The sequence below is a fragment of the Helianthus annuus genome, chromosome 17 (genome assembly GCF_002127325.2).
Source record: "Helianthus annuus cultivar XRQ/B chromosome 17, HanXRQr2.0-SUNRISE, whole genome shotgun sequence".
Classification (NCBI taxonomy): domain Eukaryota; kingdom Viridiplantae; phylum Streptophyta; class Magnoliopsida; order Asterales; family Asteraceae; genus Helianthus; species Helianthus annuus.
This window is the reverse complement of record NC_035449.2, coordinates 55,140,394-55,212,482: the sequence shown is the minus strand read 5'-3', so window position 1 is coordinate 55,212,482 and position 72,089 is coordinate 55,140,394. Positions and strand designations below refer to the sequence as shown.

The window sequence follows — 72,089 nt, the reverse complement described above, 5'->3', positions numbered from 1 at the left end:
AAGAGAAAGAGAAGTCAAAGAAAATTGATACTGGGGTTATTGACACAATGCAGGAGTTGACTGCTGAAAATCTGGGAAAAATGGCTGACAAAGTGTGGCTGCAAAGGCACTTGAGGTAGACTTTAACTCCGTGTTTGAGTCAAAAAGCTAGGTCAGTTCAAACTTGTCAACAAATGTGTCAGGTAAGCGAATTGATGGAAATGTTGATTGCAAAAATTGCATCAAAGAGTGCAAATTTTGTAATACAGTCACGTATCTCAATGGAAAAAAAGTTGATGATCTGACAGCAAAAGTCAGAAACGTTGAGAATCATATTCTTGATCGTAACAAAAGGGTTAAAGCTTCAACTGAACGGATAAAAGAATTAACTAACCAAATTGAAAATGATAAAATTGATCATGAAAGAATTAAACAAGAAAATGAAAAGTTAATTCTTGAAAACCGTCAGATTTCTGAGAAGTTTGAAAAACTCAAAAGCACAATGAAAGATAATGATGATCGAAATGGTAAAACTTATAAAGAAAACATTCAACTAAAAGCAGTGCTTAGAGTAAAAGAAGAATCAATCAACGAACAACTAGATGAAATCGCTAAATCGAAACTTAAAGTTCAAGAGGCTGTAATTGAAAATCAGCGAATCTAGTTGAAGCTTAATAGTTACAGTTCCGCAAGTTTTGTTTTGCAGCACATTGTTCCCAAACCCATCGGGAAAAACAAAGCTGGCGAAGATGTTTATTCTGATGGAACTGGGGTGGGTTTTCATAGAGTTCCACCACCGATTCTGGACAATTATTCGAAAAAGCAATCTGGGTTGGTTTAAATTGGGGAAGAGAATGAAGTTAAACATCGGGAAAGCATTGATGTCACGTTCACATCTTCGGATGACGATAGTGTCCAACATGATGTTGTAAAAAGTGTTGTTGAAAATGTGCTAAAAACGGATAGTGACACTACTGAGGAAGATGGATGTTTCTTGGACAAATACATTCCGAAACAAAAGTTCAAGAATAACTTAAATGATGAAGCTACTCTTGTCATGTAAGATGTCGGGATCTGATAAGTTATTTTCGGATTCAGAGTTTCCAATTGAGAATGTGAATGTGAAAAAGTTAACAAATGTTTTCAAGTTGGTTGAAGTTGAATTGTCGGAAGTGAACAGTCTAAGTCAAACAAAGAGAGAAATGAACTTTGAAAAAGATAAATCATACTACAAAAAACCTGTAGTTCCACCGCGTTTTTATAACAACAAAAATCGAAACAATTGGTCGGGTGGTTATCAGGGTGGTAAGAATTATCAGAGAAGAGATGTTCAAAACAAAAGGTTTGTTGAAAAGAAAAAGTTTGTGAACAGTTCAAGTTCACTTGCTGATGAAGAGAAAGATATTTTTTCAAAATCGAATGAAGAGTTCTTTGAGAAGAGAGCTTCACAGTCTCAGTCTGAAGGAACAAGTCGGGTAGTTGATACTCGAACTTGCTTTAGATGAAATCAAGTTGGTCACATTGCACGAAAGTGTACCAACATGAAGCCTAAGACTGAAACTGTGAAGATTCAAAAGAAGAAAGTTGACGAGAAGGGTAAAGCACCAATGGTTGTTGAGAAAAAGAATGTGAAAAATGACAACACCAAAGTGAAAAATGAACCCGTAAAGAAAGTGGTAACTAAAAATGACAAATTTTACAAACGGGTTGCATTATCTCAACAAGTTTGGAAACCGAAAACTGAGAAAAAGACTTCACCTTCTGAGGATACAATTCCAATTGATTATGATGCAAATTTTCCACCTCTGAAGGCTGAAAACTTTAAAATTCAAGTTGCAAGAATTAAAAGTGTCAAGGTTACACCCAAGACTGATGAGGCTTGTGTGGACACAATGTTCGACTAAGCAGTTTGAATTGCCGGAGCTTCCTTGGTCGCGAAGCATGAATCGGCATCTTTATTGAAGTATTTGAATCATGTTGTTATATGTGCAGGATCTTCCGAGATTAGTTTCACGCTAGATTATGGACAGTGGAGCGTCTCCTCATATAATAGGGAAGACTACATTATTGTATGATGTGAAAATTATCAATGGAGGTTATGTTGGTTTTGCTGGTAATCAAGGAGGAAGCATTATTGGTGAAGGAACGTTATCCAACGGGATTGTGACATTTGAGAGAGTTAACTACATTGCTGAGCTGGAGAACAATCTGCTGAGTATTTTGCAGATCTGTGAAAGGATGTATACCACTCACTTCACTGATAAAGAATGTTTGATCTTGAAACCAGGATTTGTTATCCCTGAGGAATGGATTATCATGAGGGCACCAAGAGTTAATGATCTGTACGTGTTGGATATGAGCGTAGCTACTACAACCACGGGTCAGGCCCGTTGTTTCGTGTCCAGAGCAACTGAAAAAGAATCGAGATTGTGGCACCGTAAGATGGGACATATACATCTTAGAAAAATGAATCACTTGGTGCACAATGATTTGGTTACAGGAGTTCATGTCAAAGGTTTTCATCTGGAAGGGGAGTGCATTGGTTGTGTTAAAGGCAAGCAAAAGAAAAAGTCACATCCTACAAAGCAAGTCAATTCAGTCTCAAGACCCCTGGAGAGACTTCACATGGATTTGTTTGGTCCGGTGAATGTCAAGAATATTACGGGAGATGAATATTGTCTTGTGGTTACTGATGATTATTCCAGATTTTCGTGGATTTCTTTCTTGAAGACGAAAGACGAAACGTTTGACAGTTTGATGGCGTTGTTCAAGAAGATTGAGAATCTGTACCAAAGGCGTATCAAAAGAATTCGAAGTGATAATGGTACTGAATTCAAGAACAGTAAGATGGAAGAATTTTGTGATGAAAGAGGTATATTGCATGAGTTTAGTGCTCCGTACACTCCGCAGCAGAATGGAGTCGCAGAACGCAAAAACCGGACACTAATCGAGACGGCTAGAACTATGCTCGCAAATTCAAAGTTACCAATTAATTTTTGGGCTGAAGCTGTTTCCGCTGCATGTTATACGCTCAACAGATTTCTCACTGTCAAGAAGTTCAACAAAACATGCTTTGAGCTAATCAATAATCGTAAACAGAATTTGAAGTATCTAGAACCGTTCGGGTCACCCTGTTCAGTTATAGAGCCCTTTGGAAAGTTTGGTCCGAAGTGCATTGAGGGTATATTTGTTGGATATTCAAGTCCTACGCGACGTGTCTTCGTTCCAAGTGAGAAGCGGATTATTGAAGCTGCAAATGTTGAATGTCAAGGCTATACTATGCCGCCACAAAATCCAGGAGATTCATGGCGATATCATTATGACAAGTTGTGGGAATCGTTTGACATGAGAGAAGATTCAGAGGAAGATGAAGATTTCTTTGATGAGTTGGATATTTTGCATGAATACGAGTCACAGCAAAGGTTCCCAGCTGAGTATTCGAGGAGACCACGGGAAACATCAAATGACGATGAAGCAGGTCCGAGTTATGCTGGTGAACACGATGATGTCCAACAAAATGAAGTTGTTCAAGATAATCAGATGGTTCAGAATGATAATCAAGAATCTGAGAACATGCCAGTTTTTTATCATGGGGATTCCGATTCTGAAGGGGAGCAGATTCAGTTCTCGAGTCAAACAAACCAAATGAGTGAACAAGGTGCAAATCAAAATGTTACTAATCTGGAAGGCGATGTGGATGTTCCAAGCGAAGCAATGCCGCGAACTCTTTCATATCATCCAGAGGAGTTGATCATAGGAGACTTGCAATCAGGCGTTCGCACGAGACGTCAAATAGACCAGGGCTTAACATGTTTTTATTCTACAGTAGCATCTTTACAAACTGAATTTTCATTAAGTTGTTTTATCTCGCAGATCGAACCGAGAACGTATAAAGAGGCGCTTACTGAAGACTCTTGGGTCATTGCGATGCAAGAAGAGTTAAGTTAGTTTGAAAAGTTGGGAGTGTGGAAGTTAGTGGATTTACCGGATGGTCAAAGGAAAATCAATACGAAATGGGTATTCAAGTGTAAGAGAGACGACAGAGGAGTTGTTGTAAGGAATAAAACTCGACTCGTTGTTCAGGGCTTTAGTCAACAGGAGGGGATTGATTTTACTGAAGTCTATGCTCCTGTGGCACGACTAGAGGCAATCAGAATTTTCCTTGCATTTGCGTCTTGGAAGAACTTCAAAGTTTATCAGCTAGATGTAAAACCGGCGTTTCTTTATGGGAAGGTTAAAGAGGAGGTTTATGTTGGTCAGCCGCCAGGCTTTACTGACCCAATCCACAAAAACAAGGTCCACTTATTGGACAAAGCGTTGTATGGTTTACACAAGGCCCCGAGAGTTTGGTACGAGACTTTGTCTCAATACCTACTAGCCAATAGTTTCATTCGTGAGGAAAAGTGGATGCCACTCTCTTCACTAAAGAGGTCGACGGACATCTTCTGATAGTTCAGATTTATGTGGACGATATAATCTTTGGGTCGACAAATGAGAATCTATGCAAAGATTTTGAATCAGTGATGAAGCAAAAATTCGAAATGTCATCAATGGCGGAGATGAAATTCTTTCTGGGTCTACAAGTTGAACAACTACCTGAGGCAATTTTCATTCAGCAGATGAAGTACGTGCATGATATTTTAGAAAAATTTGGAATGTCAAGTTCTACTCCAGCTGCTACCCCACTTGCTACAAATCATGGGATTCACCCAGATCTCACCGGAGATAGGGCTGATGAAACGTTCTACCGTTCTATGATAGGTTCTTTGATGTACCTAACTGCTTCACGTCCTGATATTATGTACCCAACGTGCCTCGCAGCAAGATATCAATCTAACTCTAGAGCTTCGCACATGATTATTGTGAAGAGGATATTACGCTACCTGAAGGGAACTCCTACATTGGGGTTGTGGTATCCTAGAAGAGGCGACTTTACGCTCGAAGGGTATTCCGATTCGGATTTCGGATGCTGCAAAGTCAATTCAAAATCAACAGCTGCAGGATGCCAGTTCTTTGGACCTAGATTGGTTACCTGGTAGTGTAAGAAACAAACGTCTGTGGCGTTATCTACATGTGAAGCGGAGTATGTTTCTTCTAGCAGTTGCTGCTCTCAGATCCTGTGGATACAGCAACAGATGCGCGACTATGGTTTGCAGTTTCTTAACACACCTCTTTTTGTTGATAATGAGGCCCTAATAAATATAACAAAGAATCCAGTACATCACGCTAAAACTAAAGATATAGAAATTCGTCATCACTTTATTCGCGATTGTTTCGAGAAATAGTTGATAAGAATTGAGAAAATCCACACTGACGAACAGAAAGCTGATTTACATACCAAAGCTTTTGATAAAAATCGATTTAAATATTTGTTAAAAGTAAATGGTATGAAGCTTCTTTCGGTGTCGGATGGCATTATTGGCATTGATGAGAGTACTGTTGCGGATGAAGATGAGAAACAATCTTCAATGGTTTGTCGATTTTTTACTTGTTTTAGTATTTAGGGGGAGTAGATGTAAATAGTTTATTTTTCGAAAATACAAAAACAGTAAAAAATGCAAAAATACAAAAACATGATAAAATTTCAAAATCCAAAAACAATAGAAAATTGAAAAAGAGCTTGTGTAAAAGGGAAAATGATAGTACATCGGCTAGACAATTACAGTATGCTAAAGAATTGTAAAGTTTAAAATGAGTTAAACAGTCTCACTAATGATGTGTCGATAGATTTTCGCGCATTTAGTAGATCTATTCGGGATATAGACCTAAAATTTCAAACTTGCGTAATTCGTCGGGAACACTACTTGGATATATAGGTAACCCCTGAAATCTCGTTTGAAAAGGTCCCATATTCTGAGATACTAGGTCTTTATACTCAGTGATATCGGGGGTATTATTCCAGGACTTCTGTTGAATGGAAGTTCTGACCTTGTCCCCGAATAATACTTTCTGCAAATGCTTGAAACATAGCATCACCCTCAGCAAGCTGATGAAACAATAAAATTGATAGTCGCTGCTGTTGTATCTAAAAGATCCTCTAAAGGGGACACACCGAAAAGTCGAAGCCATCATCTCTCTGGGTATACGGAAGTATCGACCTGAGCTCTCACGGCCCTCGCATTTAACCCCTGACAGATATCATTTGTGGTATACTCACCTGTAAGACTGAATATCTGGGATTCTGGATACGGGAGTATATTCAAGAGGTAGGACACATGAATGAGCTAAGTTCATAAGACATCTAAATCGTATCCTGAGTAGATTGAAATCTGTGTGAGAATTTAAGATGGATCAGTATATCGACAATCGAGGTGAATTGTTTAAGTCTGAGTATGTAATGAAGCTTAACGGTACTCGTAATTTTTGTCTGAAAAGCTGATATGATTCCCTGACACGCTCGCCAAAAATAAGTCTGTAAATAGTTTAATTTCGTTACATTCTGCAATTTAAGTTTCTGTATTTCATTTCTTAGTTTAGAATACTTTATTAAAATCCAAAAAGATTTTATTTCTGCTTTATTTTTGAAAAACCAAAGTGGAGAGTTAATCGTTGGATTCTCGAAGATTGAAGCAGATGCAAGAAAGTTCTAAGCTGAAGAATGAGGAGAGCTTACTTTGTCAGAGTTTGAGTGTTTTACAAGTTAAAACAAGTTCATTAGTTTGATGCTTGTTACATTTTTCAGAAAATGGTTTGAAAATGTTTTTACAAAATTAGTCTGTATCGTCAAACGATCAACCAAGGTCATTAAATTGGACTTGGTAGATTAATTAAGTAATCAGGGTCATTAACTTGAACCTGAATACTTGATTGGATTTTTAAAGCTGATTGAGTTTGTGTGATTTTGTGAAAAGATAAGTTTGTAATGTTTGATGTTTGAGACACAGGTTTTGGACTTCATCATTCCCACAGGAGCTAACTGTCAAAGCTTGAACCAGATCAAGACCTCAGATTCTAGCATACTAAGAGGGGGAGTCTGTGAATGGGGGAGTCTGGATCAACAAGTCAAAGGGGAGTCTGAAAATGAAGCCAGGAAATGATGCTGAACCTGTGAAGATAGAGTTTTTACGAAGAATAGACAGAGTTGGAGAAAAGACCAAGACTGAATACTCGGAGCTGAAGACTTCGTCAACATCCAAGGGGGAGTCTGTTGGTGCACGAAATGTCTGTTGACTACGGATGCATTAAGTCTTAGGTCAAGATAGGTTAGATTGGAGCTTGAGAGTCAAATTAGGGTTTAATATTGTAATTTCGCTTATGTGTACATATAGGTTAGAGGGATTTCGCTTATTAGGATATTAGGGTTTCGCTTATATGGTCCAGGTGGTTTCGCTGATTAGAACACATGGGATTTCGCTCATAGGGCTGTCTTAAGAGCGAAATCAGGCTGAGTATATATATCCCCATGTGTGATTCTCATTTGTAACTTAGAGCGAAATCAGGTCATGCTTGTGGTGTCGAAACTCTGTCAAAATCAATTCAGAAAGCATCAATAGAGAAGGAATTAAAGAGGAAAAGCTGTTGTTACTTTGTGTACATTGATTCCGCCTTTATACGCAAAGATGAACTACCTTGACTGACTTTTCAGGGTCATAGAACGGTCCAACAGACAGAACAGTTTTTCAAACGGACACCAAGTCTACGTTCAAACGGAACCTAGTTTTCAATCCATTTTTACCACTTTTAATTTGAGTATAGATCTGATATTCTCAAGGGTTTGTTAAAATACAGTTTTACACACACTGTCCAAAATTCAGTTCATTTTGTCCAGTCAAAATTCCAGAAATCAAATTTTGTGTAGAAAAACCAACTGATTCAGGTGTATTTACTCATAACTGGCTCTGATACCAATTGTAGGATCGATTTGACCGACCAAATGAGTCAATTTGAGTTAATACACACTATTTGAGTGGCGGAAACACTCAAACAGATTAGAATCAGATAGAATGGAGTAGAAAACAGATGTAGATTACTTTAACACTTGTTTCTCATTCAATAATCACGTGAAAATCCGGCAGAGTAACATTACACAAACAGCCAGTCCGTTTGAAATGAGAAACACACAAGCCTATTTATAGGCATAACCCTTCCGTTTGAAACTGACATGAATCAGTTCAAACGGACACCTAACATACCCTTCCGTTTGAAAGTGACATACCACTCTTCAAACGGAACCCCTTTAAAACATCATAAATTTACATTTCAGCCCCCTAAACTATACATACTTGACATATTTAGACCCCTAGACTTAAGACATAGGCTTTAGACATTATGCACTAACATAATGTTTTTGGAGAAAATATATATTTTCTTAAATAAATTTAGAATATATTATTTTTGGGGTGAAAAATGGATTTATAAATATTTTCTAAGTTAAACTTGAAAATATATTATTTTTGAGGTTTATATGAAAATATAAATATTTTTGCCAAGGAAGGATTATAGATAATTTTCTATAAAAGATTTCTTAAAATATATATATTTTAAGAATATATATTGGTGAATTCTTATTAGAAATATTATTCCGGAAAATTAAATACAAAATTAAGTATAAGAATACTTACTAAATACAATAGAAATACGTATTCACGTATGTATAAATACAGCGGAATACGCCACCAGTACTTGGCAAAAATACACAAGTCTAAGAATACGAGTATAAGTATACCCACCCTTGGGGGAAAATATACATGTATAAATACATGAGGTATCAAGTTAGAATGTATTATTTTAACTAGTATTCCAATAATTAATAAATATAATTTAAGTTAAAATATTATTATTTTAACAAATAATTATATACTTTGGAATAATATCCATGACACCAAGAAACGTAACTCAAAGATGCTAAGTCATAACAATTAAGACTAAAAGTCAAGGCACGACCCATCCGTCTAATAAACCATAGCACGTGTGTAGGTAGTCGTGCGACCGAGAAGAAGCTTTGAGTTACACCTATTTGCTGGATGCAAGATTGTGAGTTCATGTCCCCCTTTTCTTTTAACTGCTTTTAGTTTTATAACTTTGGGGGTGAAATACATGTTACAAAGGTTTCGATGATTACAAATGGTATAGTTAGCTAAGGAATGAACTGTTAGATCATGCGAATGGGTAGGCGTTAACTTAAGACCATTAATCCTTGTATAAGGACCGAGGGGCATGAGTGATAGATCTATTGGGTGTTGCGAGCCCTACCCATGAGCCCGCGGGTTGGACCATGTGGTGACTATGTCGTTCCCGCCGGATGGCACGGTACGAAATACGCATAAAAGGGTTGAGCCTTCCTACACTGTTGCACACATATTAATGTATTAGCTACACATTAATTGATATGTTCATAGACGCGTTCATACCGGTTTACAAATACATATGTACTATGGTTACAAAGTTTATTTCGAGCTCACATACAAAACACATGAACTCGCTCAACTTTTGTTGATCTTTTCAAACTACATATATTTCAGGAAATTAAGAGTGGATCTGGCGGGCATTCAAGGTTTACAAGTTGAGTCTACAATAAATGATATCATCCGCGCTTTTGTAGGGTTTGGATTGGATGTCTTATCCTAGATAAGACATACTCTTCAAAGCCTTGTTTTATCAATGTATTTTGTCGAGTCCTTTATGGAACTTAAACAATTTGGTTGGTTTGTCATGTGAACTTGAAGTCTTGGTTTCGTGTTAAACAATGTTGGTTGTAATATTTTGAAACTCAGTAATGGATGAACATCATGGTTTCTATCATATTGTGGTTTGCATGGTTGAATGTAATGATATTAAGCAAGTCACACGTAACACGCTTCCGCAAAAGTCAGGGTGTGACATTGAGTAAAACTAAAAACATTCACAACTCATGCACTGTTGTCATAAGGTTTTATCCACAAAAGGGCATGGGTTTACCTTGGTTTGCGATGGCTGGTTTTGCGGCGACAACTGTGGTTTTTATGGCGGACTTCAAGGACGGTGCGTCGAATATGGTTTGGACCAGCGGCGGCAAGCTTCCTGTGTTGCGGCGGTAACAAACAGAATATCTTGTGGCACGCGCTGATTACACGGTAACGGAGAGGGTGATGTCGTGAAGAGAAGTTGGTGAATGTATGATGTGTTTCTGGGTGCATCGAATAGGACACACTTTCGATTTGTTTTTTTCTTCACATAGTAAATTGGTTTCTCGATTAGAGTTTATTAGATAGAAATAACGTGTAGATTAATATAGTAAAGATTGACATGCTTGATTAGTTTAAAGATGGAAGCAAATAACATTGAAGATACAAAGTCGATCCGATATTCTAGCCGAAATGGGTGGCATTGGAAAGTAAACGGAGGGAAAAGGTTTGAGCTGTTTTTAAATTTTGAGTTTCAACATATTGCAAATTGGTCCCTCAAGTTTAAATGTTGATTGAGAACGTGCATTAACTAATTAACACTTGACTTTCAAATAAGGCAACAATATAATAATTGTTCGCATTATCTTTTATTACAATTTTTAATCCGGTTTACAACAGTTCGGATCCAATTTTCAAGACTGGTCGGACTTTTCTAGTACTTATTTTTACGGACATTACAGTCTACCCTACTATTCGGAATTTCGCTCTGGAATAAAGAGAAAACCATAATCGGTAACTGTTTTAGCTTTTCCCTAGGAGTTTACATTAAAATGGAATCGAGGTAGGGTTTAGGTTCGATTGTGGCGGTAACGTTCCCAATAGAGGAATCGCTCTTTGTTGCCAGAGATGTAGAATTGAAAACGTCATAACATGGAGATGATTTGTAACATGACAAAGATTTACTACTGGGTCGTAATTATGATGTCTAATTGGAATTTGCATCATGACAAAAGATTTTGAGACAATCGAAACGTCATAATGATATTGTTACATATGAAATCACAAAATGAATCTTCAAACACATCGTTATCAAACTGAGTTTGACACTACTTACACAAAACATCTCATGACAATCTAACAATGCTTTTGATCCTTTGACATGAACACTTATATATTGGAAGAACCAGTGGCGTATCCACCATGTCCTTGTCAAATTTTCATTGGCTTTGTTATCAAGTCATGATTAGTTCTATGTGACTCATCCTAAAATCTACCAAACATAAACAAACACAACAACTAGTGCTTAAGTCTTGAATCCAAACAAAGAAAGAGTAAATGATGGCGGTGCCTCTATCTTGTGTTATAAGGAAGTGGCAAATCTATGAAAAAGTGAGACGTGACCCACATTCCCTAAGTTATGAGACGAGGTCCACCATGATGTATGATGAAATGAAACTTTAATCGATGTAAGGTGACATGATATGATATGAAATGTAATGAAAACAACTGGCGTAGCATAACATCAATTAGAATGACGGAAATAATATGAAATAACGTTAACTTGAAACGTTAAACCAAAATTGAAAACAATTGTAACTTGAATAGTCAAAACAAGAAATGTAATCGATAAAAGCTTGGAATGGAAATATAATAAACAACTAGGGCGGAGCCTTGAGTCTTCGTGGTGAAATAAGACTAATTGGGTTACTCGTTCGCACCATTGTCGTTGACCTCTTGCTAGTAGGGGTGCTGTGTTTGCTTGGGCTTGAGCGTTTATGATGTTAACCAAACTAGGGCATGTGTTTATGAAGTGGGTAGGGTCACCACAGTTAAAGCAAGCTCGAACATATGAAACCATGGGATAATGCGGTTGTTGATAGAGTTGGATCATGTTTTGGCCAGGAGGTATAGCTTGGTTTTGAGGGGTACGACAAGCGTTACTCAAATGCCCGTAACGCCCATAATTGGCACATAGTCGGCAAGGTACGGTGGGTTGATGGTGGTAGTGGCAGGTGTTTCATTGAGGGTGAGGACCAGTGTAGGGTTTCTTGTTTGGGTAAGCTGGGTTGGGTGCCACATGGGTGATTGGGAAGGCTTGAATAGGTACAGTTTGTTGGGCTTGGATCACAATGTTAGGAATCACGGTAGCCAATTGCTTGGCAATTTGGGCAGTCATGCTTTTACCGAAGTTTCTAGAATCAACTTAAATGAGGTTGTGAGATTTTTGATGGATTTGCTAGCAGATATGCGAAAAATATAAACATATGATTAAATGAAAACCTTTAGGGTGTGTTAGAAAACAATAACTCGTGGTAACACTTTTAAAGTGTTCTTGGGCTTTGCTGGTAATTGGGCCTTGCATGCCGCCATACTTCACCTTCGTAATCATGTGGGCCCCATGATCACCGGGCTTTCGTATGGTTCGCATGTGTTAGCCTGGTAACGTACACTAAAACCCAGAGAAAATCGAGACATATGAATGTAATGTTTGAAAGTTGGAGCGCCTCCTGGGTTGGACACCGTGACAACTCAAAGTGGGGTTAGTTCACACGACGTTTGGTGTGGCATGCTTTGGCCTAATAGGTCCTTCGTACTCTCGTCGTTAGTCCCCAGGTAGGCAAACTGGTCCGTTAATTCGGATTTATACGAATGCCATTCCAAGACAGGACGTCCCGACTACCGGTACTCGAACCCTTCCAGTTACTGCAAGCCTGTCACTTGAACTCACTTCGATGAGATTTGAAAACAACACATCACAAAAGTTTGAATAACATAAACAAGTATTTGGAAAATGAAGGGAAATGTTTTGAAGGTTTAGTGAAATTGAGAACTTACAAATAAGGGTTTTATAAGTTTCATATGGTACATTGTAGGTGGAGTAATATATATATATATATATATATATATATATATATATATATATATATATATATATATATATATATATATATATGTATATATATATATGTATATATATATATATATATGTATATAGGGGACCGCTAGAATGAGAACCACCTCGAATTGTAAGAACCGCGAGAACCACACCGTACGAGGCGAGGTGGACCAAATTTTTTTTCAAAAACGTAGATGCATGTATTATAAACACATTCGTAAAAAAAATTTAAAAAAAAAATGTCGTGCGTGTAGTTTTTTACACCACAAGTTTGTGGTTTACGAAACTCGTAAACCACAAACTTGTGGTGTAAAAAACTACACGCACGACATTTTTTAAAAAAAAAAATTACGAATGTGTTTATAATACATGCATCTACGTTTTTGAAAAAAAAATTGGTCCACCTCGCCCCGGATCAAGTAGTTCTCGCGGTTCTTACAACTCAAGGTGGTTCTCATTCTAGCGGCCCCCTATATATATATATATATATATATATATATATATATATATATATATATATATATATATATATATATATGTAGACTTCATGACATTAGTATAACACATTACATGTATCATGTAATCAAGTAGCAAATAGAGTGCTTGCATGCGTTTGTGAGCGAAATGAAAGGAATTAAATTGCGTGAGCAATAGCAAATCATAAGTTAGACATAACATAGAATCACTTAAAAACATAGGTCTTAGTTGACTAAAGTATAGGTTCTAGGGGTCTAATAACCTATCCTATATCCCTAAAGTCAATAGCTCTGATACCAATCTGTCACACCACGACCCGTAGCGGAATAGGAGATCGGGGCATGATTGGGTTGATCCGAAGAGCTTATGACTTGCTATTACTTATTTTAAATAATAATTTATTCATAACAAATGTTTCAAGAAGCAAATAATTCAAATACACAATTGCAAACACAAGACATTGTTCATGACCATTTAGAAATATAGTTAGTTCACCGTTGTAGTTCAAGAAAACCATTTTTTATAAATTGGTACCATGTTTTATAAATTGGTATATTCCAAACAAGCATAATATAGTTAATTACTATACATCCATCAGTGGCTTACTCTATATAATTATTTATTCTACTTTCGGCCATTGAATATACTAAATCACCATTATTAGTTATAGGTTTCATCTTCTAAATTATTTACATATCGACATCAGTCTTTATATATTATCTCAGAAAATAGTATTTTCTACATATGTTGTTTATCGTATATTTTTAATATGTATTTATAAACATTTACAATAATTTTAGTATACCAAAATGACAAAGTGAATGACAAAGTAATGAATATGTTTGTAGTTATCAGAATGATATAGTGGACTAATCCTCAAAGCTAGAAATGAACAAAAGTAACAAAAATAGAAACCTTCTCAACATTAAACTTGATCTTTTTTTAAACAAACATTGTAGGTGACCCAAGGGTGAGTTCGACTAAAACTAAAAACTTTTACAACTCATGCATTGTTGTGATAAGGTTTAATCCACAAAAGGGCAGGGGTATACCTTGGTTTGCAATGGCTGGTTTTGCAGCGGCAACTGTGGTGTTTTATGTCGGACTTCAAGGACGGTGCGTTGAATGCGGTTCGAACCAGCGGCGGCAAGCTTCCGGTGTTGCGGCGGTAACAAACGGAATATCCTTTGGCACGCGCGAATTACTCTGTAACGGAGAAGGCGATGTCGTGAAGAGAAGTTGGTGAATGTATGATGTGTTTCCGGGTGCGTCGAATAGGACACATTTTCGATTTGATTTGTTTCTTAACATAGTAAATTGGTTTATTCGATTAGAGTTTGTTAGATAGAAATAATGGGTAGATTAATATAGCAAACATCGATATGCTTGATTAGTTTAAAAATGGAAGGAAATCGCATTGAAGATACAAAGTCGATATTCTAGCCGAAATGGGTGGCATTGGAAAGTAAACGGAGGGAAAAGGTTTTAGCTATTTTTAAAATTTGAGTTTCAACATATTGCAAATTGGTCCGTCAAGTTTAAATGTTGATAGAGAACGTGCATTAACTAATTAACATTTGACTTTCAAATAATGCAACAATGTAATAATTGTTCGCATTATCTTTTAATACAATTTGAATCCGGTTTACAATGGTTCGGATCCAATTTTCAAGACGGGTCAGGACTTTTCTAGTACTCATTTTTACGGATGTTACAGTCTCCCCTACTTTTAGTTATTTCGCCCCCTAAATTAAGTGGAAACCATAATCGGTAACTGTTTTAGCTTTTCCCTAGGAGTTTACATTAAAATGGAATCGAGGTAGGGTTTAGGTTCAATTGTGGCAGTAACGTTCCTACTAGAGGAATCGCTCTTTGTTGCCAGAGATGTAGAAGTGAAAACGTCATAACACTGAGATAACTTGTAACATGATAAGGATTCACTACTGGGTCGTAATTATGATGGAATTTGCATCATGACAAAGGATTTTGAGACAATCGAAATGTCATAATGATATTGTAAAATATGAAATAACAAAATGAATCTTCAAACACGTCGTTATCAAACTGAGATTAACACTACTTACACAGAACCTCTCTTGACAATCTAACAATGCTTTTGATCCTTTGACAGGAACACATATATATAGGAAGTACAAGCGGCGTATCCACCATGTTATTGTCAAATTTTCATTGGCTTTGTTATCAAGTCATGATTAGTTCTATGTGACTCATCCTAAAATCTACCAAACATAAACAAACACAACAACCAATGCTTAAGTCTCGAATCCAAAGAAAGAAAGAGTAAATGATGGCGGTGCCTTTATCTTGTGTTATAAGGAAGTGGTAAATCTATGAAAAAGTGAGACGTGACCCACTTTCCCTAAGTTATGAGATGAGGTCCACCGTGATGTATGATGAATTGAAATGAAACTTTAATCGATGTAAGGTGACAGGATATGAAATGTAATGTAAACAACTGGCGTAGCATAATATTAATTACAATGATGGAAATAATATGAAATAACGTTAAGTTTCCATCATATGAAATAACGTTAAGTTGAAACGTTAAACCCAAATTGAAAACAATTGTAACTTGAATAGTCAAAACAAGAAATGTAATCGATAAAAGTTTGGAATAGAAATATAATAACCAACTAGGGCGGAGCCTTGAGTCTTCATGGTGGAATAAAACAAGTTAGGTTGCTCGTTCGCACCGTTGTCGTTGACCTCAGCTGCGTTTGCGTTGATGTTGTAGGCTCTGCCTCTTACTGGTAAGGGTGTTGGGTTTGCCAGGTTTGCGTGGTTAACTGGGTTTGCTTAGGTTTGAGCGTTGATGATGTTAACCAGTCTAAGGCATGTGTTTCTCAAGTGGGTAGGGTCACCACAGTTAAAGCAAGCTCGAACATATGGAACCATGGGATAATGAGGTTGTAGATAAAGTTGGATCATGTTTTGGGCAGGAGGTGGAGCTTGGTTTTGAGGGGTACAACAAGCGTTACTCAAATGACCATAACGCCCACAATTGGCACATAGTCGACAAGGTACGGTGGGTTGATGGTGGTAGTGGCAGGTGTTTCATTAAGGGTGAGGACCAGTGTAGGGTTTCTTGTTTCGGTAAACTGTGTTGGGTGCCACATGGTTAATTAGGAAGGCTTGAAGAGGTACAGTTTGTTGGGCTTGGATCACAATGTTAGGAATCACGGTAGCCATTTGCTTGGCAATTTGGGCAGTCATTCGTTTACCGAAGTTTCTAGAATCAACTCAAACGAGGTTGTGAGATTTTTGATGGATTTGCTAGCAGATATGGGAAAATATAAACATATGATAAAATGAAAACGTTTGGGGTGCATTAAAAAAAATAACTCATGGTAACACTTTTAAAGTGTTCTTGGGCTTTGCTCATAATTGGTCCTTGCATGCCGCCTTACTTCTCCTTCGTAATCATGTGGGCCCACATGTTTACCGGGATTTTGTATGGTTCGCATGTGTTAGCCTGGTAACGTACACTAAAACCCGGAGAAAATCAAGAAATATGAATGTAATGTATGAAAGTCGAAGCACATCCTAGGTTGGACACGGTGACAACTCAAAGTGGGGTTAGTTAACACGACGTTTGGTGTGGCATGCTTTGGCCTAATAGGTCCTTCGTACTCTCAGCCTTAGTCCCCAGGTAACCAAATTGGTCCGCTAATTCGGATTTATACGAATGCCATTCCTAGACAGGACGTCCTGACTACTACTACTCGAACCCTTCTAGTTACTATATACCCGTCACATGAACTCTCTTTGATGAGATTTGAAAACAACACATCACAATAGTTTGAATAACATAAATAAGTATTTGGAAAATGGAGGGAAATGTTTTGAAGGTTTAGTGAAATTGAGAACTTACAAATAAGGGTTTTATAAGTTTCGTATGGTACATTGTAGGTGGAGTGATATATATATATATATATATATATATACATATATATATATATACGTATATATATATGTATATATGTAACACACATGTAGAATTCATGACATAATTATAACACATTATATGTATCATGTAATCAAGTAGCAAATAGAGTGCTTGCATGCGTTTGTGAGCGAAATGAAAGGAATTAAATTGCATGAGCAATAGCAAATCATAAGTTAGACATAACATATAATCACATAAACACATAGGTCCTAGTTGACTAAAGTATAGGTTCTAAGGGTCTAATAACCTATCCTATATCCCTAGAGTCAATAGCTCTGATACCAATCTGTCACACCCCGACCCGCAGCAGAATAGGTGATTGGGGCATGCTTGGGTTGATCCAAAGAGCTTATGACTTGCTATTACTTGTTTTAAATAATAATTTATTCATAACAAATGTTTCACCAAGAAAATAATTCAAATACATAATTACAAACACAAGACATTGTTCATAAAAAATAAACTACACTAATCATGAGTAGAAATGGTTTTTGGGTCAACAAAAGTTGGCGAGTAGATATTTATTTGTTATTATTTAACCTTAAAAGATTAGTTGATTTTATTTAATAAAATTATGTAACATGGAATATTAAATGTAATACTGACATCAATAAATAATTCATCAGTTAATCCACATCAACAAGTAGTGTGACAAGACATAATGAAACATGATCAGTGAAACCAATGATGTGATTCAAGCCCCAAGAGTCGAAAAGCGAAACTACAAAACAATGAGGTGATACCGAGTTCGTGTCACACCCCCAAAATCCACCTGCGGGTATCACCGCTTGGGAGCGTGACTGACCAGGATCAAGCCACCAATCATATAGAACAATATATATAGTAAAAGTAATTGCTATTAAACCAAACCAAATCCATATGAAAGGTGTTCCAAAACATAAGTAAGTTATCATTGTTTAGCGGAAGCGTATAAATAAAACCTATCATAATAAAGTATCAAATGTCATAAGTGTTTAACAAGACAATCACGATCCAAGCCCACAATGACCAGCCCCTCCCTGTGCAAGCTCCATGTATCTAACGACCTGCAAGGCATGTAACAGAGGATCAACAACTAGTTGAGCGAGTTCATAGAAAGTAAATGCATAATAGTATATTTGTTTGTAACATGTGGCTCTACTGGGCCGATAGTACGTTCTATTGGTGGGGGCTTCCCATGTTGTATAACCACTAGACTATTCGTAACCATAAGTGTTCTACATATCCCGAGAATAGTAATATGTACAAATTTACGTAGGTTTTACGTAAGTATCCTTCACAACCGAGGATCGGGGTACGCGGGGGTTTACGTAGGTTTTACGTAAGTGCCTGACACAACCGAGGCAGTAGTGAGTATATGTTCACGTAGGTTTTACGTGAGTGTCCTTCGCAACCTGAGGACATTGAGCAATACAAGTATACGTAGGTTTTACGTATGTGTCCTGCACAACCGAGGACGATGGTATGGTAGTCTAGTAATAGTGTAAGTACGATTCTATTCAATCTCATTCCTTCAATCCCAATTCCCGTGCCCTGGGAATCCCATGCCTTAGTAAGAGTGTGAACTCACCTTGGTTTGCTCGGTATGTTATTGCTTCTAGGGTTAATTAATGTTTAAGTCCGTTACTCACGACCTAAGGTATATTGCACATAAATCCAAGATAAGTGATTGCATTAAATTAGGGTTTACATATCCTTGATATTCAAGTAACTGTGTTTTGTGTGTTTATTGTGTACATGATGATATGATAAAGATTGTGCACCCATATAGAATCATGCAGTAACATTCAGCAATATACAATAACATGCAAGTGCTCCTCATACAGGTTTTGACTTAGCATTATAAGCTTCATAAATAAATTCAGGCAATTCACGCACCACAAAGCTCAGACAACCCTTATGCAATTAAAAGCTCGGACAAAACATCAACATAAGAACTCGGACCTTATACACTTCACAATATCAGATCTTGTGTCGTACGTGTAAAAGTCAGACCTTTAAAAACAAGCAAAAGTCGGATATGGGGGCTTGCCCTTTAAAACTCGGACAAAGGCTTTAAAGCCTAAAGCTCGGACCAAGTGGGGGGGGGGGGGGGGTTTCTATGCTTAAAACTCGGACAAGGTGTGGAGAGCATAAAATTCGGACCCTACTTGTGTAAAGGTCGGACAAGAGAGGGGGTAACACCCTAAGAAAACTCAGACCACATGAGGTGGATCAAAACTCGGACCTTATAATGTGAATAACATTCGGACGAGTAGCATTGCATATAAAGATCGGACAATATAGATAGGCATGATACTCGGACAACACTCCATCTATCCTATTAAGAAAAAGGTCGGACCTTTCAACATGTAAAAACTCGGATAGCATGTGATATGCATAAACATCGGACTTCATAACATACAAATAAAAGGTCGGACATGATATACTGTATACAAAACTCGGGTAACATCCAGTAACAAACTCCGACATCTAGAAACTATCATTCAAAGGTCGGACTAGATTTTAAGTTAAAAACGTCGGACCTAATTAGCATCATTATGCGAACAATCAATTCCTCATTGCAACAGTTACGTTTCTACAACAACAGTTACGTTTAGATGATCATTCCAAACCCTAATTCAATCATATCGACGGCAGAATCACAATCAATCGACCGATGCTTAACAACAACAATCATCACAAGAATAATCTATCAAGCATGCAACTAATCATCATCATAATCACAATTATCCATAATCAAATCAAAATCACAGAATATTATATGAGGAACTAGGGTTTTCATGAACACATAATCAAGAATCAAGAATTGATAATAATCGAGAAATCAATAAACAATAAGCATTTACCTTGTGTTGATTCTAGAGAAAATGTGGAATCGAAAGTGATGAATAGCTTGCCAATGATGATGTGATGATTGCCAGAGAAAACCAAAGAAGTGAAAGTACGAGCTTGGATTTTTGTGAGAATGATTAGTGAACAAGGGATTAGGGTTAAGTATCACTAGGATTTCACTAATAACTCTATCCACCCTTAATTATTATATTTTACAATAGTGCACCATCTCACAACAATTTCACAGTTTCACCACCAAGTTTATGCATTTAACAAATTTATCACAATTAACACATAACCATGCATAATCACAGAATGCACTTTATTGTATCAAAACGTTACAGTTCCATAGCCAATTATTTGTACAATTAAACAACTAGACAATACATGAACGTGCAATAAATGCGAAATAGGAATCTTGGAAATTCGAGTTGTCACATTATCCCCAACTTGAAAGAAATTTCGTCCCGAAATTTAGCATGCGGTTACTGAGGAAGCTAGGTAAGTTGTATCGTTTACTGATTTTCCTGGGGTGTCACATCATCCCCCCGTTGATTTGGAATTTCGTCCTGAAATTCCGCAGTAGTAGCTTCAGTCTCAGTAGTGGTTGCATTGGTTCCGAATAACTGGGGGTACTTTTCTTTCATTTGGTCTTCGCGTTCCCAGGTGTACTCTTTGCCACGTCGGGAGTTCCAACGAACTCGAACAAGAGGGATTCTCTTGCTTTTGAGGACCTTAACCTCCCGGTCCGTGATTTCAACTGGCTCCTCGACGAACTGCAACCGCTCGTCGATAGTGAGTTCCTTAAAAGGAACTATGAGGGTCTCATCTGATAGGCACTTCTTCAGATTCGACATGTGGAAAACATTGTGAACTGCACCGAGTTCAGCTGGTAGGTTTAGCTTGTAGGCCACTTTGCCTATTTTCTCAATGATCTCGAATGGTCCGACATACCGCGGATTTAGTTTGCCCCATTTGCCAAAACGAACCACACCCTTCCAGGGTGAGACTTTAAGTAAAACCCGGTCCCCGACCTGAAATTCCAAAGGCTTCCTATGCTTGTCCGCGTAGGCTTTCTGACGGTCGCGTGCTGCCGCCATGCGTTGTCGTATCTGTGCAATCTTTTCCGTGGCGTCCACTACAATCTCTGGACCCGTGATCTGACTATCCCCCACCTCTGCCCAACAGAGAGGTGACCGGCATTTACGTCCGTACAATGCCTCGAATGGAGCGGCTTGTATGCTGGTGTGATAACAATTATTATACGAAAACTCCACCAAAGGGAGATGCTTTTCCCAGCCGTTGCCGAAATCAATAACACATGCCCGAAGCATGTCTTCAAGAGTCTGGATCGTTCGCTCAGACTGCCCATCCGTCTGAGGATGATATGTTGTGCTCATGTCTAATCGTGAGCCAAAAGATTTGTGCATCGCTTGCCATAGCTCTGACGTGAATCGTGCATCCCGATCCGAAATGATGGAGGTGGGCACCCCGTGCCTCGAAACAACTTCTTTAAGATAAACGTCTGCGAGAGTGGAGAACTTATCCGTTTCCTTAATAGCCAGGAAGTGTGCAGACTTGGTGAGTCGATCCACGATCACCCATATAGTATCATTCCCACGCTGGGATCTGGGTAGGCCTGTAACAAAATCCATGGAAATTTCTTCCCATTTCCATTGCGGTATCTTGGGCTGCTGAAGTAGGCCCGCTGGTTTCTGATACTCCACTTTGACTTTTGCACACGTCAAACATTTGCCGACGCAAGTTGCTATGTGGGCCTTCATGCTAGGCCACCAATATGTAGTTCTGATGTCGTGATACATTTTATCCGAACCTGGATGTACCGAGTAGCGAGACTTATGAGCTTCGTCCATCACAAGTTCTCGTAAACTGCCATATAGTGGAACCCAAATACATCCTGTTACATAGTAGGCGCCGTCTTCCCTTTGTTCTAATCGTTGCCTTGAGCCACATAAAGCTTCAGCCTTCACGTTTTCTAGTTTCAATGCTTCCACCTGAGCATCTCGTATCTGTGCAGGAAGATCAGACTGAATAGTGAGCTGCAAAGCTCGTACACGCCTAGGTAGAGTGTCTTTCCGACTGAGAGCGTCAGACACAACATTGGCTTTGCCTGGATGGTACTTGATGGCGCATTCGTAATCATTAAGTAACTCGACCCATCGCCGTTGACGCATGTTCAATTCCTTCTGCTTGAAGATATGCTCGGGACTCCTGTGATCGGTGTAAATAGTGCACTTGGTACCGTACAGGTAGTGTCGCCATATCTTAAGCGCGAAAACAACAGCTCCCAGCTCTAAATCGTGCGTCGTGTAGTTCCGTTCATGAACTTTGAGTTGCCGCGAAGCGTAGGCAATAACTTTATCCCGCTGCATCAATACACAACCAAGCCCCTATATCGATGCGTCACAATAGACCACAAAATCATCCGTGCCCTCTGGCAATGAGAGAATAGGTGCGCTGCATAGTCTATCCTTCAAATACTGAAAAGCCGTTTCTTGTGTGTTACCCCAACGATAGGTAACACCTTTCTGTGTCAACATAGTAAGCGGCTGTGCGATCTTCGAAAAGTCTTTGATGAATCGTCTGTAGTACCCTGCCAAACCCAAGAATTGGCGTATTTCCGTTGGTGTACGCGGTGCAGGCCAGTTCCTGATCGAATCTACCTTGGATGGATCGACATGAATCCCATCCCTGTTCACCACATGACCTAAGAAGTGCACTTCACGAAGCCAGAAGTCGCATTTTGAAAACTTGGCGTACAGTTGCTCCTTTCGAAGAAGTTCCAACATAAGACGTAAGTGCTGCTCGTGTTCCTCCTGACTCTTGGAGTAGATCAGAATGTCGTCGATGAAGACAATGACGAACTTGTCAAGATAGGGTTTGCACACCCTGTTCATAAGATCCATGAAAACTGCAGGCGCGTTCGTCAGCCCAAATGGCATGGCTAGAAACTCGTAGTGACCGTAGCGAGTTCTGAATGCTGTCTTGGAAACGTCCTCATCCCGGACTCTCAGCTGATGATAACCAGACCTTAGATCAATCTTGGAGTAGTAGCTCGACCCTTGCAACTGGTCGAATAAGTCGTCAATACGAGGAAGAGGATAGCGGTTCTTCACTGTGACCTTGTTTAGCTCACGGTAGTCTATGCACATCCTGAAAGTGCCATCCTTCTTTTTCACGAATAATACTGGAGCTCCCCAAGGCGAAGAGCTTGGACGAATGAAGCCCTTATCCAAGAGCTCTTGTAGTTGCTTAGACAGTTCCTCCAGTTCAGTTGGAGCTAAACGATACGGTGCGCGGGCTATTGGTGCTACTCCTGGAGCTAGTTCAACTTGAAACTCGACCTGGCGATGAGGCGGTAGACCCGGTAAATCTTCAGGAAACACTTGAGGGAATTCGCGTACAACTGGAATTTCCTCTATTCTTTTCTCTGTCGTCGATGCATCAGTAACAAGTGCCAAAATAGCCGTATGACCCTTTCTTAAACATTTCTGAGCCTTCAAGAAAGAGATGATGCCAACCACAGCACCACTCTTGTCGCCTTGAACTTCGAGAGGTTCCTTACCCGAACGAGGAATGCGAATGATCTTCTCTTTACATAGAATCTCTGCCTGCTGCTTGGATAACCAATCCATACCAACGACGATGTCAAAACTACCCAGAACTATAGGAATGAGATCGATGGTGAAAGCTTGACCAGCGAGGATAAGATTACAACCCTGAACTATTTGTGTTGCTTCTAGACTTTTACCATTAGCTAACTCTACGACATGTTTGGTATTTAGGGGAGTTGGTGCACGTTTTAACAGTTGGCTAACTTTCAATGACACGTAACTTGTATCCGCGCCCGAATCAAACAATAGAGTAACATAAAAGTCGTCAAGAAGAAACTTACCCATAACGGCGTTGGGATCATTTCTGGCATCACCCTGCCCCAACACAAACGCACGACCCCTTGCTTCATTGCCGTTGTTGTTCCCACCGTTGTTGTTGTTGTTGCCATTTCCCTGATTGTTATTATTGTTGTTGTTCTGGTTCCTGTTTAGCTGAGGGCAGTTCCTTTTGAAGTGACCTTCTGCACCACAATGAAAACATCCTTTGTTGCCCTGCTGTTGATTCTGTTGTGCTGGTGGCTGTTGCTGATTCTGATTTGCAGGCCGAGGGCTTCTACAATCCTTGGCCTCATGACCCATCTTGAGGCATCTTTGACAGCGACCCTTGTTACACTGGCCACTGTGGTGTCTGTTACAGTTGTTGCACTTTGGGAGGTTCCCTCGATATCCACCCTGCCTGTGGCTGCCTGAGGAGTGCTGACTGGGACTCAGATAACAGTCAGTCTTCCGCTGCTAAACCTGTGACTGAACTGAAGCCGATCCCTTGCTAGAATCCCCATCCCATTTTCTCTTGTTGTCACTAGGAGTAGCAAGTGTAGCAGAAGGAGTAGTGGTAGCAGTGGCGCTGATACGTTTAGGCAGTCTGTTCTGATCCACTGCCTGATCTGTGATGCGAGGAGCGAGGCGTTGAATAGCCTGGATGTTTTCAAGATTAGCCGATGTCACATGGCTCTGAATTTCTGGCGCCAAACCCTTGAGATACAACTCAATATGCTTAACTGGAGGGTCCACCATGGTTGGACACAGCACGGCCAGCTCGTTTGACCTCTTGGTGTAAGCTTCAATTTCTGACCCAGTCATTTTCAAATGATAAAGCTCGTCTTCCAGCTTATGAATGTCTTCCCGAGTGTAGTATTCCCTTTTGATCAGTTCCTTGAAATCATTCCAAGGGGTGGCGTTAGCAGCTGCCAACCCTAAGATCTGCACTTGTGCGTTCCACCAAGTTAGAGCGATCCCCTCTAAAGTACCAGTGGCATATTTCACCCTGCAAGCCTCAGGGCATTCACACATCTCGAACACCGACTCGAGCTTTTCAAACCAGTGGAGGAGTCCAACCACTCCCTCCGTGCCACTGAACGTGCTAGGACGACAATCCATGAAGTTCTTGAAGGTACACACAGGTTGCTGAACGTGTTGACCTAATGTGTAAGAACAGAATGAGGTTAAACATAAGAGTTGATTAGGAACGTAGGATCTAAAAATCCTAGGATGAGTTACGACTGCAGGGTATACCTCCTGCGTTTGCAGCTGCAAGTGCCGCAGCAACTTGTTCATTGATAAGAGCCGACAACTGGGCTTGAGTCATGTTAACACGTCCGGCCATTGATCTTCACATCAAAGGCAACATAAGTGAGAAAGGTTCGCGAATAGTGCGATGACAGAAGAGTGTAAGCACATAGGTGTGTTCAAGCAATAACAAGTAGTGAGCAATGTAATCTAAGCATACTACGAGCAAAGTTCTATGCAATTCTAGCATGTAGGCAATAAACATAAACCTTATTACCTAGGATGTTGAGTCTTGCACGTGGAGCGAAGCGTCGTTGTGGATCGTTGAGAGCACTGTTCTGGTTATAGTCTGGTTTTAATAAAAACGTTTTCCCATATTTAAACCAAGTTCTCTATAACCAATGGCTCTGATACCAATCTGTCACACCCCCAAAATCCACCTGCGGGTATCACCGCTTGGGAGCGTGACTGACCAGGATCAAGCCACCAATCATATAGAACAATATATATAGTAAAAGTAATTGCTATTAAAACAAACCAAATCCATATGAAAGGTGTTCCAAAACATAAGTAAGTTATCATTGTTTAGCGGAAGCGTATAAATAAAACCCATCATAATAAAGTATCAAATGTCATAAGTGTTTAACAAGACAATCACGATCCAAGCCCACAACGACCAGCTCCTCCCTGTGCAAGCTCCATGTATCTAACGACCTGCAAGGCATGTAACAGAGGATCAACAACTAGTTGAGCGAGTTCACAGAAAGTAAATGCGTAATAGTATATTTGTTTGTAACATGTGGCTCTACTGGGCCGATAGTACGTTCTATTGGTGGGGGCTTCCCATGTTGTATAACCACTAGACTATTCGTAACCATAAGTGTTCTACATATCCCGAGAACAGTAATACGTACAAATTTACGTAGGTTTTACGTAAGTATCCTTCACAACCGAGGATAGGGGTACGCGGGGGTTTACGTAGGTTTTACGTAAGTGCCTGACACAACCGAGGCAGTAGTGAGTATAGGTTCACGTAGGTTTTACGTGAGTGTCCTTCGCAACCTGAGGATAGTGAGCAATACAAGTATACGTAGGTTTTACGTATGTGTCCTGCACAACCGAGGACGATGGTATGGTAGTCTAGTAATAGTGTAAGTACGATTCTATTCAATCTCATTCCTTCAATCCCAATTCCCGTGCCCTGGGAATCCCATGTCTTAGTAAGAGTGTGAACTCACCTTGGTTTGCTCGGTATGTTATTGCTTCTAGGGTTAATTAATGTTTAAGTCCGTTACTCACGACCTAAGGTATATTGCACATAAATCCAAGATAAGTGATTGCATTAAATTAGGGTTTACATATCCTTGATATTCAAGTAACTATGTTTTGTGTGTTTATTGTGTACATGATGATATGATAAAGATTGTGCACCCATATAGAATCATGCAGTAACATTCAGCAATATACAGTAACATGCAAGTGCTCCTCATACAGGTTTTGACTTAGCATTATAAGCTTCATAAATAAATTCAGGCAATTCACGCACCACAAAGCTCAGACAACCCTTATGCAATTAAAAGCTCGGACAAAACATCAACATAAGAACTCGGACCTTATAGACTTCACAATATCAGATCTTGTATCATACGTGTAAAAGTCAGACCTTTAAAAACAAGCAAAAATCGGATATGGGGGCTTGCCCTTTAAAACTCGGACAAAGGCTTTAAAGCTTAAAGCTCGGACCAAGTGGGGGGGGGGGTGTTTCTATGCTTAAAACTCGGACAAGGTGTGGAGGGCATAAAATTCGGACCCTACTTGTGTAAAGGTCGGACAAGAGAAGGGGTAACACCCTAAGAAAACTCGGACCACATGAGGTGGATCAAAACTCGGACCTTATAATGTGAATAACATTCGGACAAGTAGCATTGCATATAAAGATCGGACAAGATAGATAGGCATGATACTCGGACAACACTCCATCTATCGTATTAGGAAAAAGGTCGGACCTTTCAACATGTAAAAACTCGGATAGCATGTGATATGCATAAACATCGGACTTCATAACATACAAATAAAAGGTCGGACATGATATACTGTATACAAAACTCGGGTAACATCCAGTAACAAACTCCGACATCTAGAAACTATCATTCAAAGGTCGGACTAGATTTTAAGTTACAAACGTCGGACCTAATTAGCATCATTATGCGAACAATCAATTCCTCATTGCAACAGTTACGTTTCTACAACAACAGTTACGTTTAGATGATCATTCCAAACCCTAATTCAATCATATCGACGGCAGAATCACAATCAATCGACCGATGCTTAACAACAACAATCATCACAAGAATAATCTATCAAGCATGCAACTAATCATCATCATAATCACAATTATCCATAATCAAATCAAAATCACAGAATATTATATGTGGAACTAGGGTTTTCATGAACACATAATCAAGAATCAAGAATTGATAATAATCGAGAAATCAATAAACAATAAGCATTTACCTTGTGTTGATTCTAGAGAAAATATGGAATCGAAAGTGATGAATAGCTTGCCAATGATGATGTGATGATTGACAGAGAAAACCAAAGAAGTGAAAGTACGTGCTTGGATTTTTGTGAGAATGATTAGTGAACAAGGGATTAGGGTTAAGTATCACTAGGATTTCACTAATAACTCTATCCACCCTTAATTATTATATTTTACAATAGTGCACCATCTCACAACAATTTCACAGTTTCACCACCAAGTTTATGCATTTAACAAATTTATAACAATTAACACATAACCATGCATAATCACACAATGCACTTTATTGTATCAAAACGTTACAGTTCCATAGCCAATTATTTGTACAATTAAACAACTAGACAATACATGAACGTGCAATAAATGCGAAATAGGAATCTTGGAAATTCGAGTTGTCACAGTTCAACCCATGGCCGTGGGGGAACCAGTCAACCAATGGTGAATCCACGCAAAACATGCTACACAAAGTGGTAAACACGTGATACATGTATGTGAAACAGACAGCGAAAAAATGCGATACCAATCATAAACACATATGATATTTAAGTTTGCATGTTGGGAAAATAATATGAAAAACTTATAAACACGTGACACATGATACACCCCGAAAAGTTAATGTGAGAAAAAAGGGAAGAAATAAGATCTACTCACAATTTTGCGTATGAAGATTCCTTGAAGATAACGTACGAGGAAATGGATAGGGAAAAGGATTCCGAATGGACGAAAATGGTTTCCCTTGATGTTTAAAATAACACACAACGATCTTGTTAATATTTTGGTTAAATAAAGTTCTTAATACTTATGGTTTATAAATTAATTATTGAGATATTACAATTTATCTCATTAGATATGTGGTTTAACAGATGAAACAAAATATCAAAAATAAAAATGATTGGAGTAGTTTATTTGGAGATAACTATATGGCATAATTAGTTTTTCCTTATTCAAAATTCTTATGTTTAAATAAGGATACATAGTAGTTCCTTTATAACATAATACGTGACGTCCTTAATATAAACAATATGTCATTTACAGACATTATGCTGGTCAAATAAAATTATAACAATTAAATATGATGTTAAATTATCCAGTATTACATTTAAAAAAAATAAAAATAAAGATCTCATGGGAGGGTAAATACTATTTTGAGGTTAAAAGAATTAATATATCAAAAGTTCGATTTTAATATCCTCCAAATTTCTATTATCTCCATAAATTCAGGACCATTTAGAAATAGGTAGTTCACCGTTGTAGTTCAAGAAAACCATTTTTTTATAAATTGGTACCATGTTTTATAAATTGGTGTATTCCAAACAAGCATAATACAGTTAATTACTATACATCCATCAATGGCTTACTCTGTATAATTATTTATTCTACTTTCGGCCATTGAATATACTAAAGCACCATTATTAGTTATAGGTTTCATCTCCTAAATTATTTACATATCGACATCAGTCCATATATATTATCTTAGAAAATAGTATTTTCTACATATGTTGTTTACCATATGTTTTTAATCTATATTTATAAACTTTTACAATAATTTTAGTATACGAAAATGACAAAGTAATGAATATGTTTGTAGTTATCAAAATGGTATAGCTGACTAATCCTCAAAGCTAGAAATGACCAAAAGTAACAAAAATATAAAACCTTCTCAACATTGAACTCAATCTTTTTTTAAACAAACATTGCAGGTGCCCCAAGGGTGAGTTCGACTAAAATTAAAAACATTTACAACCCATGCACTGTTGTCATAAGGTTTAATACACAAATGTCACACCCTAACCGATGTCGGAATCATCAGAGTGAGACGAAATAGATTGCTCATACACATTGCGACAATAATTAAGTTCAAAACCGATTTCATTAATAATAGAAAATTGTCAAGTACAATGAAAGAAATACAAGTACAACATCAAAATGACAAATACAACAACAATAACATCACAAAATATTCAAATCTAGTATCTTGAGCGTGTTTATAGTCATCCCTGCTAGATTCGTTACGAGCATCAATCATCAACCTGTAACATGTTTAAAACAAAGGTTCAACGCAAATGCATTGGCGAGTACACAACTTTGTAATATATAGCGTAAGTATAAAGAATTTACTCGAATCCACATGGCAATTGCATACAATGTAAACTAGCATGCAACACTAATGTCAAACCCCAAGTGTCCACAAGAATTAAGTGTCCCACGCCACAAAAGTAACGAGACTAAATATGAATAAAAGCTTAATAAGACCTCAATGGGTGGCGTGCTACTCCGATAGCGCTATATATGTTAACTTTGGGCTAGCTAAGTTAAAGACAAAAGCATGTATGAATCTAGCATGAAGCTAAGCATAGTAACTAAGCATGCTAAGCATAGTAATTAAGCATGTATAACAGATTGAGTGTATAAAGCATGTTTAAGTGTGTGTTTGTGCATTTTGTACGATTAACATGTTACAACCCAAAGTGTTTTAAAAACGAAATGTGTGGGAATGAGGTGGGATTTATAGGTGAGGTTTAGGGTGAGTTAGGTGGTGTTTAAATCCAATAAACACACCAAGGAAACACAAAACTGGCCAACCATGGAGCTGGACGCAACTTTCTATGGATTGTGGGTTGTGGCGTCACGCGACCGCGAATGGCCATCCCCGTCGCGTGACGCGACGGCTTTTTTTTCCGGATTAAAGTTTGGTTTTTTGTCAATTTAAGTCCCTCATGTTTAATTAGGTTAGATTTTGATGTGTTTTAGGTATAAAGCATATTATAAGGGGGTATTATTAAATTTCCACACATGCACAAGTAGAAATAAGTATCCGTAAGTGTTCGAGACGTAAAAGCATGAGTGTAGCCATACAAATTGCGTATGTATGATATGTATTCGAAAGTTTAACACACTTTTACAAGAATCACGAATAATGTATCACATGTATAATGAATTCAAACGTATGAACATGCATGATTAATTAAAGTATAGATTGTATGAAATGTGAATTTTATTACTATCAAAGTCTCGGATTTTACAACGTTTCAACGAAATATGATTACAAAGAATATAAGTTTCCAAAAATAGAAATACAAGACAAGTTTTCTAATTAAGGAAAGTGATGAAAAAAGCGGAGCGTGACATCAAAAGGGCAGGGGTTTACCTTGGTTTGCCATGGCTGGTTTTGTGGCGGCAACTGTGGTGTTTTATGGCGAACTTCAAGGACGGTGCGTCGAATGTGGTTCGAACCAGCGGCGGCAAGCTTCTGGTGTTGCGGCGCTAACAAACGGAATATCTTGTGGCACGCGCGGATTACTTGGTAACGGAGAGGGCGATGTCGTGAAGAGAAGTTGGTGAATGTATGATGTGTTTCCGGGTGCGTCGAATAGGACACACTTTCGATTTGATTTGTTTCTTAACATAGGAAATTGGTTTCTTTGATTAGAGTTTATTAGATAGAAATAACGTGTAGATTAATATAGTAAAGATCGACATGCTTGATTAGTTTAAAGATGGAAGGAAATCGCATTGTAGATACAAAGTCGATCCGATATTCTAGCCGAAATGGGTGGCATTAGAAAGTAAAAAGCGGGAAAAGGTTTGAGCTGTTTTTAAATTTTCAGTTTCAACATATTGCAAATTGGTCCCTCAAGTTTAAATGTTGATTAAGAACGTGCATTAACTAATTAACACTTGACTTTCAATTAAGGCAACAGTATAATAATTGTGCGCAATATCTTTTATTACAATTTGAATCCGGTTTACAACGGTTCGGATCCAATTTTCGAGACAGGTCGGACTTTTCTAGTACTCATTTTTATGGATGTTACAGGCTTTTCCACATATTTTGCAGTTAGGCAATCCCTCGTTTACGTTTCCCTTCTTTGGGAACTCGTTCCCTTTGTAGGGCTTGGATTTGCATCGAATGCCCTTCTTTCACCCCTTTCTATCTGCTTCTTTAGCTCAATCTCTTTTTCCCTTAAGGCATTTAGAATCTCCGTGAGATGTTCGTATTTTGAGGGTGTCATAAACTCTCGGTATTCCGCACTCAACATGTTATAATAATAATAATAAATCTTTTGCTCTTCAGTTTGCACCAACTCGTCACAAAATCTCAGCTTGTCGAGGAATACTCCCGTGATTTTATCAATCGATTCACCTTTTTGTCTTAGCTGAATAAATTCTTCTTTGATTTTGTTTACGACAGCTGAAGCCCAGCAAGTGAAGCCCAAAAGCGAGAAGCAGGCCAGCGACCAAAAGGGAGCGGCCCAAACAACGAACCCAAAGCAACCTCAAGGAAAACCAATAAAAACTATTAGAAAAAATTATAGAAAAAATATAATAAGAGAACATGGCCCATTTAACAATAATGTTGCAACTTGAGAAAACTTGTGGTCTGTAAACAATCCAAAAAAAAAAATCTAGCTTCTTCTCCTTATATTTAAGTAACATTACAAAAATTATTATGGCACATTGATTGTTGTTCTTCCAATTCAATCTGACTTCTTTGTCCTTACCACAGTTATGTCCAAGCTATTCATCACCACCGTATCAGGGTGGTGGGGAAGCGGCAATGCAGACGTAGAGCTAGCAACCACCATTCTCATAATCACCTTACTTTCTGTATTGCTGCTTGTATGGATGTTAACATCGAAAGTTTCCGGCCCACCACTGCCACCCGGCCCACGACCTTTACCACTCGTCGGAAACCTATTATCTCTCGAACCCGAACTCCACACCTACTTTGCCGCAGTAGCTAAAACATACGGCCCGATTTCGAGGCTCTGGCTCGGTAAAAAACTGGGTATTCTTATCACTTCTCCAGAGTTGGCCCGTGAGGTGCTGAAACTAAACGATACAATCTTTGCCAACCGAGACGTTCCAGTTGCAGGGATGGAGGCATCATACGGTGGAAACGACGTCGTTTGGACCCCTTACGGCGATCAATGGCGGATGTTAAGAAAGATTTGCGTTCGTGAAATGCTTGGCAACCAAGTTTTGGATTCGGTTTATTCTCTACGCCGGAAAGAGGTAAGGAACACCGTGAAATACTTGTATAATAATGTCGGGTCTCCGGTGAACATTGGGGAACAGATGTTTTTGACGATGTTGAATGTGGTTACCGGCATGATGTGGGGTAGCACCGTGAAGTCGGAAGATAGGGAAAGAGTAGGAGCAGAGTTTCGGCAACTGATTGGTGAGATGACTGGATACTTTGCGATGCCAAATTTATCGGACTTTTATCCGGGTTTGGCACGGTTTGATCTGCAAGGAGTTAAAAAGAATATGAAAGTGTTGGCGAAGAGATTTGATGGGATTTTTGAGACGATGATCGAGCAAAGGAGGAAAATGAGTGGAGATGAAAATAAAGATTTTTTGCAGTTTTTGTTGCAGCTCAAAGACCGTGGAGATTCCAATCCACCATTCACCATCGCTCATCTAAAAGCCTTGCTTATGGTAAATACTAAATACTTATGTTCGAGTATGATAGTTAGATAATTAAAAAAAAAAAGAATAAAATTTACTATTTGGTTAGTTATATTTTTTTTATTTTTTCAGGATATGGTGGCTGGTGGGACGGATACAACCTCAAATACAATCGAGTTTGCCTTGGCCGAGATGATGAGCCACCCTGAAATTCTAGAAAAAGCACAACAAGAATTAGAGAGGGTCGTCGGGAAAGACAACGTAGTCGAAGAATCCCACGTTAACAATCTACCCTACCTATATGCTATCATGAAAGAAACTCTTCGATTGCATGCTATACTTCCGCTCTTGGTCCCTCATTGTCCGAGTGAGTCATGTGTCATTGGCGGCTACACCGTACCCAAAGGCGCTCGGGTGTTTGTGAATGTATGGGCAATACAGAGAGACCCTACAATTTGGGAAAACCCATTGGAATTTCAACCTGAAAGGTTCTTGGATGGGAAGTGGGATCACACTGGTAATGACTTCCGTTATATCCCGTTTGGGTCTGGGCGAAGGATTTGTGCAGGGACTGCCATGGCAGAGCGGATGGTTATGTTTTTACTTGGATCCGTTATTCATTCATTTGATTGGAAATTGGGCGAGGGAGAAAAACTTGATCTATCTGAAAAGTTTGGCATTGTGTTGAAAAAGAAAGTTGCTCTCATTGCAATCCCCACACCAAGATTGACAACCTCCACACTGTACGACTAATGATTTTGATGGTGATGGTGATGGTGATGTGTTATATTTCGTAACCACAAATATTCTGGGAATTTTCAAAACTTTACCTATATGTACGGGCACTATAAATGTAACAAAAGTGACAAACTACAATTATCATGTGATTGTACGTCACAATTATTATTATTATTATTATTATTATTATTATTATTATTATTATTATTATTATTATTATTATTATTATTATTATTATTATTATTATTATTATTATATCTTCAATAATTCTAATGAATAGTAAATTTTTTATGTTTTTTTCGAATGGTGAACAAAAATTTTAATAGGGTGTACCTATTGGCACACCAATGTGTCTATTCGCACACCAAACCCTAGTAAAATCAGAGTTTATCTATGCTGCGTATAGACCTATACGTTACGTAGGTAAACCATGGATCTCAGTGTCTAATCACCAATCATTGCACAGAAAACAAAAGGTTTATATACGCTTCGTATAGCTCTCTACGCAGCGTATATAAACCATCTAAAAATTTGGGGTCATTTTGGTAGGTTTGAAGCATCAGATTTTTACAAGGTTTATATACGCTGCGTATAGAGCAATACGCAACGTATATAAGCTTTCAGAATTTTGATTCATCATTCGGCGTATTTGTGGTATAAATTCTCACTTGGTTACAACGTTAACTAGCTTAAAATATATAACGAGTTAAAAATATATAATGTTTTTTATTATTTAGTCGGCGTCGGCGTTCATTTATTTAGTCGATGTCGTCGAAAAGCGTATAATGTTAAAATTTTGAAAAGCGTATATACGGTTCGAAAATAACGTTAAGTATTATAGCTTAAATAAGTGGAGATACCCGGGTACTGTTCGAATATGTTAAACCGTTTACAACAAAAGTTTTATATGTACACCAAAAGTTTGATATATACAACAAAAGTTTGTGCATACATAACAAAATGATAAAATGATAAAATACTATGGCTGCTGCTCATGCTGCTACTGCTGCTGATGCTGATCCCATTCCGCATCCGTAATGAAGGGTCGTGGAGGTAACCCGTCACGCTGTCGGCGCTCCTGCAGCTCCGCAACCACCCACTCCAACAGATAGTTTGCCTGTCAACGTCGCGACGTAGCCACTGATATGATGGGTCAGGACCGGGCCAAACATGTCGGGGGAACTGAGGCGCCCCGGGTGGTCCACGCGGCTGTGGTGGCTCCGGAATAACGACGGCTGGCTCATGCGCCTCCGACACCTCCGGATCGGGCAGCTGTGTAAGCTGGTATTGCCCGTCGTCCTGATTCTTAAACCGCTTCCAGCATGGGAATGCTTTGGTAACGTGCATTCCGGATACTGTGTTCATCCCCGTCCACTTCGGCTGTTTCGCCGGGCCTACACGGTCGCGGTCATTCTCCTGGTGATAGCCCAATGAAAGGGCTATCCTAGTCACGTAGGCGCCGCCGTATAACAGTCCGCGCTTTGTCGATGATGCGCGGAGGCGAAGTACTGCGCTAACGCGTGGGCGAGAGCGCACGGCCTCTTGTATAAGAGGCAATATAAGAAAAACAAGTCACCACTGGTACACCACTCTAGGATCTTGTTTCGAGCGGTGATCAAAGTGGAAATTATCTAGTGCAAATAGCTGCATAAAAGGAAACCAGTCAGTAAATAATAATCAGACGGCATTGACTAAACGAGGACAAAAAAACAATATATTTTTGGCCATACGTATTCCCCAAAACCTAATCCGACAGCCACAGACCTATACCCACAATGACCGTCTGGGGTCACATCTTGTATACGCGATATGTAAGAGTGAAACTATGATGAAATTTGATCCTTAAACCTCATAATGCTTAACAAGAGCTCGTCCCCCTTCATTAATGGAAAACCATGATCATCCCGCGTCTCCTTCTTTTAGAACTCGTTGAACTGTTTCGTTGCATTTTAGGTTTTTTCAGACTTTACAACCAAACCAGTTCCACGAGAGCCCTCTGACGGTACGTATGAACTGTGTCGGGGTAAATCGTACCTATGTTTTGGGTAAGCGGTATATACGTTGTTGTCCTCGCCATAGGAGCTGTATCTCGCAGCTTCGTCTAACCTCGCAGCTTCATCTAACCTTTCTTGTACTTTCTTTGATGTAGGCCGACCGCGAGTATTTTGTTGGACGATCGGTGGTTTCTTGGTTAACGATTTCGGGGTTAAGACCGCTTTTATCTTTGAAAGCAAACTTTTTTTCTGATCACGGGAGTGCGACTCTAATTGTTGCCGCACATTACTGAGCTTTGCTACAACATCGACTTCCTCATCTACAAGTGTACACGGTAGCAAGTCGAGCTTACGCCATAATACATCTACGTCGTCGAGTTGTATTTTACGCCCTGCACAGTTAAGTCAATACGGTGTGAGAAACAACTAAATCGTACTAAATAACAAAAGGTTTGTAGGTTTAATATTTTTTACCTGTATGTTTGTAGTTTTCCAGCCTACAAGCACAGGATAATCCACAGCTAAGCCACATATGGCAACCACATGATGCGTTAAGTTTCCGCAACACCTCCTGCTTCCTCAGTAGCACTTTTCCCAGCAAATCAAGTGCTGTATGGGAAACCTTTCCACGTAGGTTGTCCAACAGTGGGTTTCTGTGGTGCTTTATTGTTTTTTCGATGCTCTCGGTGAAACTTTTTTGTATTTCATCGTATTGAGTTTCAACTATATCAATGACGCATCATGCTATTCGCTCCAATGAACTGCCGCGCGTAACGTATCTTTTTAAATTTGCGTGGTGGCTCTCAACTCTGTTGGTGGTGCGCTGACCAAAGTTGCGACACTTATTGGTCCACGCACAAACGAACATTTCTTTATAGTCTTTGAGCCAGTTTTTGTAGACGTAATTAAAGACACCTGCAAAAATAAAATAATGAACTGTAATAGCGTGTGTAAAATATAATAGATTGGGTGAGTCGTTTGTTGAAGGATCACTTACTTTCTCGGTTGGCAACCACGAGCCGGTTATACAATTTCTCCAAGTTGTACTTGTACATGGGCTTTGAAGCAGATTCGCACACTCTCCGCCAGTACGTCTGAAATTTCTCCCAACCTAATTTATTGAACCCTTGCTTCCAATGTCTACATATATTTTGTTCGATATGAAACAGGCATAGAAGCCTAGACGCATTCGGAAATACTTTAGCACACGCGTTAATTAGAGCTAGTGATGGAGAGGGTGAAACCCGAGCTTTAGAGTGTTTAAAGATGATGTTTTAGGTGTATTTGATGTGTTTACTTGCTTAGAATAAAGTGACTACGAGAATTTGTTGCTTTGCAGGTAAAGCACGTAATTTGGTGCGAACAAGGGTTAAAGATGAAGTTGTGAGCATAGGATGGGATGTTGCAGCTCAAGAATGAGGTTTGAAGCTTGTTCGGGTGATATAAAGGCTCACGAGTGGAAGAAGTGTGAAAAAGTGAAGTTGAGGGGCCATTCGGTACTTATTTGGAAGTTATGTTATGCTCATATATGAGAGAAATGGGAAAACATAAAGTACAGGGGCCTAAATGACATTTGTTGAAAGTTCGTGTGAAGAAGGAAAGGGACTTGTGTATCGCTATCGTAGGCTATGAGTTGTAACTCGTAGCTTACGAGTTCTTTGTGTTGTTTGAATTATGGACAGAATTCTTGTTTCGTAAGCTACGAGTTACAACTCGTAGCTTACGAGTTGCTTATGTTCAGCAATAAAGGAAGAGAAGAACACGACCGTAGCTTACGGTTTGTAGTTCGTAGCTTACAGTTTGGGCAGATTGTTCAACAGAGTTTTGTATCTGTAAGCTACGAGTCCTGATTCGTAGCTTACGACCCAGTAATATTGAGAAACGCGAATTAAGGCCTCGGACTCATATATTAGCGTTTGAAAAGGGAGATATGATCATCTATCATTACGGTCGATCAAGGGGCACTCCAAGACTCGATTTTCAAGGTTCTTTTCATCCAATTCCATCAAGATTCTCATTCCAATCACCGAATCAACCATGATTTCTTCATCAATTCAAGCTTGTGAAGAGTCTTCGTGCGAATGAGTGGCTAAACTTTTTGTGGTTTCCTCTGGATGGAGGGTTTTTGTAAGTTAATGAATATTATGTGTTGATACAATCGTTTTGACATGGTGATCTAAGCATTCGAGCTTTTGACCATTGATTTGATTTCTTGATTGTAAACAGTTACGTTTATTTAAACCTTAATTTCTAAGCATTTAGCTCCCGAGAGTTCTAGTAATTGGGATATATTTGACATGTGGTTAGGGTTTGTAAATTGTAATTGATAATCATTCAATAACCTCCCGTTATGTATTGACCGGAGTACTTAGTCATTGGTTATCACAATTAATTAATCGAAATTAACACCTATGTCTATGTAGGTAATGATTAAACACATAATTGACGTTAACTACAAAACCTTAAATCTGGAGGAACCATCTTTCTTCTCATTGATTTAAAACACAATTTTATTCGTTAATTTAGCTATTTCTCAAAATCAAACAAACCGATTTTCTTAGTCAATAGTAGTTAATCAATCCTTTCCATTACGACACTTTTCACAGTCCTCCCTTGGTTCAATACCCTGCTTATTCTATACTAATAGTTTATATAGGTTTTTGCATGTCCTTAACGACAGACATCAGCTAGCTCTCTATCTGTGATTATCACACACGACATCATACATTCATGCAACATTGATTTGACCCGCTCAAGCACCCACAAGTAGTTCTCCCTTCGTTCTTTGCAAATAACGACATGTGCGATACAAAAAGACTTGTTGGTCGACGTCAAACCCACAACCTGGACAAATGGCATGTTGTAGATGTTTGTTTTGTAGGTCGCGTCGATCAACATCATGTGCGGGAATGCACGCCACATAGTGATTGAATGAGGATGAACAAAGAAAATCTCTGTTTCGACATCTATTTTGGGTTCCTGTCCGGGTGTCGTAAATGAACCAGTTGTCATGCAGCACGCTTTCCAGTGCCTGCATAGGAGTCTTTCCGTCCATCAGTGTCGCTCTAATTTTTTGTACCGCATTTTACACGTCTTTCTGAACATGCAAGCTGTCGGGGAACTGCTTTCTTAGGGTTTGAAATATGATACGCAGCTCCATCTTTTGAGCAGTTAGCTGCTCCACTAGCTTGTATTCGACTTCAGTAAATCTTCGCACAAAAGCGTGGCCCAACAGACTCGTCGTAGGTTCGTGGTTATGGTTCGCGTTGTCCACTTTTAACTCCCACGTGTCATTCGTCATGTCCTGGATGGCGAGTAATGAAAATGGGCAACTGATTTTTTTGCTACCAGCTTTCCTAACAGTTACTTTACTACGGTGCTCACCAATACGGTCGCACACAAGCCATACCATCCCATTAGTACCGCCAATATTTTTCGATCGGCGGGTAACAATTATGTAACCATTCTGTCGCAACCCCGTCCCCTGACAACCAGGGATCGGGCGGCCACGACCAGTTCTGGTAGTATCTGTTCTTATCCATTTTGGCAATGGAAATTTCATCAGGACCGTAGTTAGGAAATATTTTATCAGAGTAAAATACCACGCTTTTAATATATTAAATATATGGGAAAATCCCAAGTTTCAAATAGACACATTTTTATAGGGATAAACCATATTTTATTTAAATAAAACATCTCTTTATTTTAGGTAACTTTATAGCCACTTTTCCAAGCCTTCACTGTTGTCCAGCTGGCTTCTATTTGGCTTTCACATTTTGTTACCTGAAACAAATTTAAAAACATTTTGTCAGTGGTTAATACTGATGAGTGAATCTTAGTTTAATCAAGTTTAGTAAAACCATTGTACAGTATTGAGGGCGGTCCCGCAATTACATTTGTTGCAATATATTCAATTACCACCCACGGTACTGTCAACCCAACTTGTGGTCATGTTACTCCTCGCAAGGTAGTAACAAATTTTTTATACAAAACCCCAACATACCGACGATAATTGTAGAATACAAATACTCAACAACTGTTTAATATATTATTTATTGTGTGAGGTTTTGTAAAAACAATTTGCAAAAAGGAGATTACTCACATTGCTGTCTTAGGGTTTCTGTAAGGATTTCCTGGTGATTATCTAGAACTTACACAAATGCATACGCGTTAGTATGATAACCCAATATTTATATTAGCAATACCCTCCCCAAGACGGCATTCCAACGACTACGTCGGGTAGAACCACGACAGCATTACAGAAACCTGGATCAATCGGGCAGCGTATCTAATATGTAACCAGGGTTCTGATACTTACAACGGAGCAAAACTTCGTTATTTAGGGGGTATTATGCTCGCAGATTATGCCTGCTATTCAGAAATTTTGAGAGAGAAAAAGATTTTGAACGATCGGAAACTGTAGGCTGAGAGCCTCCATTTATAGGCGACTCTTCGCCTTCTCTCGCGGCCAGCGTAAGACGTAGCCAAGGGCTACGCGGCCCGCTTAATAGGGTTGCTAGGGCCTAGCTTTGCCTGGTAAGCGCTATAGGGTCAACATGCATGGTGACACATGGCGGCTCAGGGTGTCGTCTGACCGCCTGGCTGTCGTGCCCCGCGTAAGAGACCTTAATGGTCTACGTGGCCTGTGAGCGACACATAAAACTTGTTTTTATTTTATTTTTAATTATATAATGTTTTTAGGGCTCGGTTTTCACATAGGGGTATATTTTAGAACATATTGGGATATTTTAATTATTTTTAGGGTGTCGAAATTATTCAGGAGGGTTGTTATATCCTTCCCACCTTGTTTTAGAGCTCGTCCTCGAGATCCATTGGAACAAGTGTGGATATTTCCTTTGCATTTCTGATTCAAGCTCCCATGTGTATTCTGGTCCTCTTTTGGAGTCCCATTTCACTTTGACCAGAACTAGTCTCTTGCGCTTGAGATTCTTGGCATTTCGGTCTTCAATCTGTAGAGGTCTCTCTACAAATTTTAGTTGCTCATTTACCTCTATGTCCTTAAGAGGTACTACCAGTGATTTATCGGCTAAGCATTTCTTGAGATTAGATACATGAAATACATCATGTATTCCTGCCATTTCCTCTGGCAGCTGCAACTGATAAGCTACAGGTCCTGTTCTTCTAATAATCCCGAAAGGTCCAACATACCTGGGGCTTAGCTTTCCCCTTTTGATGAATCTTACCACTCCTTTCCAAGGAGATACTTTCAACAACACTTTGTCTCCTACCTGAAATTCTAACGGCTTGCGTCTATTATCAGCGTAGCTCTTTTGTCGATCACGTGCTTCTTTCAGTCGTTCCTCGACTTGAATGATTTTGTCGGTTGTTTCTTGTACTATTTCGGTTCTAGATAATTGTTTTTCCCCAATTTCTGCACAACAGACTGGGGTTCGGCACTTTCGTCCATAAAGTGCTTCGAATGATGCAGCATTGATACTTGTGTGATAACTATTATTATAATAGAATTCTATTAACGGTAAGTAATCGTCCCAATTACCTCCGAAATCAATTACACAAGCTCTAGGCATGTCATCCATTGTCTGAATCGTCCTTTCACTTTGTCTGTCCGTTTGAGGATGATAAGCGGTGCTTCGATTCAACTTGGTTCCCATTGCTCTTTGGAAACTTGCCCAAAAATGAGAGGTAAAACGACTATCCCTATCAGAAACAATTGATAAAAGGAATTCCATGTAATGAAACTATTTCATTTACATATAACTTAGCTAATTGTTCCATACTGAAAGTTTCCTTCATTGGTAGGAAATGAGCTGACTTGGTTAGCCTATCTACAATCACCCAGATTGTATCATTACCTTTCCTTATTTTAGGTAGTTTGGTAACAAAATCCATTGTTATCAATTCCCATTTCCAAACTGGCATTTCTAACTGTTGCAGCAATCCTGAGGGTTTCTGATGTTCAGCTTTAACTTGTGAACAAGTTAAACACTTAGCAACATAAGCTGCTATATCCTTTTTCATTCCTATCCACCAGAAATTCTTTCTTAAGTCCTGGTACATTTTATCACTTCCAGGATACATCGTATACTTAGACTTATGGGCTTCTTCTAATATACGATGACGTAAGTTTCCTAATTTAGGTATCCACATTCTTTTCTTATGGAATCTCCAAATTCCATATGTTCCTTGTTCTAATTCCTTAACCATTCCTTTTTACTTTTCAATATCCTCCTTGATTACTGATTCTTGTGCTTCTCTAATCTGTTCATTCAAATCTACTTGTAAATTTAATTTAAGGGAACGCACTCTTTTTGGCTTTTCATGATACTTTCGACTTAAAGCATCAGCCACTACATTTGCCTTTCCTGCATAATACTGGATATTACAATCATAATCGCTAAGAATTTCCATCCAACGTCTTTGTCTCATATTCAACTCCTTTTGCCCGAATACATACCTTAAACTCCTATGGTCTGTGAAAATGGTAAACTTACTACCGTAAAGGTAATGTCTCCAAATCTTCAGGGCAAAAATTATAGCTCCTAACTCTAGATCATGGGTTGAATAATTCTCTTCATGATTCTTAAGTTGTCTAGACGCATAGGCTATAACTTTTTGACGTTTCATCAACACACATCCATAACCTAACTTAGAAGCATCACAATAGACTACAAAGTCTTCGGTTTCTTCTTGTAACGCTAGTATGGGTGCATGGGTTAGTCTTTGCTTAAGAATTCTAAAAGCTTCTTCCTGTTTTGGTCCCCATTCAAACTTAATGGATTTACAGGTTAATTTAGTTAAGGGAATGGCTATTCTTGAAAAATCTTGAAAAAATCTTCTGTAATAACCGGCTAATCCTAAGAAACTTCTAACCTCGGTTGGTGACTCAGGGGTTTTTCATTTGGTAATTGCCTCGATCTTGGTGGGATCTACATGGATTCCTTCATGATTGACTAGATGTCCAAGAAATTGTACCTGCTTTAACCAAAACTCGCACTTTGAAAATTTTGCATAAAGCTTTTCTTTTCTCAATAAACTTAGAAGTGCGTGCACATGCTTTGCATGTTCCTCTTTACTCTTAGAGTAAATGAGAATATCATCTATAAAGACAATTATGAGTTTATCCAAATATGGCTTACATATTCGGTTCATCATGTCCATAAATGCGGTTGGGTCACTGATTAAACCAAATGGCATGACAGTAAATTTATAATGGCCATACCTTGTTCTGAAAGTGGTCTTAGGAATGTCCTCTTCCTGTACCTTTAATTGATGATATCCTAACCTTAAATCGATTTTAGAGAAAAATCGAGCTCCTTGTAATTGATCGAACAAATCATCGATTCTTGGCAATGGATACCGATTCTTAAACGTGACTTTGTTCAATTCGCGGTAATCAATGCACATACGCATTGACCCATCCTTTTTCTTGACAAATAGTACCGGTGCTCCCCATGGTGATGAACTTGGTTGTATAAATCCTTTCTCCAACAATTCGTCTAACTGTTTCTTTAGTTGCTGCATTTCTGCTGGTGCCAAACGATAAGGTGCTTTGGCAATTGGTGATGTCCCTGGTAGAAGATGGATTCTGAATTCGACTTCTCTGTCTGGCGGTAATCCTAGTAATTCTTCTGGAAACACATCTAGAAACTGAGATACTACTGGGATATTTTTCAGTTCTTTTCCTTTAGTGTTAGTGATTATGGAAATCAAATACACTAATGACCCTTTCCTTATATAATTTGCTGTTTTCATCACAGAGATGAATTTCATGATCTAGATGGCTTATCTCCTTTAATTGTGATCTTTCACCTTTTGGTGAATTTACTTGAACTGACTTTTGATCACATAAAATACTAGCTTTATTGGCTATTAACCAATCCATTCCTAATACAACAACAAATCCTGCCAGATTCATTGGGTAAAGGTTTGCAATAAACTTTTGATTTAAAAATTCTATTCTTGCTCCTTGCAGGATTTCAGAAATCTTAATGGTTTCCCCATTTGCTGTTTCTACTAGACATTCTTGTGGGAGTTTAGTTAATGGTTGATTGAGAAGTTTACAAAATGAAGTATTAATAAAACTTTGGTTCGCACCAGAGTCAAATAATACTTTAGCAAAAACATCATTAACTAAAAACGTACCGGCTATCACGTCCGAAATCATCTTGGCTTCATCTTCCATCAGAACAAATGCTCTAACATTTTTGGTAGTCCTATTGCCCATGGCTGGAACTAGTTTCGGACAATTTGGCTTGATATGACATTTTTCTCCACAGTTGAAGCACAGCCCATTATTAGGTTTCCTCCTGCAGTCTTCTTCCTTGTGCCCTGGTATCTTGCAGAAGTTGCAGTAAGTGCAGCATTTTCCCGAATGCTTTTTCTTACAGGCCTTGCAGTAAGGTGCAGAGGTAGAACCTATATTCCTCCCACGAGTGAAATTTCCAGAACGAAATTCCTGGGTAAGCCTTTGAGCTAGGTTTCTCCTCTGGTCTTCTTCTCGTGTACGCACTAATTCATCAGTCAAGGTATTAGCTAGTTGTACTGCTTCTTCTATGGTTTGAGGTCTAGCTGCCTTGACTCATGCCTAATTTCCCCGATTAATCCCCAAATGTAACGGGAGATTAATACTTACTCTGGTGATGCAAGGATTGGTACTATTCTAGCATATTCAAAGAATGTAATAGTATAACCCTCACTATCTACTCCAATCGTCCTAAGGTTTAAGAACTTATTTGCTATCTGTTCTTTTTCATTGTGGGGGGGGGGGTATTTTCTTTCCACCATGTTCTTAAATTCCTCTCATTCCATATTGTAAACCCTATCACTTCCCCTAGACTGGAGGATAGTGTTCCACCATTCTAAGGCTGAGTTCTTAAACAGATTGGAAGCAAACATTATCTTATCCTCTACCGCACACTTGCTTATTTTTAGAACAGCCTCAGTCTTTTATATCCATCGTAAAGTTGCAATGGGTCCTTCATTGCCCAAGAATTCTATTGGTTTGCAGGACCAGAATTCTTTGTAAGAACAACCATAAGATATGGTTCTTCTTCTTTTGGGAATGGGCACTTGAAGTACAGGTCCATTGTTTACGCTGTGTTCTTGTTCAGTTAGTCGCTTACTGCTATGTTTACTTTTATTATCCGCTTCCCTAACTGTTTGAATAATAAATGGCATTGCATCTATGATTCCTTGTGCCACTATGTGTTGGATGGCACTATAATCCGCTTGGTTTCCATTGTTATTGTTGTTCAGATTCTCATTATTCGGGTTATTGTCATTCTTGTTATTATCATTCTGATTTTCCTGGTTTACTTCGTTGTCCATCTGAATTTTAAACAATTACCACGTATTAATATCACAAGATAATATTTAATACAACCAATCACACAATATGCAGGTTGATCAAAAACGTCGAACATTGCGACTTACTCTTTCTTATATATATTATACATCTAGTACAAACCGATATTGAAAATTAAAATTACAATATGACTGAAATTGAAATTACACTACTAGTAGGCATTTATAGTTAATATATATATATATATATATATATATATATATATATATATATATATATATATATATATATATATATATATATATATATATATATATATTCATACACACATATTATATATTATTATTATTACTTCTTCCACCATCACCTTCACGGATATGGGTTCATCCAGAACTCCATATTGCGCTCGTCGTACTTACAGACGAGTCGCTCTCCAACCTGTCTCATCCTCTCGCTACTTTCTAAAATCTCTTCTCCGAAAGTTCGGAGCTCTTGCCCATTTTCTGCACTCATTGGGGGTGCAGGTGTTGGGACTGGGTTTGGGATCTGGGGCATGGGTTCCTGGTATGGGTAAGGATTCTCTAAAATTTCCTTAATGTACTGGTCACTATCATAGTAGGGATCTAGAGGGTCCAAACCTGGGTAAGCTCCTAGATTCGACATGGGCATGTCTTCTGGTATTGGGTAACGTTGCACATAGTCCCTATTATCGTCTAACCACGGGTCGTAGTTTGGGTCTAAGGGATTGGGTGCTGGTACCCTAGGTATCTCTTCTTGGTTGAAATCAAGCATTTCGACTTGATTTTCTGGGTTTTTATCTATTTCCATTGGCTGGTTAGGGAACATTGGTAGTGGTTGGGGTGCTATCAGTTGCTCCAGGTTAGGGTCAGCAGCTGTGGTTGCTAGGATATGGAAATTGGCTAAACTCCTATTAAGCACATCCTGTGTGTGGGCATCGGTTTCTCTTTTAGCGGCTGCTAGGACTCTCTGTTGTTGCAACTTTTCATTCTCTTCCTACGCTCATGTGCTCTCCTACTGAACCATCCTCTCTTTATAGGAGGGAATGACTCTTCAGACTGAGCCATAAACATGAATATCCCTTCTTCAGTATCAGCTGAATACCCAGAGAGGGCAGGCTGTGAAGAGGTGCCTTCGCTTCTAGGCGAGCTAGACAACTGACGATACGCGTCGGATGGTCCTTGGTCGCTCATACTGTAAACTAACAAATAGTCAAATAACTCATAACAATAAAATACAATTATGCACGTATTTCCGTAATTTATTTCCTAACACTTTAGATAACTTTTGGTGTCAGCAGAACACTTATGTGGCTGAATTAGTGGCTTAGCTCTGATACCACCTTCTGTCGCAACCCCGTTCCCCTGACAACCCGGGAACAGGCGGCCGTGGCCAGTTTTGGTGGTATCTGTTCTTATCCATTTTGGCAGCGGAAATTTCATTAGGACCGTAGTTAGGAAATATTTTATCAGAGTAAAATACCACGCCTTTAATATATTAAATATATGGGAAAATCCCAAGTTTCAAATACACACATTTTTATAGGGATAAACCCTATTTTATTTAAATAAAACATCTCTTTATTTTAGGTAACTTTATAGCCACTTTTCCAAGCCTTTAGTGTTGTCCAACTGACTTTTATTTGGCTTTCACATTTTGTTACCTGAAATGCGTTTAAAAACATTTTGTCAGTGGGAAATACTGGTGAGTGAATCTCAGTTTAATCAAGTTAGTAAAACCATTGTATAGTATTGAGGGCGGTCTCGCAATTACATTTGTTTCCATCTATTCAATTACCACCAACGATACTGTCAACCCGACTTGTGGTCATGTTACTCCTCGCAAGGCAGTAACAAATTTTGTATACAAAACCCCAACATACCGACGATAATTGTAGAATACAAATACTCAATAATTGTTTAATATATTAATTGTGTGAGGTTTTGTAAAAACAATTTGCAAAAAGGAGATTACTCACATTGCTGTCTTAGGGTTTCTATAAGGATTTCATGGTGATTATCTAGAATGTATACAAATGCACAGGCGTTAGTATGATAACCCAATATTTATATTAGCAATACCCTCCCCGAGACGGCATTCCAACGACTACGTCGGGCAGAACTACGACAGCCGTTACGGAACCCTAGATCAATCGGGCAGCGTATCTAATACGTAATTAGGGTTATTATACTTACAACAGAGCAAAACTTCGTTATATAGGGGGTATTATGCTCGGAGATTATGCTTGCGATTCAGAAATTTTGAGAGAGAAAGATTTTGAACGATCGGAAACTGAAGGCTGAGAGCTTCCATTTATAGGCGACTCTTCACCTTCTCTCGCGACCCGCGTAAGATGTAGCCAAGGGCTATACGGCCCGCATAATAGGGTTGGTAGGGCCTAGCTTTGCCTGGTCAGTGCTATAGGGTCGACACGCATGGTCACATGTAGCGGCTCAGGGTGTCGTCTGACCGCCTGGTTGTCGCGCCCCGCGTAAGAGACCTTAATGGCCTACGCGGCCCGCGAACGACACATAAAACTTGTTTTTATTTTATTTTTAATTATATAATGTATTTTGGGCTCGGTTTTCACATACGGGGTATATTTTAGAACATATTGGGATATTTTAATTATTCTTAGGGTGTCGAAATTATTCAGGAGGGTTGTTATACATTCTCCTTTCCCGTTTCTTGTACCCAATTCTTCAAATCAGTTAGAGACATGAAACGCTAAAAAAAGTTACGTTAATAATAATAACAACAATAACAACAACAACAATAATAATAACAACAACAATAACAACAATAATAACAATAATAATAATAATAATAACAACAATAATAATAACAATAATAATAATAATAATAATAATAATAATAATAATTTTAACAATAATAATAACAACAATAATAACAAGAATAATTATTATTATAATTATAACAATAACAACAATACTAATAACAATAATAACAATAATAATAATAATAATAATAATAATAATAATAATAATAATAATAATAACAATAATAACAGCAATAATAATAATAATAATAAATACAATATTTTTAACAACAACAACAACAACAACAACAACAATAATAATAATAATAATAATAATAATAAAATAATAATAATAATAATAATAATAATAATAATAATAATAATAATAATAACAATAACAACAACAATAATAACAACAATAATAATAGCAACAACAACAACAATAATATTAATAATAATAATAATAACAACAACAACAACAACAACAATAATAATAGCAAAAGTGACTAAGGTTCTTCGACGCCGATGGTTAACGTGACTACGGTTCTCTGACGCCGATGGTTAACTTCTCCTGGGACCAATCAGAGTGTTAATATTTCTCCGGCTAGCGATTTGGTTAAGTAACGTCGATGGAGGTTCAGATATGTTCTTGTGGGTTGAAGAAAGAAGGGGGTGGGTGGTTGCGGTGCTTGAGGAGCGGCGGCTTTACAACAACAACGACGATGACGACAACGACAACAACAACAATAATATTTTTAAGAATAATAATAATAATAATAATAATAATAATAATAATAACAATTATTATTATTATTATTATTATTATTATTATTATTATTATTATTATTACGTTGTCAATAGTTATATAATTTTAACAATAATAATAATTAAAATAATTTTAACAATAATAATAATTATAATAATTTGAACAATAATATTAACAATAACAATAACAATATAATTCTAAAAATAATAATAATTATTATAAAAATAATACAAATATTAATGTGATATCTCCTTTATTTGAAACGGATTGCCCGGGGTAGATGGTTCATAATCATCATACAGTGGTGTGTTACGGGGCTCATATCCGTATCCACCGTATTCTTCGTATCCACCGTAGCCTCCGTATCCACCGTATCCACCTTCACTCCCATATCCATCGTACCCACTGTATCCAACTTCACCCCCGTATCCACCGTAACCTCCGTATCCACCTTCACCCCCGTATCTGTAACCTGGATACGATTGCTACGTCGGGTAATATGGTTCATCAACAGGTGCAATCTCAGCACCGTATCCACTTTGTTTAACGTACGGAGATTCATACCCGTATCCGTAATCGGGATACACTTGATGCGCCGTGTAATTTGGTTCATCAACAGGTGGAGTCGGAGCCTCGTTCAAGTCTGGCAATTGTGTTTTTTGATCAACAGGGACTCCAGACACAACTGCCTCCCCATTCGCATCATTTACTCCCATGCTTCGTTAGAATAACGATTGTAAAAATAATTCTCGTCCCAAAATGATGACATTTTAACAATATTTTGTTTGATCCAGAGAAACTGAAGATATACAGAACATATGAATTGAACAAAAAAACAGAACAAATGAATGCACAGATGAAGTCGAAGGGAAGCGGAGATGCATGGATAAATAGACTTTTAAATTTACTGAAATACGCAGCGTACAGCTCTCTACTCCCCGTTTGCTTTATTCACGTGCCCGGACAACATCATATCATTATCAAATCAGTCTGACATACGCTGCGTATAGACCTATACGCAGTGTCTTACTTTATGAACATACGCTGCGTATTAATCTATACGCATCGTATGTCAGACTGATTTGACATGGTACTAGGTTTGACTGTCTGGTCGTGTACCTGCCTTTACATACGTTGCGTAGAGACCTATACGCAGCGTATAGAGGTAACCCTATACGCTGCGTATAGGTCTCTACGCATCGTATGTAAACCCAAAGTGTGTAGATAGCCTGCCAAGGTGTGCAAATAATAAGAGCCTTCAGAACTAAAATTCGCTGTATAGGATGGGTACATATATTCATTCATTCTTTTGGTTCAGTAACCAATTCCAAATTGTAACATTTGTTGTCTGGTTTTATTAAGGAAGGATCCGGAAGGGATACTGGGGCCACCAACCACCGGCCACTTAGCAAGACGTGAGTTCTAGAGACGCCTTGAGAAAGACGCCGATACTCGAGAACAGTTCCAACGTCAAGTACAAGAAGAAAACGAATGTCGACGTGCTCTGCATGAGGTCAGTTTTAATTTATTTTTTGTTAAACTGTATCCACGTAGAACTAGGGATGACAATGAAACCCGAAATCAACAGGAATAATGAAACGTGGTGAGCCAATCAGGGCGGGTTATCGGTGTCAGGTTATTTTTAATTTTTTTTCACGATGTGGAACGGGTATTAGATTTGGTGAGATACCTTTTTACCATACTGGATTACCAGATAACATAAGCCCGTTTAGCCAAGTATATACTCTTTTGATTATGTCATGTATATGTCTAGTTGTCTACCCGTGTACCAGTTCCAAATTCGCCCCATCGCCTTCCCTACGTAAAACTGAGTTGCAATATGTAGTGTACATAGTTGTCAATAGCGATTGTAGCGATCGCTATAGCACGCTACGTAGCGTATAGGTCTAGTGTCGCTATTAGGGTTGTAGCGATGGATAGCAAAAATAGCGACAATTTATTTATTTTTTTAATATAAATAGAAATTAAATATTGCTATAAAATAGCTGGATTTTAGGTTTTTGTTGAATATACATGTAAAATAGCATATATACCACTGCGAGAGCCTTGATTGATGTCTGCACCGGTAGAGTTACTCTTAGGGTTGATGATGAGGAGGTTACCTTTGATATTGGGAAATCCATGTAAAACTCACAGAGTCAGGATGATACACTCTACTCCATTGAGACTATCGATACATATGTGAGTGATCATCTTCATGATACATTTGAGGAGGATGTTATGGACACACAGCTGCTAGGAGGGGAGACTTTTGGTTCGCCTAGTGTGGACAGATTGGTTGAGGAGATGACCGTACGATTAGTGTTTCCTTACAGGACCGTGTAGATTGGTCATGAGAATGGTCAGTTGTTTAAAGTCAACGAGCATAGACTAAAGGCTTATGTTGGAGGGCTCGTTGACCAGAGTGAGAAGGTTGTTACCCTCCACCCCAGGAACAAATGAATTCGGGGTGGTGAGTCTAGCTGAAGACTCGTAAATAAACTTAGCATGTTTTTGTATATATTATTATTTTTGCGGTTGTCTGTTTCTTTTTCAGGTGTCGGTTCGTTCTGGTCACGAGGGATGTTAGAGCTTGTTGCCGGCTTTCAGGTATGTTAGTTCGGTTCTTATTCTTGGTAGGATATGCTTCGTGAGTACCCCGAGTTTAAGGAGTTTTCTTTGTATATTTTTTATCTTTATCCTTAAAAAAACTGAAAATCGAGCACTACCAACAGTAAAATCTGGCACTACCAGACATGCAAGTGTCTGCCCTTTTGCAGATCAATAATAGAATCATGTAATAAAAATTCAACCACCCTCTTCTTCATAACTTCATCTTCTCCTTTGAACTCACTCAAGTGCTCACGAAGATTTTGCATCTCCTAGATTCCTCCAAGAATTTCTTTCCTCCCAACAAGCATTCCAGTTACAAATTCATCCTTTTCTTTGTTAGTTTCTTGTGATTTAGTGTTATGTTCTTGATAGTTAGTTTTCTTTAAGTTTTTAAGGCTTGGTCTAAACCATCCGATTCAAGCCCATTTTCCGTGTTTTTTGTGTTGGTTTGGACCACAACTGACCATTTACAAAACCCCTATGCAAAAACATGAAAGTGTTACGTCCGTTTTCTTTTTTTTATTATTATTTTTTTTTTTTTGCAAAAATTGGGCATGACCCGTTCGTAAAACGAATGTGCCCCCTGGTTTTAACATAATCATTCAAATAACATTCTACGACCCGTTGACATAAAACTACCAAAAGCAAAGACGACAAGTTTTACAAATGTACAACTACTAACAAAGTTGGACAAAATAACAAGTCATGGACCAAAAGGATGAGAATAATCTAGCGGAAGCGTTTGGTATAACATGACATGGACACGTGCTCGCTCCAATTCTCCAATTCGCCTAAAGTGAGGATTACCTACATTCAATAACAAGACTTCAAAAGTTAGCCGTAATACTCATTTAACTCGATGTAACAATATATTAGCTTCATTCGTTTATATGCTTTCATTATTTCTACGCATTCGATTTACCCAACTAAATGGGTAATGGCATATACCCTCATAATGAGGTTCAAGCTTATCACTTACAACCCGGTAACATCGGGTTAATCGCTTTCAACATAATTCTTTCTTTCCATCCGTATAACGGATTAAATTTCAAGCATTCGTCATAGCATTCATGACCACCCATTCAAAACGGGTGGTAGCTTATCTTTACTCGACTTGTCTAACTAGAACCGGTCGACTTGTATGACTTAACATAACCTTCATTAGCATAACCAAATCCGCAAATCCGCAAGGGATTTGCTATTTCGCATTCATTACAACATAACTTCTAAAACCTTTTTTTTTTGACATAAACTCTTACATCTAACCAATCTTTATCTATAAAGGAATTTGCACGAATTGTATTATCAATTAATATCATTCGTAAATCTACTAGTAGAGTAAATAAAGTTCAAAAGAACTTACCTTGATTTTTCGTCACTTTATCTTGGGTATGACTCAAGCTTTCCTTTACTCTCGTTCCTAAACATTGTAACATCACTTTTAGCCTTCACATAAATTTCATTCCATATGTTCATTCATATGGTTATCTTGGCACCAATTAAACATAAACATATTCATTTTCATTCTATTATCCAATTTCAACAAATGCCCAAGTTTAAACCCAAATAATTCAGCCTAGACATTTCATCGAACACGTTGTGTGCGTACCATCTACCAAGCATAGTGTACAAGAAATTTATGCACAACCATTCCAATTCTTAGCAAGATCATTACATTCAACATTTTCACACAATTTCCACTCTAATTCAGATTTATATAACATTAATCTACAACATTTATCTTCACATATCAAAACTACAACTAATTAAACACACATATCATCAACATTTCCATGGCATTGTTACCTACAAGTGGGTTTACATAAAAACATCAAGATAATCCGAAATCCAAGCATAATTCAAGTTTCGTGAGATGATTCTAACTCATTACCATCCTAATTTCGCATATATACACGGATTAATCAAAAACTCATTTCATCAATGTTCATCATTTCACAAATTGTGACTTACTTGATGTAGGAAATGCTTAGGGGATCATCATTCTTAATCCATGCATTCCACTAGCCTTCAATCTCCTCTTTAATTTGAAGGATTTAGTATGTTAGGGTTCTTAAGGGGAAAAGCTCTCTCCTGGCTTCTCTCACGATCGCACACACATACACACCCATACTTGGCATTTTTTTTTTTGATAAATATTTCAATTACACACTTTTCACTTAACCCCCTCATCTAGTAGAACAAGACACTTCTTCATAATTACATACTTACTTAATAAACTTCCATGCCTAGTTATAATATTTTAGATTTGTCAAATACTATAAACTTTAATAATGGTAAAATTTTATATTTACCATTTCTTTTCACTAGGGTATTGCACTTAAACATTTTAACATGTCGTACGGAATTTGGGGTGTTACAAGTCTACCCCCCTTAAGGAAGGTTTCGTCCCCGAAACCTCAATACATACCTTCTGACTGGTCTAACAGTATCCCTTCGTAATTACATACCTCGAACTTCGACAACATGCTTTCATTCGATCATCCCTCATGAATAATCGGTCATTACTACTCTAAAACTTGTCTAATACACCCGGTAATGAACCTTGCATGATTCAGTGTTATCATATTACATCATTCCATGATCGTTGTTCAATTGTTCTAGCTGATTTCTCAAAACTTATCTGTCAAGTTAATCATTCCCGCATACCTCTAACATATACTTAGGGAAATAATTATCATAATATTCATACTTGTTCATTCATATTCATTCATATAAAGTCACAAATCATGCATAATTTAATAGTTGCTAAGTATATATATATATATATATATTTACAATACCTACATATAATCTTTACCCGAGACCAATATTTCTCTCATTGATGATTCCTCATAAGTGCATGGTTACACACAACTTAATGTATACGGTTATACAAATCATGTACCTACTATCTTGCTCTAATCTTTTACCATTTATACCTAGGTTACAAGGGCCAACATAAGTCTTTAATCATGCCATCAATATGATCGTGTAATCAATACTTACATTTGAGTAACTCATATTACACTCGAGGTGTCGTTATCACATTCCATAGCCGTCATGCATACGTAATTCCTTCTAATAATTGTAATGCTAAGGCAATTCCCTAACTATGTACCACAATGGATTAACTCTTACCTATATACTTACTAAGGTTTCGTTAATACAAGATTATAAGCTTATTACACATGCCATCTCATTCCACGTATGAGTTACATATAACTTGGTACAACCCTTCTTTCGATAATTTAGTTTACACTCTACCTCGTAGGGTCGTCTTATAACACGAGCCATGAATCTAGGTATACAAACTCTAATTCGTGAACATTTCTTTAGAGGTTTACCTTCAAATAAGTCCTCACATACGCTAGTTAGCCTGACTAGGGGCAGGATCCATTAAATTTTTCAGTCATTTACTCCATTAGTTGTAAAATTTTCATGTCTTAGCGAAATCTATCTTATATTCCTTGCAAGGTTTACTTGTGGCAAAATATCTTTTATGCCACATTCCATTCAAATATTCTTTTTTTTTTACGTAACATTCTACCTCTCTAATAATTACGCATTCTAGTATTTTCATTCTAACTTCCTTCAACGTTAATCTTTCACATTTCCATACAATCCCTTCTAATCTTTCTGAATTTGGCATACCAAGCATGTACTCCGCTTTCTTACCAGATCCTTACTTTCCTTTCCTTTCCACTATTCTATTATTTTTTTTGTTAGATATGCGGATCAACTCTTGCCATCTTTCCATAACGACATTTAGTAATTCCATCACTATTAGCATAAACAATTGTATGCGTTAACGATCATACCGATCGCATCATTCACAATTGGCTCTCGTTAGTCAATTCTGACAAGCGTAAAACATATACTCAGATTCCCATTCTTTCAAATTCTTATATTTCGTCATGTCCTTCATAATACGCGTATTGATTTAACATGTTCCATACAACTCCCTAAAATCCTACTTTTACGACCATAAGTCAAATCATGCTTCTTATGCATAGACGCTTAGTTGTCTCTCAGAAGTCAATAGTGTTAACACATAACTTACGACTTAACCTTGTTTATTCGTGTTGTTATGTGAGACTATATAAACATCAATATACACATATCAAAAATCTTGATGTAATTGGCTTACAACCACACAACCACCTAACCATCGTCACATATACATTCACATACACATGCTCCCACATGTAAGTGCTTTCATTAGTCACATGCATATGATATACTCATAATGAAAATACTCATTTAAATACTTCGTTCCATATCTACACAATTCAACGTTCATCGTTCACAACACAATCAATCATCTATCACAACACCCTAATTCATGTTTCTTACCATGCTATCTTATCAAACCAATTTCCATTGGCAATTCATCTAACACACATTCTTATGCAGATCTATTATCTATTATATCATTATCATTTGTCTACATATATTTATCCATTGTTAGCATACAATTCCACTTACCATTTTCACCCAAGCATTTCATCAAACATTTGGTGTGCGTACCACTTTCTAAGCATAATGTACAAGTTTCCTAAGCATATTCCTCCCAAATTCATCTCATGAACTATTACATTCAAACAATTCACATTGTCATTACTTCCACATCACGTCTAACTATCAAAACTATCATGCAACATCTCATGCACCAACAAAATCACAATTTAACATCTTCACCATTTTACCATTCCAATTGGGTTTTACCACAAATCATTAATATGATCAAAACTGAGTACAATACAACTTCTATTTTCATACCAACCTCAAGCATATAATTAGTAACGTTAATACTATACGCATCTAAATTATGCTTACACACATTCTTACATACATACGCACACATCTACATACATACCTACCTTCCTGCATCTCTACATACATACGTACACTCACACGCACCTTTATACATATATATATATATATATATACACATTTACATACACGCATACCTTCCTACATACTCGTTCGAGATCTCGCATACAACTTACATACAAGTACATTAATGGCTTGGGACCTAAACTTTGATTTAAAGCCCATAAACATTAAAGGAATGATAAAAATTACATTTGGGATGCCCACCGTAGTCCACAGATAACATATTGAAGCCCACGTTGCATAATCCACTTAAATAACAAGATTTCATGTACCATTTACGTGATCCTCTAATCAATACATATATATATATATATATATATATATATATATATATATATATATATATATATATATATATATATATATATATATATATATATATTCACATACACGTATTTTCACATGCTAATGCTCCATGATTCTACAATTAGCAAATTTCATTCGGAACATCTATCTAACATAATTTGAACATATCCTTTACTAATTAGCTCGTATGATTTACATTTAGCACATATTCGCCTCTTAATCATACTAGAGCAAATCATTAAATATACATAAACATCACACCATTCATGTACAAGGTACAAGCCTCTAGTGCATAATTCTATCAAAGCATACATTCATCCGAATTTTCATACGAATTCCAACTCCACTTTATGCATTTGTCATTCATTTCATGCCATTCCATTCGTTACATTCGACTTTTATAAATTTTACTTTATTGCCAACGATCTACATAACTTTACATAACTCATTATATCTTCTAATGCTTAACAGGAACATAAAACGGGCATTTCTGAGGAGTATGGGAACTTAATTTATAACTTATAAGCTCTCAATTCATCATAGTTCATTAGTCCGTATTTACTTCATTCGCATTCCTACATTTCATACTTTATCCACTTTTTAAACTTTCGGCATTCATTCGTGTCATTCGACACATTACTCTCGACCTTTACAAGTCTCTTTCCATCGTAACCACTATTTGTGGTTAGATATATCTTATTAGGCATTATCTGGACCCTACATGAACACTTAAATAGGCTTTCGGACAATCCGGTAACTCGAAATGCGAAAATAATACAAGAATAAATTTTTTAGCGGATTGATATTCCATAAGCCGTCGGCGACGGACTTACACCCGTCGGCGACGGGTCATTAATTGTGGCGTCGGCCACTTTTGTCCGTCGACAGACGATTAGGGCGTCGGAACTAAGGGGCGTCGGCGACGGCATGGAAGCCCGTCGGCGACGGCCCTTCCTTTGTTAAAATGCTGAAAAAAAAAATTTTTTTGCCCAGACACAGCTGTGTTGATTATCTGAGTACAATGTCACACAGCTGTGTCAGCCTTGCTATACACCCTGATCCCAGCAACAAGCATCAATGGTCCACACAGCTGTGTTTCTTAACGACACACCTGTGTGCGACGCCAGATCAGATAAAACCCAATGTTTAACTCCCATTTTTACTATTTCGCATACTTAACTTAAATATTTATAATAAACACACTATACATACTTGTGTTTAACAAAAACTTAAAATTTTACCTCATTGGCGATCTCGGAGCGAGCACACTTTTGCACGAGCCATCGGTTTGAGTTCGAGCACTATGACTTTTGCCTGAATCCCTCAAACTTTGGCTCTGATACCAACTTGTTACGTCCGTTTTCTTTTTTTTTATTATTATTTTTTTTTTGCAAAAATTGGGCATGACCCGTTCGTAAAACGAATGTGCCCCCTGGTTTTAACATAATCATTCAAATAACATTCTACGACCCGTTGACATAAAACTACCAAAAGCAAAGACGACAAGTTTTACAAATGTACAACTACTAACAAAGTTGGACAAAATAACAAGTCATGGACCAAAAGGATGAGAATAATCTAGCGGAAGCGTTTGGTATAACATGACATGGACACGTGCTCGCTCCAATTCTCCAAATCGCCTAAAGTGAGGATTACCTACATTCAATAACAAGACTTCAAAAGTTAGCCGTAATACTCATTTAACTCGATGTAACAATATATTAGCTTCATTCGTTTATATGCTTTCATTATTTCTACGCATTCGATTTACCCAACTAAATGGGTAATGGCATATACCCTCATAATGAGGTTCAAGCTTATCACTTACAACCCGGTAACATCGGGTTAATCGCTTTCAACATAATTCTTTCTTTCCATCCGTATAACGGATTAAATTTCAAGCATTCGTCATAGCATTCATGACCACCCATTCAAAACGGGTGGTAGCTTATCTTTACTCGACTTGTCTAACTAGAACCGGTCGACTTGAATGACTTAACATAACCTTCATTAGCATAACCAAATCCGCAAATCCGCAAGGGATTTGCTATTTCGCATTCATTACAACATAACTTCTAAAACCTTTTTTTTTTTGACATAAACTCTTACATCTAACCAATCTTTATCTATAAAGGAATTTGCACGAATTGTATTATCAATTAATATCATTCATAAATCTACTAGTAGAGTAAATAAAGTTCAAAAGAACTTACCTTGATTTTTCGTCACTTTATCTTGGGTATGACTCAAGCTTTCCTTTACTCTCGTTCCTAAACATTGTAACATCACTTTTAGCCTTCACATAAATTTCATTCCATATGTTCATTCATATGGTTATCTTGGCACCAATTAAACATAAACATATTCATTTTCATTCTGTTATCCAATTTCAACAAATGCCCAAGTTTAAACCCAAATAATTCAGCCTAGACATTTCATCGAACACGTTGTGTGCGTACCATCTACCAAGCATAGCGTACAAGAAATTTATGCACAACCATTCCAATTCTTAGCAAGATCATTACATTCAACATTTTCACATAATTTCCACTCTAATTCAGATTTATATAACATTAATCTACAACATTTATCTTCACATATCAAAACTACAACTAATTAAACACACATATCATCAACATTTCCATGGCATTGTTACCTACAAGTGGGTTTACATAAAAACATCAAGATAATCCGAAATCCAAGCATAATTCAAGTTTCGTGAGATGATTCTAACTCATTACCATCCTAATTTCGCATATATACACGGATTAATCAAAAACCCATTTCATCAATGTTCATCATTTCACAAATTGTGACTTACTTGATGTAGGAAATGCTTAGGGGATCATCATTCTTAATCCATGCATTCCACTAGCCTTCAATCTCCTCTTTAATTTGAAGGATTTAGTATGTTAGGGTTCTTAAGGGGAAAAGCTCTCTCCTGGCTTCTCTCACGATCGCACACACATACACACCCATACTTGGCATTTTATTTTTTTTGGATAAATATTTCAATTACACACTTTTCACTTAACCCCCTCATCTAGTAGAACAAGACACTTCTTCATAATTACATACTAACTTAATAAACTTCCATGCCTAGTTATAATATTTTAGATTTGTCAAATACTATAAACTTTAATAATGGTAAAATTTTATATTTACCATTTCTTTTCACTAGGGTATTGCACTTAAACATTTTAACATGTCGTACGGAATTTGGGGTGTTACAGAAAGAATCGGGGTTTTGGGGATGATTTGAAGGGTTTCGCGAGTCTGGGTTCCGACACGCATGGTCGTGCCAAATGGTGGCATGATCGTGCCACTCATTACCATGTATTGGATCTTCATAATTTTGCCCAGATATTCAACTTGCACAATGGTGCCAACATATGGCACGATTGTGCCCTTCATAAAATCGTTCAAATCTTCAAATCAGTGCCCAGAAATCGGTCAAGCACGAGAGTGACAAGGGGTGGCACAACCGTGCGACTGGGGAATAAAAACCTAGAACTTCATAATTTCCAAAAATCTTCATAATCTTGATGGTTTCCAGGTCAAGCATGATAGTGCCAGATGATGGCACGACCGTGCCAAAATGTCCAGTTCATGTTCTTGTCTGTTAATGTTTGCTGATTAATTTTGTTCATTCTTGCAGATGGATCACCCGTATTTGCAGTTCTGTGACAATGCTAGAGAAGGGTGTTGTATCACTAAGGTGGAAAGATTGTGGGCAAGGAGACATTTGATTGAGCCCATGAGGAAGTTGCAAACGATCGACTTGGATTGCTCGGACAGTCCGAGAGGTTAATGATTGAGTTTTTGGCATCTTTCCAATTCACCTTTCCTTGGACCCGCCTTTTCGAGATAACGAAACCCCAGTATGTAAAGTTAGTGATTGAGTTTTTGGCGTCTTTCCAATTCACCTTTCCTTGCCTGGACGTATATGAGAAAAATGTTGGTGTAAAATACCGATTAGGACGAAAATGGCACCATCAATCAATCAGTCGGTTCGGTCATGTGTTGGGATTATACGAGGATGAAGAGATCAATTCGGATCTATTTCATGGTAGTTTGCAAGATTGGGAGCCAAATGCGGACAAGGCCGCCTTTTGGAACGAAATCACAGTGCCGGGTCAGATATGGGACCCTCAGAGGGCCAAGGCGACATGGATTCTTGACCCACTTCACCGAGTCATCGAGCGAGCCATTTTCCGTGTTATAGGGGGTCGAGGTGACAGCACGGGCAACATTACCACCCGCGACCTTTTTCACCTCTATTGCATCATCTCCGGTTCAAGTTGCAACTTGGCGGTCAGCGTTGAAGAGTCGATTCAGTGAGGTATTGGTTCGATGCCCACGTCACGAATCTGCGGAGGAGCCTTTGCCACCAAACTCGCCAAATTTTATCAGGTTCGGTTAGACCATTTGACCGAAGCTTGTGAGTATGGTATGCTCGATTTGGCGCAACCGAACTCTATGCATTTGATCCGGAAGGTAAACGGGATCCCAAAGTTGGTTGACAAGTTAAACAGAGTTTGGGACCCGCTTCCCGTAGATGATGATAATGATGATGATGATGATGATGATGATGATGATGATGATGATAGTGATGGTGGTGATGGCGATGGTGGAGGTGATGACGTTCACATGCACGATATTCCTGTTCACGAGCCTGAGGGGGCCGCTGGGGGAGCGGGTCCCCACATACAGATTGGTGAGATGGGCCACGGTTTTAATAGCCCAAACTAGGAGAATGTATCTATCTTTGGTTTCATTGCTTGTTGTTTTGTCTGGTTCAATAATACGGCTTATCCTAGTGAGTTTTATGGACCCACTGGACTAGAAGCTTCTCAAGCTCAAGCATTTACTTTTCTAGTTAGAGACCAACGTCTTAGAGCTAACGTAGGATCCGCTCATGGGCATCCGGTTTAGGTAAATATTTAATGCGTTCCCCAAGCGGAGAAGTCATTTTTGGAGGAGAAACTATGTGTTTTTGGGATTTGCGCACTCTTTGGTTAGAACCTCTAAGGGGTCCAAATGGGTTGGACATGAGTCGGCTGACAAAAGACATACAACCTTGGCAAAAATGTCGTTCGCAGAATATATGACTCATGCTCCTTTAGGTTCTTTAAATTCCATGGGTGGAGTAGATGTCGAGATCAATGCAGTCAATTATGTGTCTCCTAGAAGTTGGTTAGCTACTTCTCATTTTGTTCTAGGATTTTTCGTCTTCGTAGGGCATTTGTGGCACGCAAGAAGAGCTCGTGCAGCTGCAGCAGGATTTGAAAAAGGAATTGATCATGATTTTGAACCTGTTCTTTCCATGACCCCTCTTAATTGAGACAGTTTATTGAGGCAGTTAATTGAGACGGGAGATCAAAGACTTGAAATAGGAGTCACTTCGGTTCCCTCATACATATAGGATCATGTCATAAAAAAATACGACCAATATTCTTAGCTATTATCAATAAGTGTAACACCCTGAAAATATTAGAAATTTATATTTAATTGCATATGGTATATATGTTGGTTTAACCGAAGGATAACGTAACTAGGATTTACTAACCTAGTTAATCATAACTTACAAACAATAAAGAAACTTGTAGTAAATTGGCTCAACTATAAACCATTAAAAGTTGAGGGACCAGAAATGGGCAATTGAAATAAGGTTCTTATTGAAACTTAAAATAAACAAAACACACACACTAGTGTGTGTGTGTGTGTAACACCTCGTAAAATCGTACCGAATAAAATAAAGACACGTGTCATGAGACAAACGTGTCAGGAACCCAGATCAAATAAAGATGTATGGTAGGATTTAAAAAGGGCGTCATATTATTAAAGATACATCTGAACGACCCAAGGGCGACATGTTATTAAAACACCTCTGAGCGACCCGAATCATAAATCCCAAGATCCTTAAATCGTTATGATAAGCATCTGATATTAGCCGGTTGTTTTAAATAAATAAACAGGTTGCATGCAAAGGCTGAACAAGGGACCCTTATACTGTAGTAAAAGCATGAAAATTCGGAGTCCACGATGTTGCATGGTCAAGGCTTGAAATTTCAAAATTTTTTTGGTTCTGGTCAACGGTTACGGACCGTAAGGCCCTAGGCTTACGGTCCGTAAGATACATACCTGGGCGATTTTAGCAAAGGTCGGTTACGGACCGCATCAGTTCAAGCATACGGTCCGCAAGAGCTGCATACGGACCGCAAGAGCTTAGGCTTACGGTCCGTAAGCCTGTCGCTGGCAGCAGAAAATGGACAGCTGCCTGTTTAGCCTGTTGCACCGCCTTATTGAAATGGTTTTCGAAACAAGGGACTTGCTAGGCAGTATTTAGCCACATAGGGACATCTGGGATAATCTTGTAACTATCCTAGACTACCTTGGCATGATCTTGGACCCTAAGGTTCACTATATAAGAGCTTGAGTTGTGAACATTTCATTCATTCATTTCAAACTTTGCATAAGTTCACTCTTGGAGCTCTTCTGGTCAGCAACAAATATTCTTAGTGTCCCTAATCCTTCTCAGGACTCTTGTAAGTGTCCTTAACCTCCCTTAATCCATTTTAGCTTAGTTAATTAGCTAAAAGTCAAACCATCGTAATTAAGGTTTGACTTCGAGATTAGTCCATAATTACTCAGTCAAATCTCGAATTAAAAATACCTATAAGTAGGTAATTATATGGGTAACAAACCCTTAAAAGGGTGTTTCCAGATTCCCACTCTAACCACGTTAATTGTCGAGTCAAAGTATATTTAAAAAGTCAACAGAATGCTTAAATCCAAATTAACTCATAATTAGCAATGTAGGATACATGCAACCTGTTTGATCATTAATATAACTTGATAACTAATGTAAGAACATGTCCTAACATGTTCAACTCGGCAATTTTCTGTTTAGACCCGGTTTGGAACCGAAAGTCGCATAGTTTGACTTTCGCTTTGACTTTCAGTTCTGACCCGTTTTAGCCAAGTTTAGGATTGTTAGTGCATCACGTCTATTGACTTCGTCTTGTATCATATAATAGGATAGGTTAGGATTATCTGTGCACGAGGTTCGAGAAATGAATATTAGTGGATATTGTGCTGATTCCGCTCGAAATGGTCAAATGCCATTTGGAGCGAAATCAGAAGGTTCTGATTTCGCCCCAAATGACACTAGATCATTAGGAGCGAAATCACCACTACTATATATAGTGCACTTGTTTGTTCATTTGACACGGAATCAGAATTGTGTAACGAAGTGCTGCCAAACTGTTCTCAGGTTGTAATCGGTGTTAAATCAATACAAGAGGCATTATAATTACATTGAGCGTCCGTTTCATTGATTCCGCCTTTGATTCGGATAAACAACTCTTCTGAACGACTCATTCGGGTTCAACAACGATCCTACAAGTGGTATCAGAGCACAGGAGGAAGAGTTTAGCTCAATTGCATCAGATTTCTGTCTTCTACACCTTCTTTCTTCAACAGAACAAAATTTAACGGATAAAACCAGATCAAATTTTCACAGTGTGTTTAAAATTGGACATAGATAAACCCTTGAAAGTTTCACATCTAAATTCGGACTAAAAATGGACAAAAATGAACTTGGAGTTGATTTCGCTCGAACGGACAATGTGTGATTTCGCTCCAATGTCAGTCTGATTTCGCTCCCAAGATACAAAGATTGTGATATCGCTCCAAACTCTGTGTTGTTATTCAAGTGATCTCGCTCATAGTGTTATTCCTTTATTTCTCTCGAAAGGGAATACTTGGTTAAAATCTGATTTCGTCCGAGAGTCATATTTCGCTCGAAAGTGAATTTTTTTGCGTCAAGATCATTTCACGACAATCGAGTGTCGGCTTATTTCAGAATATTTGATATTGTTTAAACTGATTGAGTTTGTTCGTTTGTCTATTCTCGGGTGATTGAAGATGTCTAACAGTGGTGAAGAATTTTACAACACATTCTACAACGCATTCACTTCCGAATCGACAGATAGAAGATCTGAGATGAGAGAATATTCAAGAGAGATTTCGGAGAATTTGAAGTTTGAGAACATGTATGGAAGCCAACAGAAACCACCGAAGCTAATGAAAGTTGAAGATTATAACTGGTGAAAAAACCGATTTGTGGGTTGGGTAAAAGCTTTCGCTCCTGAAAGTTGGTTAAAATTGAAAAATGGATATACCGCACCAGTAAAAGAGGGTGGAGAGTTGATAAATGAAAAAGATTTCACAGACATAGATATAAAAAATGTTGTCGCTGAATATAAAATGATTACATTGATTAAACAGTCAGTGAGAGAAGATATTATTTCGTTACTTGAAAAAGAGAAAAGAGTTTGTGGGAAGCGTTAGAGAGAAAATGGGTGGGAAGTAATGAAATTGTTAAAAACAAAAAGAAATTGTTGCGTAAAGAGTTTGATCTATTCAGTTGCATGAAAAATGAATCTGTTTGTAAAATGATCGAAAGATTTGGGCATCTGAAAATGGAGCTGGCCAGACACAAAATCACATATACTGAAGAGGAGCTGGTGGATAAATTGTTTGATTCATTGCCAAATGATCAAGATTGGCAATATTTCGCTCTAATGTTGAAAAACACAATCAAGCCTGAAAATTTAACAGTGGATTTGCTGATTGAAAGGCTTGAAAGCCATGAGCTGGAGATAAAGAGATCAAAAGTCAACAATCCAGCTTATCAGCAGAATGTGGAGCTTTACTACCGAGGAAATGTACCACAGGCTAGGTCTCCAAGAACAGCGTTTTCTACAGAAAGTTCAAACTCAGTAAACAATGAAAGTCCTCATAGTGGTTTTCACAGTGGATCTTCTTCAAACACTTAAAGTCAATCTGCTTCCAAGAATTTATTTCAGTGTAATATCGCAGTGGATTTGAAGAATGGGCAGAATTTCAGCGAAGAGTCAGCAAAACAACAGATGGTTTTCTTGGCATCTGTACTTGAATCGTATGAAAGTCTCGTTGCAGGGAAGATTGACAACACCAATTTGACAAAAGAAGATTATGATCATATTGATCCTGAGGAGATGGAATTGATCGACATAAGATGGTGCATGGCCAGTGCAGTGAGGAGGGCACAGCGTTTCATGGAGATAACTAGATGATAGTCTATTGGTGGACCCTCTACCAAGTTAGGCTTTGACAAATCAAAGGTGACATGTTTCAAATGTAAACAGAAAGGTCACTTTAAGCGCGAGTGTAGAAATGACTATGCTGATGATTCTGAAAACCCGTTCAAAGAAGATTATTACAAGAAAGCGATTTATCATCAGAACAAGTCTGAGCCTCCAAGATTGAAGCAGCCTGAAGAAAAATCAAGGGCTCTTGCAGTTATTCATGACGATGAAGGTTACGACTGGAGTCAAGTTTGCCCTGAAGAAGATGCTGTTGGATATGCATTTGTAGCTGATGCTGATCCTGATAGATGGTGGAAAGCAGATTATGCAAGATGGGAAATCGGAAAATTAAACGAATCATTCATAGAAGCCCAGAGAGCAAAAAGATGGAATGATGAGTTGGAATGTTACATGGATCCACGGGGTAATCCAGCTGTTGACCCATCAAAAGTGGATTTTAAAGCTGTAACAAATTTGCTTCCAAGACAGGCTACTTTCAACACAAGAAGATTATCTGATAAAACATATCTGCAGGATTTCGAGAGCAAGATAAGAGAAGTTTGTGAAGCAAGTCTACCGAAGGTGGTAGAAATGAAGAAGAGAAAAGAAGAATTGAAGAAGATGATTGAAGAAGTGAAGACTGTCGCAAAGATTGCTGCTGAAGAGGAACAGAAAGTTGAAGAAGAACAGAAGATAGAAGAAGAACAGAAAGAAGGAAAAGAGGAGAACAAAGAGGAAGATCAGACAGTTGAGACAGAAGAATCGGTGCTGAAAAAGATTGAGGTAAATGAATCTTCTGACTTGTTGAATGCTGAAATTGTTGATGAAAATGAAAACAAGTGCAGGAATTGCATAGAAATGTGCAAAGCTTGTACTGAAAAGGATGACATTATAAAAACAAAAGAAATTGAAGCAAACAAACTTGAAAATGTTTTCAAAATGAAATGTAAAGAAATAGTCGAAAAAGAAGAAATTTTGAAATTAAAAGTTGAAAAGTTAACACAGAAATGTCATGGTCTTGAAGAAGAAAATAAGATTTGGAAAGAAAAGTGTACTGCTAAATGTGTTGATTGTGTTGAAAAAGAATCTAAATTTCAAGATTTACAAAAACAGTATGATTCTTTAAGGTGGTCGAATCAGAGAGTACATGAAGCTTATGATACTTTGAAGAGCCAAGTCAAAAGTTTTGATCAAAGATTGTCTGAAACTTTAGTCACTAAAGAAATGTATGGAAGAAAGTTTAAAAAAAAGCAACTTGAATTGAACAAATGTGTCGATGAAATTGCTAATCTTAAACAAGTCTTGGCCAAAAAAGAAAAGGTTGTAACCAAACTTCAAAGTTATCATAACTCTTCATACATTCTCGAACGCATTTTCAACATCACACCAGATGATAAAGACACTGACAAAAACAAAAAGGGTATTGGTTCAGAATTTCATCAGGTACCACCACCATTGAGAAACAATTATACTTTTTATGATGAGGAAAAGGTGGCAAAAGGTTTGAACATAGTTGACCAATTACCTGAAAGTATCGATGTGACTTACACCAAATCTGATGAAGCTGATGATTCAGAGGTGGTAAGTAAGGTTGCTGATAGCGTTTTGAAAGATGAGTCTACCAAAGGTAAGTCTGAATCACAGGATGAAGATGAAGGTAATTTTCATGATGGTTATCTGAAAAACACAAAATCTGAGAAAGTTATGGATGATGATTCAAAGGGATTGGTTTATACCATGATTGGATCGGACAAACTATTCCTAGATGTTGTATTCCCGATTCAGAATGTGATTTCAGAAAAGGTTGATAAAGTTTTCAAAATGGTTGAGATTGAGAAGTCTGAGATTCCAAAGTTTGCTAGTAAAGGTCAGAAAACTTTTTATAACAAACCTGGTTGTAAGAAGAAAAACATGAAGGCTGGTTTGGGTTATAAAAAGAAACAGAATCGGAAACAAAATGAAAAACAAGATTTGCAACAAAAATTGAATTTTGTTAAAGGAAAAAGTTTGAAAGAAGAGAAAAAACTCAAAATTGGACAACAGTCTAATGAGGAGTTTGATGCTATGAAAAAGAAACAACAACAGGCCAAGGATGTTTCAAAGAAAGTGTGTTTTAAATGTGATCAAATTGGACATGTTGCACGAAAGTGTCCAAATCCAAAGTCTGTTGATGTTGAAAAACAGAAATCTGAGGATGTGAAACCAAGGTCAACCAGATTTGATTCGAAACAAACTTGGAGGTACAATACAAACAAGTTTGCTTCCAATCAAAATTGGAGATTAACTCAGAACAGGTTCGATTCAAGACAGACCTGGAATGTTCACACACCCAGATTGAGAACAACACAGAGTTGGAAAACATTAGTTGATATGACAAAACCTCAACAGTTTTGGAAACCAAATGTTGTTCAGAAACAAAGTGTTCAAAAAGAATCACATTTTTACAAACGAGGAACACCAACAGGTCAAACATGGTCTGTTAAGAAAAATGTCAATTCGGTAAAAGATGAAAAAGTTGAGATTAAAATTGATAATGTTTTTGAGAAAAATGAAGGAAATTATCCAGTTTTACCTGGAAAGAATCATTTTCAACTACCTGAGTCTAAACAGGCTTGGGTTGCGTTGTTCAAATGATCAAATTTTTGAATGTGCAGGTGCTCATCGGAACCAAAGACTGTGAGAATGAAAACGGAAGCAGTCTGGCACTTGAAGAGGAGGAAGAGGTTGAAGGACCCTGGTTTGGTTGAACAGGGAGTTTATTGGTTGTTCTGTACATAAAAAAAAGTGTGTGTTGATTGAATACGCCGAAACCCTCACGGCTGAACAAACATGATTACGTTCACTAGATTGAAAAACGGTTTTCAAACTGTAAAAGATCAATGCGTTGTAGATCATGGGGGTAATTACTGCTTTTTGTGCAAATGATTCATAGTCAGCAGAAAATGCATGGCGAGACAAAGCTATCAGTATTGTGTTGTCAAATTTTTAATGGTTTTGCATTTTAGGGGGAGAAAATTGTCAGAAAATACAAAAACATTACAAAATTTGAAAAATACAAAAACATGATAAAATTCAAAAATTGAGTTTTGCGTAAAAAGAGGAAATGATAGTACATCAGTAGACAGTTACAGTATGTTAAAGAATTGTAAAGTTTAAATAGCGTTAAACAGTCTCACTGATGATATGCCGATAGGTTTTTATACATTTAGTAATTTTTTTTCGGGATATAAACCTAAATTCAAACTTGCTTATTTCGTGGGGAACACTACTTGGATATATAGGTAACCCCTGAAATCTCGTTTGAAAGGTCCCTTATTCTGAGATACTAGGTCTTTATACTCAGTGATATCTGGGGTATTATTCCCGGACTTCTGCTGAATGGAAGTTCTGACCTAGTCCACGAATAATACTTTCCCGCATTGCTTGAAATATAGCACCACCCTCAGCATAAAAAACGATGAACCATTGCAAAATGATAATCGTGTGCTGTTGTAACAAAAGATCCTCTAAAGGGGACACACCAAAAAGTCGAAGTCGTCATCTCTCTGCGTATACGGAAGTATCGACCTGAGCTCTCACGTCCCTCGCATTTAACCCCTTACAGATATCATTTGTGGTATACTCACCTGTAACACTGAATAATTGGGATTCTGGATACGGGAGTATATTCAAGAGGTGGGACACATGAATAAGTTTAAGTCTTAAAACATCTAATTCGTATCCTGAATCAGTTGAAATTTGTATGAAAATTTAAGTGGACCAGTATTTCGACAATCTAAGTGAATTGTTTAATTCTTAATGTGTAACTAAGCTCAATGGTACTTGTGACCTATCAAAAACTGATATGATCCTCTGACGCATACTTAAACAAAAATATTGTATGTAAATATGTTTGTAAATATTTCTTTACTGCTTATATTTTCAGAAAATACAAAAAGATTTTGATTTCTGCTTTATTTTCGACAACTGATAATCTGAGATGCTGAGTTTCAAAATCTAAGAAAGCTGATTGTGTTTCTGAAAATAAAACAAGTTCATTAATTTGAAACTTGATATTAAAAATAAAAAATTCAAAAACAATTTGTGATATCTCCAAGGTCATTAAGTTGGACTTGGATGATTAACTGTGGGGGATTCTGGATGTTTATATTGTTAAAGAGCCAGTTTACGATCCTCTTTGTTGAAACTGCAAATTATCTGTAGTATGATGTTAGGGGAAGTGATTAAATGGTTTGATTTGTCAGATTACGATATCTGAAACTTTAAAATGTTATTACTTATAAATGAATGAGTGATTGCAGATAGTCCAGATTACGATTCCGAGAGCTGAGTTTAAGGGGGAGTCTGAAGCCAAGCTGGAAGTTAGGAGGAGCTTATAGCTGAAAAGCTAGGTGTCGATCCCTAAAAGCACGGAAGCTTGACGAAAGGGGGAGCCTTATGGTGAAGCTGATCAAAGATAAAGATTGAAAGATGCTTTCAATGTTACAATCTGAGTGAGAATGCGGAATCATCAAGACTGAAGAGGTGTTATGACAGAGACTAGACACTGAAGACTTCGTCAATATCCGAGGGGGAGTCTGTTAGTGCATCACGTCTATTGACTTCGTCTTGTATCATATAATAGGATAGGTTAGGATTATCTATGCACGAAGTTCGAGAAACGAATATTAGTGGATATCGTGCTGATTCCGCTCGAAATGGTCAAATGCCATTTGGAGCAAAATCAGAAGGTTCTGATTTCGCCCCAAATGACACTTGATCATTAGGAGCGAAATCACCACTACTATATATAGTGCACTTGTTTGTTCATTTGACACGGAATCAGAATTGTGTAACGAAGTGCTGCCAAAATGTTCTCAGGTTGTAATCAGTGTTAAATCAATACAAGAGGCATTATAATTACATTGAGCGTCCGTTTCATTGATTCCGCCTTTGATTCGGATAAACAACTCTTCTGAACGACTCATTCGGGTTCAACAACGATCCTACAAGAATTGCCTTAGAACTTCTTTTGAACCTAGTAACATGTTAGTATAACCCTCTGTGATTATACTGCTTGGTTCACAAGTTGTCTAATTATTATGCAAGTTTCCGTTAAATGCCCTTATGTTGACCGTTATGCCAAATGTCCATAAAATATGATTTTTGAAAATATAAAAGGGTAGACATCTTAGTTACTGAATTATAAACTTGTACCTAAATTTTGACATCAGTTTGAGGTCTAGATTAGGAGTTATGCTCATTAGCGTAATTAGAAGCTTTCTTATTACTTAAATAACATAATTAACACGTAGCCTATCTAAACCCAAATTTTTATACCAAACTTTATACCCACTGATATATAAAAATATTTTGGGATTTTTAGAAATTTTTATTTATTTTTAGGTAGAGTATAACTTAGAGTTTTAAGCTTAATTCGGTTATTGCCGGTAATGCCCTTTTAGGCTATAAAATGAGTTTTAAAAATCCTTTTGACCTCAAACCTTTTCTACTGATTTATTATGTTAAATATATTATTTTGAGCCTTCTAGAATTATAAAAACATCAGCTTTCCTTTCAAAACCCGGAAATGGATCCAAATCGCCTTTTTTAGGCATTTTTACGACATAGTATGTATCAAAACTAGTTTTTATATATAAGAGTTGATACCTACTGAAATATTTAGTAAAATTTTATATTATAACAGTAAACTAAGGTTTCAAACTCAGATTTCCAGTTTTGACCTTTTAGGCTTATGTGAAATTACCAAAATGCCCTTTCGGTGCATAGGATGGTTATAATTAATAAAATTCACATACTTATGATATCCTACTGTTATAACATAGTAAACTAAGCATATTTACTGATTTATTCAGATATATAACTTAGATTGCTAGTTTAACTCTTTTATACCCTTTTAAATGACCAAAATGCCCTTATGAGGTCTAGTTTGAGTTTAAAATTATTTTGGGCATAATAGGACATATCTCACAGATATCACAACATATTTGGTGCACATAATCTCAGGAAACTTGTATATGATTTATATGGTTACCCGTTACACACTTCCGCGTTCGGATCGGTTTATGTAACTAGTTTACACATATTAGCCGAAACGGGTCAAACCGTATCATCTTTGTCTCAAAATCCAGAATGTGTTTAATTTACCCACATTATACAAGTATCCAAACTTGTTGGGTCTAAATCACATTCCTTCCCGGTTTTCGCCTTCCGTATGATTAAACCGTATTTATTCCTTGAAACTAACCGGTCTAAGCTTAGGCTATATGAAAGACCAGTTAGGATTCTAATAGGTTATTATAAACCTTCGTTCCAGAATAGGAGATCAGTAAAAGACACTTGCATTTGCTTATTGTGGTTTATACTTGCTCAGGTAAATACTTTTAACTTATTTTCCCTTATACGGGCTTGGGGTACGGTATATAAAATACCGCTTGGTCAGGCAATTGACCCTAACTCATTAGTAGTTGGGTATTATCGATGTGACCC

At 37.8% G+C, this 72,089-nt stretch overlaps 1 protein-coding gene, 1 long non-coding RNA gene and 1 pseudogene across 3 annotated transcripts; 2 read left to right on the top strand and 1 right to left on the bottom strand.

Annotated features, from left to right (window-relative positions):
- Positions 1–32,099: 32,099 nt before the first annotated feature.
- On the top strand, positions 32,100–34,018 carry LOC110921420 (flavonoid 3'-monooxygenase CYP75B137). Its single transcript, XM_022165739.2, has 2 exons — positions 32,100–33,100; positions 33,203–34,018. The coding sequence occupies exons 1-2, from the start codon at positions 32,168–32,170 to the stop codon at positions 33,821–33,823; spliced, it is 1,554 nt and encodes a 517-aa protein (XP_022021431.1). The 5' UTR covers positions 32,100–32,167; the 3' UTR covers positions 33,824–34,018.
- Positions 34,019–51,819: 17,801 nt separating this feature from the next.
- LOC110923020 lies at positions 51,820–59,422 on the bottom strand. 2 transcript variants are annotated; one of them, XR_002583637.2, is made up of 4 exons: positions 59,288–59,422; positions 58,680–58,736; positions 52,628–52,684; positions 51,820–52,071 (listed from the first exon to the last, which is right to left on the bottom strand). It is a non-coding gene; the product is annotated as an uncharacterized LOC110923020 (long non-coding RNA). The 2 variants fall into 2 exon arrangements; XR_002583638.2 differs by lacking the exons at positions 58,680–58,736; positions 59,288–59,422 and adding an exon at positions 53,236–53,370.
- A 1,397-nt stretch (positions 59,423–60,819) lies between these two features.
- LOC118488835 lies at positions 60,820–61,909 on the top strand (annotated as a pseudogene).
- The last annotated feature ends 10,180 nt before the right edge of the window (positions 61,910–72,089 follow it).

What these genes read in the sequence shown, in the direction of transcription:
- LOC110921420 (XM_022165739.2), top strand. Translation starts at nt 32,168, where the DNA reads ATGTCCAAGCTATTCATCACCACCGTATCAGGGTGGTGGGGAAGCGGC. An exon ending in ATCTAAAAGCCTTGCTTATG is followed by an intron (nt 33,101 to 33,202) that starts GTAAATACTAAA and finishes TTATTTTTTCAG; the next exon opens with GATATGGTGGCTGGTGGGAC.